Source organism: Streptopelia decaocto, assembly GCF_964273445.1.
Source record: "Streptopelia decaocto genome assembly, chromosome: 2".
NCBI lineage: Eukaryota > Metazoa > Chordata > Aves > Columbiformes > Columbidae > Streptopelia > Streptopelia decaocto.
This window is the reverse complement of record NC_138655.1, coordinates 87555453-87616400: the sequence shown is the minus strand read 5'-3', so window position 1 is coordinate 87616400 and position 60948 is coordinate 87555453. Positions and strand designations below refer to the sequence as shown.

At 41.6% G+C, this 60948-nt stretch overlaps 4 protein-coding genes across 4 annotated transcripts in view; all 4 read right to left on the bottom strand.

Moving 5' to 3' along the window:
* Positions 1-246: 246 nt before the first annotated feature.
* On the bottom strand, positions 247-6150 carry LOC309435660 (ovalbumin-like; the record flags this gene model as incomplete). The annotated part of the gene is made up of 7 exons (XM_082044169.1): positions 5948-6150; positions 5281-5331; positions 4555-4683; positions 3748-3865; positions 2608-2750; positions 2275-2430; positions 247-642 (listed from the first exon to the last, which is right to left on the bottom strand). Exons 1-7 carry the CDS (start codon positions 6113-6115, stop codon positions 247-249), a joined length of 1161 nt encoding a protein of 386 aa, XP_081900295.1. The 5' UTR covers positions 6116-6150.
* Positions 6151-21727: 15577 nt separating this feature from the next.
* LOC309435834 (ovalbumin-related protein Y-like) lies at positions 21728-26330 on the bottom strand (the record flags this gene model as incomplete). Its single annotated transcript, XM_082044576.1, has 7 exons — positions 21728-22129; positions 22926-23081; positions 23411-23553; positions 23790-23907; positions 24694-24822; positions 25466-25516; positions 26163-26330. 7 exons carry the CDS (start codon positions 26328-26330, stop codon positions 21728-21730), a joined length of 1167 nt encoding a protein of 388 aa, XP_081900702.1.
* Positions 26331-36043: 9713 nt separating this feature from the next.
* On the bottom strand, positions 36044-42229 carry LOC309435659 (ovalbumin-related protein X-like; the record flags this gene model as incomplete). The annotated part of the gene is made up of 7 exons (XM_082044168.1): positions 36044-36445; positions 36640-36795; positions 37137-37279; positions 38386-38503; positions 39268-39396; positions 41361-41411; positions 42062-42229. 7 exons carry the CDS (start codon positions 42227-42229, stop codon positions 36044-36046), a joined length of 1167 nt encoding a protein of 388 aa, XP_081900294.1.
* A 17384-nt stretch (positions 42230-59613) lies between these two features.
* The window catches only part of LOC309435833 (serpin B4-like), a gene marked incomplete at both ends in the record, with an annotated part of 4573 nt that continues 3238 nt past the window's right edge, over positions 59614-60948 (bottom strand). The window contains 2 exons of the mRNA XM_082044575.1: positions 59614-60018; positions 60179-60346. Coding sequence (XP_081900701.1) covers positions 59614-60018; positions 60179-60346 — 573 coding nt within the window. The remainder of the gene's footprint in view (positions 60019-60178; positions 60347-60948) is intronic.

The following is a 60948-nucleotide window of genomic DNA, read 5'->3' as shown; positions in this document are numbered from 1 at the left end:
GGCCTGGTTTTCATTCCCTTAATCCTTCATTCATGAGTAAATAATATTACTCTACACAGAAAGGAAAGGCAAAGGACTGCTGTTTTCATGGTATAATTTCTCTGATTTAATTTTTTTTTTTAAAGAAAGCCCTCTGGATTTAGAAAATATGGATGAAAAAGAGAGTATGCCTTTCTTTTTACCCTTGATACTGCAGTGCTTTGGGTCTTGCTGTGAGGGACAGAAACTCTTTCAGCTTTCTTGTCTTTAAGGGGAAATGCATCTGGCTAAGAAGAGGATGCCATCGGTTGGGTTGTGCCTGATCAAGAAGAGGAAAGGGTGGTCAACCTTAAACTCTAGATAATCACTTTCATCCTTGACCCCAGCTTCTGCTATGCCTGCTGCCTCACTGCCTGCTTCATCGATTTCAACAAATGCCTGATGAACAGCTTCAGACACCTTCAGGCTCTCTGCTGAAGAGATGCCAGAGAGATCGGCTGATGAGCTGAACAGGTCAGTTATACCCAAGCCCATTAAGACAGATGTGAGGTTGTATTTCTCCTCCATCTTCATGCGGGGGAGGTACACTCTCACTGCCTTCTCTTCCATTAAATTAGAACTGGTCCACTCCTGGAGTTTTTCGAAGGTGATTGCATTCTCAATCTGCAAGGAAACAAGAGAATAAGATCTCTGGGTTGAGAGCACAACTTCCTTTGTGGCAGTGCAGTACCAGCGGTGGTTTTTTTCCTTTTTCACTGACTGCTCTTGTTATGGCATTTTTTCTAGATATATACAGATTAATGTATCTAGGACAGGAAAGCAAACTATGACTCTTCCTTATCTGTTCTGTCTTGCTTTCTATTTCTTTAACAGACTCACTGCCAATCAATTTTTTTAATGTGGTGGCTACTTAGCAAATTTCACCTAAAGCTCTTGCTATTTATCTTCATTACTTGGGGAATACATTCCAAAAATAATTCTGTGCTTTTGAGTTGTAAGCTCTACCTACATTTAAGACCTCCACATGACAAGGTGTTAATGGTAACCAATTACTACTAATACCTGAACAATGAATTGTTACTATACTAGGAACTAATATTTTTATGAGAAATTGGCTTTTTGAAAAGTAAAGGCTAAGTTGTAAAGTATCCTTTTATTTTAGTTACACTGTACTAGTCCAAGCTCACTCAGTTCAAAGTTATCTCTGCCAATCAAGAAAGAAAGTCTAAAACAGCACAGTCACTATTTGCATTGGTGACCATTAGAAGAGTGAGTACCCTTGTTAGTGATTGCTATCCAGACTAATTGTTTGTTTCCATTATTGTGTATGTTGCTTCATGCCTAGTAATATTTCTTTCTCTGCTAATTTACTGAATATCTCTCTGCTAACTTGCTAAGTATGCAGATCTTGCCATGGCAGTACGTAGTAACACCATGTCGATACAGTCTCTCTTACCAACTTTATCCAAATACATTTTTTTTTCTTATGCATAGAGATTCTATTTTATCCAAGTTTTTCCTTTTCAGACTTTCTAATTATAATATACAGTGTTTGTTCTCCTATGTATACCTACTTTTTCTTTTTTTTTTCCAGAATTGTATGTAATCTTCATTATGCATGTCTGCAATCATAACTGATGGAAATTTAGCTGTGTTCAAATTCCTCTTCATTTTTATAATTTAGATTCTTTGAGTTAGTGTACGAATATCTCAGTGAACTCTCATCTATTACATAGCCTTTCCTATTCAGACTAACTACAGTCCTGCTAATGACAATATCCCATGCCTGTATTCTGTTCATATCAACAATAGTATGTCATATACGTTTTATTTCTTGAAATTGCTTTAACCACTTCAGTACCCTTCATGTCTAGTTTTTAGACAGTTTAATTTTTGAAGATATGAAGGAAGCATGTTGAACACTGCCAAACCAAGCAATAATTACAACTACTAAAGATAACGTGAACTTCCCAGGAATCTCCTCAATGGGCAGAAATGGAGGCATAAATGTTTGGCGTTCAAGCTGCTGGAGTAACAGCTGATTAGCCAAGAGGAATCCGTTCTGTGGTGTCCAATATTTAACCCACTGAAGTAGTCCTGTAAGTAATCTGTGCTCAGCACAAACTATTGCAGGACCACTGAGTCAGCTACATGCTTCTATGCAACAATCCCATGTTGCTAGTGTTCACATCTTCACTGGTGAAGTGTTTTAGGATAATTTGATTGTGAAGGGCTTTGCAGCATCTACATTCACCATGTTCATGGTTTTCTGAAACCCAGTTCCCAGAGTCATACCTGCTCCAGGCCAGAGATATCATAAGGCAAGATCACCCACATGCTCAGCATGCCGCTGGCATATGGAAGCTCCAGGATGCTCATTTTCTCAGGAGGCAGGTCTGTCACTCTAAATGAACCAAGCTGGTACATCATCTGCACAGGTTTGCTTTCTTGCTGCAAAACCAAATAAGATAATATAGTTTTCACAAAGATTATTCGTACAGCGTAGAAATGTCTCCTTATCGTTAAAAGTACTGATTGCTCTTGTCCAGGAAGACTATATAACAATGTGTCTACTGTCTTCACAAATTCTAAAAGATGACACCTTTAAGGTGATGTATGCCCGTGTACCTCAGTCACTCTGAACTGCATTGTCTGGGTTTCTTCAACCTTAAATGCTTTCTCCCACACTCCTTTGAAGTAAATGCCATTGACAAGGACCATTTCAGTCTGGGGATCCACAGAGCCCAGTTGAAGGATATTTCTGATCATTCCTTTAATAATGAATAGGAAAAGAGAACACGTATATAACATATTTGTGTGTAACACATCTTACTTGGCAATCATAACGTTAAATGGAGGGTATAAAATATGTGGGGAGGAGGATGTAGGGCAGAGACAATTTTTTTTTCAGCTCTAAACATAAATACTTCTTGCTTCAAACCAAAGTTGAAAGGCGGTGTCTATGTAGAAAAGGTAACAGGAAAGAAAACCAGAGTTTTACTCTGATTTCTTGTTATACTTCGGTCCTGTTTATTCTGCAGTCCTCATACACATAGCATGCTCCTCCCTTAGTCCTTTCCCACCAGTAGCTGAATTATGGCCTGGTTTTCTCCATCAAATTACGACATTACACCAAAGGTTGTGTGATTATTAATATTTTCATTTAAGTTAAAATTCAGCATCTTTTATCTGTGTTTGCTGTTCAGGCCATGTGCTTCAAGAATGAGGGAAAGGAATGTTTTGAGGGGGCCAGGAAGAGACTGGAAGAATAAAAGAACCACATGGAGGTGCAATAGGGTAAAAATCCCAGTCGTGGTATGCTTGTGGTTTTCCATTGCCCTTTACGTGTTAAGATTTCTCAAGTATCTTGTGACTGCATGCCCTACTTAACAGGCAAACAACTCTGGGAATCTTGAGGGCAAAGCATGCTGATCAAAGGATATCCAGATTCTCAACACTAGTGTCAAACCACTTGTCACTGTGTACCAAGCATGTTCTAGGGCTGCCGCTTTCATCAGAACTGGAAGTGTTACATACCCACAAAGCACCTACAGATATAGAGAGTCCTCTAAAAGGGATGTGTCTGAGGAAAAAAAAATTGTTAAATGATAGTTCCATATTTGGGAACTGATCTATTATCCAGGAACAGGAACAGAGAGAGAGGTTTTGGGGTTTTTTGTTCTCTCCTGACTTCAAGCATTACCATATGCTGTTCACATGTGGTGGCAGAATGGAAAATACCCATGTTGATACTTGGCTTGCTCTTACCATTTGTCTGACTTTCAACCCAGGAGTTGATGCGCACTCTGGCTTGTTCTGCAGCTGTTTGAAAGCTGACAGATTCCACGCTTTCTTTATACAGTTCCTTCACACATTTCATGTATTCCTGCAAATGAAGAGTATGCAGCTTTCAGATTAGAATGTCAAAGCATTTTGAAAATGTGAAATGCAAGACTGAAATTAACAGATATGAATAATCTGCTCATTAAAGCTACTCAGTAAACCATGATTCTAATTCGTAAGCATCTTAGGATTTGATATTCATTGCTTCAAGCAAGAGTATATGCTTGCATTTTTTTTAAGTATTTCCCAGAATTTAGTTTGATCCGAAAAAAATACATTCATTTCAGTTGAAATATGGGTTTTTTTTTTTTAATTTTGCCGACTTTTTCACTTTTGACTTTGCAATGGTATTTTCCTTTAATTTCAAATTAAATGTTCCCTTCAATGGGAAAACTTGTAATATTTTTGAGAACCTGAAATTCTTTTTCAGCTTTGTTTTATAAGTTAAGAAAACAGTTAGAGTTCTTTCCAACAAAAGTTACCTTTATTAATTATATCTTGACATGATTGGATCATGACTGTACTTTGCAGAAACATCTTTTTGGCTAAACATATTTTTTCTCAAGACAGCAGAGGATTAAGGCTGCGATAGAGAGAAGTCATGAATCCTGTCTTCCATATGGTAGAAAATTTCTTCAGCAGAAACTAGACTTCTGACAATTATTTTGCATTACAGAATGTTACAGCTATGACATGAAAATACTCTCAGATCAAGATTTTAGTGCAACTCACCGGTAGGATTTGGAATGTTTCTTCAGTGTAAAGTCTACCGGCAAAGCTGAGTGAATAATTGTCACTTGGTTTGGTGATTTGGATGAACACATCTCTAAGTGAAGTGTGGACGTTTACTGATGTACTGCACTGAATTGTTGGCATGAAAGCAAATAAAAAGATGAATGATGTTATTCTAGTTTTAGTACTTAGTAGGTTTTTCATATTCTATGAGAAGAATAAAGTAGTTCAGACACTTCTGCTTACAAAACTGTTGTTTGTCCTGTATATTTATCTTGTTGCTATAACTACATTGATGTAGTAACTTTCTAATATATACAATTCTGTGCTGTCTTGCTGCTATAATTGCCTCATACCTCCCCCAGAAGTTCTTTTAATTACCCACTACAGTAATCCAGCTCCAGCAGATCAAATAGGCTTTCCTCCATTCCCAGCCAGTCCCATTAAATCAGTAACATCCAGCTACCTTGTCTAAGCATGAAAATATCTGTCATTTTCCCTATTTGCCCAATATTTTGATGGCAGTTTCATCTTTTTCTTGTTCTGATTCCTCTGTTACCTCCCTTCTCTCTCTGTATTCTTATGAACAAAGTGTTCCCCCAACTGCTGGATGCAGAGCAATAGCTACTCATCAGAGAGGGGCTGGAATGGCTAGAAGGCTGCTTTATCTGCTAGGTTTTGCTCCCAGGAGAAAGTGACATAGAGAAGATGAAATTATTTCTGTACCTGAGATTCAACAGTCTCTCCAGATCCTGTGATTTTATCAAACCGAGCAACCTGTAATTGAAATTAACACAAGTTGAAATAACAGGTATGACAAAAAAGGTTATGCAACTGAGATTAACACATGATGTTTAGAGTAAAACTGTTGGCTAACTCAGAAGTCGGATGACTCAAAAGGTGCAATCCATCAGTACCATCTGTGAATAGTTGTGCATCCTGTTGTCTGCTTAGATGATCTTTTTTTCTCTTGGACATCTAGAAATCAGCTCCAGAGTGTGCTGTTAATAATACTAACTTTCTTCCATCTAACAAGCCACCCACTCTGTGAAGTGAGAGCTACAGAAAAGTAATGTGAAATATTTTGCAGACTGGAGACATGTTTTGGCTATTTCCCTGGAGATTTTACCTACTTTCCTTACTCTAAACAAAAGACCACTGGAATGTGTTGTTCTCTTTGAGAATCCTACTGCTAACAATGAAATCCTGTTTCAAGTTTTGTGGCTGATGCATTTGTTTAACACTATGAGAGAGCTGGAGATTGCCGCAGCTTTTGATAACTCTAGATCCAGATTTTTTAGCCTCTGGTCTATGCACGGGACATTATAATATAATTAAGAGCTACGGCTCTATTAAGCAGCAGGAAAGTTTAAATCCTTAACTGTAGCCTCACCTTATCTATCTGAGCCTTGGTGTTTCCTCTTGCACCCAGGTAGAGCATGGACAGCATGGACAGGATGCTCAGGGGGGCGTAGAAGATGTTCTGATTGACATACTGGGCTTTCAGCTCATCGAATACCTCAAAGGCAAATTCTGCACTTGTTGCACCAATGGAGGCCATTGTGAAACCAGTATTGCCTAGAAAAAACAGTAGAAGTACAATGATAATGTAATAATGGAATAACGCACATACGCAGCACAATGCGCTTTAATAGTAGATGTAGGCAATGAATTATAAGCAAGTAGTTTTGAAGTCATGCTGTGGTAACATGCCTATTGCTATGCCCACCTCTAGTGCATGTTAGAAACTCTGTATTCATAAACTCTGTATTCTTTTACATTGTATTCAGTTGCCTTTTTGGCTGTAATATTCTTAATCTGTAAGTGATTTCTCTTTACTTTTTCAACACAGTCAAACAACAGTTGCTTGTACTTATTTCCTTTCAGTGAAGGCTAGAATTGCTTGGTAATTTGTAGTACCTTTGATGAAAACACAAAACTATGATCTGTCTATGACATACTTGCAAAGCTGAAAATTTAAAGTACAAATTTTAGTAGACTTGCCCTAGGTTTGAACAGATATAAGTAAAAGCAGAGGCCGGCTGACTATTTTTATTTTCTAAAAATAAATAAATGCAGTAAAATATATCTATATATACTACACTATAACATTTCTGAGAAATTAAATTTTGTTAGTGATATTCAGACAGAATAGAAATGCAGGCATGATAAAATAGCAATGTCTACCATAATACAGCACTGTTGAATGAATGTATGTTTGTGGCATAGACCGATAAAAGCTTTATATTTGTTTCTATCCAAGGCTGCTATAAAGTGCTGGACAGTATAAGTCCTGTGTACCCACTGTGCTTATATAAAGCATAACTTTTCAGGTCAGCATGAATTTAGTTTCCTTCCTGTGATTTACAGAAGTTGTGAAGTTTGTTGTCTTTCAAAATGCAATCCCTTTTATAGATGCTTAATACTGGGATCTCAAGTTTGTCTTTAGAGTATTAAACCCCACCAAGATTTTTAGTGAATATGCCCATGACTATATGCATACAGTCAAACATACATTTCTCACTTTCCTTTCTGTACACAAATTCACCTCTGTAGATTATTATAAAAATATGTCTGCACACCTACACACATTGTTATTTTGTGTAGTGTTCAGCGGCTGTATTTGACAGAGATGCAGCTGTTAGAGAAATTTCACACTAAAAAAAACCAACTAGCTAATTCACTGAATGCCATAGCTTTGCTCTCAGTGCACTCTGTTGAACTGGAGGTCAATCAAGCAAACTTGTTCTTTTGCTGCTGAAGTCAAACTTAGGAGATACTGAATGAAAGGATAAGCTGCTCTGAAAATAATGATATTTTAAGCACAAAGAATGAACTTTTAAGTCTCCTGTAAACAGTCAGGTTTTACACATAATAAAATAGTGTAGGTTGCATAGACAGAGGTGAGAAGTTTTTGTAGAGAATACCATGTAAATATTTTATCCTAAAAGATACTGAACATAACACAATATTTGCTCTTTTTTTTTTTTTTCTTTTTTTAAGTTTAGGCATAAGCAATAAATGATATAGTGAGAAGGTAAATTTTCCTAGAGAAATGCTTACCTTTTGAGCTTCAGCACCAAAGGCAATACAGCTCTTCAGCGGTTTATAGACAGACTGGCTGAGCCCCTGGGAATTTATACAGTCTGAACTGTGACTTACCCACAGCTGCCCTTCAGAAGTTTGACCTTTGACACCACAAAAATAAATTAATGGGATTAGGTCAGATTTTAGTTTCAATGGGTCCATTTTTGATTGAAGAGAGAGCAAATATTAGGTTTCATTCTGTATAACAAAGTGTTTTCCAACAGTAAAGCAGGACTGTTGAATTGTAGAAAAGACTGGGAAATAATCCTTGTCTCCCTTTAAGTCTCATTTGCAGCTAGATACTGCTTTGTTAATAAAAACAAAAAATGTGAAAACTTTAGTGATGGAAAACAGAATTACCAGTTATTAGTCAATCTGTCAACAATTAGTCAATTTGTTATTATGGTTATCGTAACAGACCAGAACTCTCTTTCCACTGATCCTTTTTGGATGCACAAAATGCAGCTGAGCCATGCTAGACAGAAGGTAAGCAAAAACAGGACTTGGGCTATTATTCCATGAACAAAACTGGGGAAATAAAGAAGGGTATGTGTGAGAAAAACAATTTAGATGAAAGTCAAAAGCAGGCACATTTTCTTTGAAAAGCTGGGTTATTTTAAAAAGATCTTTTGATGGGTGTGAAGGTTTTATAGCAAACTATTTTAAGGGAGCAATAGCGAAACATAGTCCCAGACAAAGTAAAAAGCAGTCAATTCTAAATGTGTTTGTGGTGTGCACTTGCAACGTATCTCTCAGATCTTCCGTGGGTAACTTAATGGCCTGTCAGATGACAGAGGAACTGTGAAATTCAGCTGAAGGAGTGTTCATGGTCTGTGGGACAATCATAATATACAATAGTAAATATATTCCAGTTATAAAAGCATTTCAGTTATAAAAGCTATTGTTCTATATTGAAATAATAGAATGGACAAACAGTAAAGAAACTATTCTGACCTCTGTAAAGCACTATGTGATTTTTAAAAGGATGGAGGAGGGGGAAATCCCAAACTCACTGTAACATAATTCTCTAGAACATATATGGAGCTGTGATCTCTGTTAAGGAGAAGAGGTAGGCTCCTGTGCTGCTGTCAAAAGTTTAGACAGTGCAGTTTGCCTCAGTCTGCTTGCTTTTGTGAAAATAAATGTGCCATAGAAATACACATTCTCCTCGTTGCATTGTTGTTAGCAAGGAAGTCTGAGGACTTCAGACAGGGCTGTAGTGGAAATACATACTTGTGGAATACTCCACAAGTATGAGCCAAGAGTTTTGTTTTCCCCACAGACAGTGTGACAGATACATATCTATACTTAAGCACAGAATAATTTTTCTCACTTTTTTTGAGTTAGGCCTACTGCTTCTATTTCAGCCCCAAAGAAAGACTAAAAAGTTTGTACGCTCTTTCTGATGACAGAAGTGCTTCTCAGAAAAATTTATCTCCACTTATAAAATATGTATTAGTATGCTGATGGACAAAGGGAATGGGGAATGTGTCTCCCAGGTGTGCTGTTAATCAAAAATCTTCACCATCTGGTCAATGAAACACCAGTAATGAGTTATGTACAGGTATCTACTTAGCTCTTTGTATCCATTTGTTAATAAATAGATCGATGTAGACACAGTGGTCCTGCCACCCTGAAACATCCTAGTGAAATAACAGGAAAAAGAAGGATAGTTTTCCTCTTACTGAAGCTGCAAGAAGCTGTTTACCAGCCAGCCAGGTGTTGGAGAAGACATCCAGCCTCAAAGGGATTCAGCCAGATACTTTAAAGCATTGAGTTAGTGCTACCACAGCTGAGAAGAATGGCTGGAGAGTTCCTTGAGAGGGAGACAGCAAGGAGGCAGTTTTAGTAGGAACATTTCCATCTTTGTGGAAGCCTGGTCTGTGGACATATTGCATGGACACAGCCAGGGAACTTGGGCAGCTCAGCTAGTACCTCAGCTCCTTACTCGCCCCCCACTGCATTCAAAGGGTGAGCAGCTGTCAGGGTTAGCAAGCCTCGTGAAACTAGGAGGATATGGTTCTTTCTTAATGAAAACTGTCCAGGAGAAGCTTTATCCAAGGCTGAGTTGTCATATGGAGGATGCTGAGGAATTTCTCTCTTATTAGAGTCTCTGCTACAGAAAAGGGGCAAATTATCCACTGTGGCCAAAACTGTCAGTCACTCAGTCACTGTGTCTGAGCAGATACCAGGTCAGGTCAGTAAGGGCAAGGTTTTTCCAAAGTAGCCCTGGTGTACAGATATAGAATTATGCTTTTCTGTTTTTTTTGTTTTTTTTTTTTTTTTTAATTACTTACATTTTTATGAATACTGTTTAGTGTGTTACCTCTCTTTTGGATGTTATATATAAATGCTTTTATTAACACTTCACCATAACCTGTCTTAAGAGTGGTGAATAACAACAGTGTGTTTCTCACCAAACAGTTTAGTATACCAGTGAACCAGGGCACTGAACCCTTAAACAAATACCCTCTTTTGTACCCACTAGCAGAGTGGGTCCCCATTTCATTTGTATAGCTGAAGAGGTGAGGTGGTACCATAGACATCAGGAGAGGCAGTAGTGTTTTCCAGTGCTAGGTGGTCAGAAGAATATTAGGCTTATAATAAAATACTGGGAGGTATCCCTGGACCTTGGGAGTCCCACTGAGTGTATAACACCTTGCTTTGCTTTTAAGCTTCATGTCCAGAAAACAATGGTTAGCAGGAGTTCTTCAAAGCTGAAGATGAAGAGGCTGAAGAGGAGATGTCAAAATGGGCAGATGTGTCTACACCTAATAAGGTGTTTTCTCACACTCTTCGTAGTGAACCCCAAATTTATGCCACTATTTTCAGTGTTTATCCCTTTTTTGTTCGTGTACACTTAGTATTCACAGGGGTTCATTTGTATTTCTACCACGCTGGTCTTCCATTCTTGCATATAAGACTTGGCCAGTACATTTAACTCAGTCAAATCTTCCTTCCAAACATCCCTCAAGCCTCTTTCCTAAACAACCATGAATCCCCTTCCCTTAATCTGATTTATCATAGATTAATTACTTAGGTGTTCAGACCTGTGTCACAGGCCCAGCTCATGACAAATGGCCTGTATTTTAGGACTTACAAACATATCCAGGGAGTACCAGCAGTCTTGCCAGTGATAATTTTTTTCATACAATTACACTGCAAGTATAGAATAAAAATTATCCCAGAGGCATTTTTATACCTGGTGTCCCGGTTCCAGACCTACATAACATTTTTGCATGTGTTTGGCCTGCCATGTTTTCTCTCCAGGAAGTGTTGGTGGTTCAAAGCTCACCCAAACTAAGCAAAGATGTGGAATGTAAGAAGCTGTGCTTTGACAGTGAATGAGAAATACACGGTGTACTCTTTCCTAGAGGCCTATTTTAGTTCTCTGTGTGCAAACTGGTAGTTACTGCAAGGCCTGTTGCAAATGACAGAATCTGCTCATGAGCAAATGAAGATCTTGATCAGAACAGGCTGTCAGCGTAGTGCCAGCATGCAAAATGTCTTGTATAGTCTGCTCAATACAGGACCTAGAGAGAGTAAGCAAACCTTTGGGTAATTGGAAGGCTACCTGGGACAACTGGCAATGGATTGCCATGTCCAGCACAGCTGAGCAAAGTAGTACAAACAGTTCTGTCACACATCTTGTTTGACAATTCGTGTCCCAAGAAAGAGGTCAGCTAAGGCTCTGTTGCCCTTTCCTCTGCCGGGCATTTCATTGTGGAGCTGCCCTTCAACCAACAGTCTTGAGTACCTAAGCCTTGGACACCTGAGAGTATAAAAGGCACTTTTTATCCAAAAGTATATGAAGTCCAGGTCAGCTCACAGGCCAATGCCTCTTATCCAGTCACAAAAACCTATGTCCTCCTTGTTGCAGTTCTTTTGCCAGTAGGAAGGAGCATGTTCATTGTTTTGTGTTTGTCTTCGTTCCACATTGTGCAACTGGAAGCTGCTTTTCCATGAGGGGCAGAAGTAATGATTCGCAGAGAGAGTGTTTCTTTTCATCCGGAGTGTTTGCAGCTGTCTATCTGGTTGTCATTGCAGACCCTGGTGCTGTAGCTCTCAGTGATGATTTCTCTGACACTTTTTCTATGGGACTGTGTTTTTTCCCCAGGCCAAAGAAAATGAGATATCTCCTGTCTCTTTCAGATAGGCATTTGTAGCCCACCTGGCATCTTTCTGCAGCAGCACTGTGCCATTCTGAAGCGAATGACATTGTTGCCTGCAGTGCTGCCTTGATCTCCCACAGACTGTAACAGAGACATTTGTCATTGCTCTTGGTTGTCATTGGGATATTGCATATCAGGTCTTACATTCATTTTAACCTGACAGCCTTCATTGTACAGATGATTATTTCTTAATGCTCCCCCATGCATATTTGATCTGACATAGGCATATGTGGCCTTCATGGCATCATTCTCAATGACCACATCCTACAGACCAGCAACAGGTTGGTTGGGAGTATCTGACCCAGAACCTGAAGGTTCTTCTTCACTGGATTGAGTGAATTTTAGCCTCACCTACATGCAAAGCCTTTCACTTGCTCCCATATGTGCCACATATCTTGCTGCCAAAGCAATATAGAGGCTATCTCGGATGATGAAGGTGTCCTCGTTCTGACTGAGCTCAAACACAAAAAGAAACTGCACAAGAGGTAGAAGCAAGAACAATCCACCTGGCAGGAGTACAGAAGCTTTTCCCATGCATGTAGTTATAGAATTTGAAAAGTGAAAATTCTGCTGGGAGGAAAACTGACAAGGTGTGTGAAGGGCAGTAAGAAAAACTTCTTTAGATAGAACAGCAAAATGATGACTAAGGAAAAGTCAGGACAGTTAGGGAAGATTCCTGATGATTTGAAAAAGTGACTCATTTTCAGAAAGGGAAAGGAGGAGAATTCAGGACACTACAGGTCTCTGCAGTCACTGAAAAGGTGTAGTGCACTGCTGCAAGGCACTGTGGGTATTGTTTATTATAGAATCACAGAATTATAGAATCATTTAGGTTAGAAGAAACCCTCAAGATCAAGTCCAACCATAACCTAACTCTGGCACTAAACCATGTCCCTAAGAACCTAATCTATACATCTTTTAAACACCTCCCGGGATGCTGACTCCACCACTGCCCTGGGCAGCCTGTTCCAATGCCTGACAACCAGGTGCCCAGGTGGCCAAGAAGGCCAATGGTATCCTGTCCTGTATCAAAAACAGCGTGGTCAGCAGGACAAGGGAAGTGATCCTTCCCCTGTACTCTGCATTGGTGAGGCCACACCTGGAGTATTGTGTTCAGTTCTGGGCCCCTCAGTTCAGGGAAGATATTGAAGTGCTGGAGTGGATCCAGAGAAGAGCAACAAGACTTGAACACAAGACCTATGGGGAGAGGCTGAGGGAGCTGGGGTTGTTTAGTCTGGAGAAGAGGAGGCTTAGAGGTGACCTCATCACTCTCTATAACTACCTGAAGGGAAGTTATAGCCAGGTGGAGATTGGTCTCTTCTCCCAGGCAGTTGGCAATAGGACAAGGGGGCATGGGCTTAAACTCTCCCAGGGGAAATTTAGGCTGGATATTAGAAATAAATTCTTTACGGAGAGAGTGATCAGGCATTGGAATGGCCTGCCCAGGGAGGTGGTGGACTCACCGTCCCTGGAGGTTTTTAAACTGAGATTGGACATGGCACTTAGTGCCATGATCTAGTAAATGGACTGAAGTTGGACCAAGGGTTGGACTTGATTATCTCTGAGGTCTTTTCCAACCCAGTCAATTCTGTGATTCTGTGTGATTCTGTGAACCCTTTCCATGAAGAATTTTTTCCTAATATCCATTCTAAACCTCCCCTGGAGCAACTTGAGGCTGTTTCCTCTTGTCCTGTTTCTTGTTACTTGGGAGAAGAGACAAACACCCACCTCATTACCACCTCCTTTCAGGTAGTTGTAGACAGCGATCAGGTCTCCCCTCAGCCTCCTTTTCTCCAGGCTGAACAGCCCCAGTTCCCTCAGCTGCTCCTCAGCAGACTTGTGCTCCAGGCCCCTCACCAGCTTATGATCTGCATTAAGAAGGGCACTCAGACTCTGTAAGATATTTCTTAAAATAACATTTATTGCAGATAACATCAAAAAGAAAAATAGGATAGGATAGATAATCCTACATTCCCCCAGATGCAGGGAACCCCAGGTTGTTTCAGCGGCCACAAGGGGCAGGGACAGTGGACTGGAAAGGGACATGGTGTGAGAGACCTGGGGCTGAGTGAGGGGGTCAGGCCACCCCAGTGGGCCACAGAGGCTGGTTGGGCACAAGCCAGATGAGAAGTAGAGTCTGGCTGGGTGGAAGGGGATTCAGTCAGGAGCCTGAGGCTGAGCAAGGGATGAGCACTGCAGGGAGATCAGGAAGTTTTGTAAAGACAAGGCCCTGTGTGACCAGAGACTAAGGCTCCTTGGTACCCATCAGAGGGTTCAAGGAGGCCTGAGCGGACTGTCAGGGAGTAGTAAGGGCCAGTTTCTCCCCAAGGAAAGACAAACCAGGAGGCAAGGGCTATCCCACAGCTGGCAGGGCAGGAACCTCACCATATGCGGATCAGTCCCACAGAACCTGAGCAGGACAGGCCCAGAGATCACCAACAGCTCCAAACAAGAGTCCAGATCATAAAGCAATGATGTCATGGCTGTGAGGCAGGTCCAAAGACAAACCATGAAGTCAATTCACACAAGCTCAGGTCCAGTGATCACAAGGCAGGGCCAAGGTCACACTCAGAGTCCGTGGCCAGCTGTGGCCACAGCTATGTTTAAACTGGAGACTGGTACACCTCTGAGGTAGCACAGAGAGGGACTGAAGGTCCAGGGCAAAGCTCAGAGGTCCTGGGCCCGTAGGTGTGGGTGGAGGTTCCAGTTGTGGCTGGTCAGGACCATTAAACTCTTATTAGTGCACTCATAGCCCTGTCCCTTACCTATGAGCAAAAGACATGGGCCTGGAGACAAGGTTATAAGGCTTGGGTCTGAGGTCTGTCAGAAGGCAGGCCTGAAAACACACACCTACAGTGTAGTTCAGGCAGAGACTGAAGTGCCAATGCTCAGTTGAAATGGGCTTCTCTTGTAGGCAACAGTCTTAGGGAGTTTTACATAATTTCTTGCTGATTAACACAAAATTTTTGTTGTTGATTCAGGTATTGACAAAAACCAATGTGACTAACTATGAAACAGACGCTTAGACCTTTCATACCCCTTCCCCGCATTCAACTTCAGTCCAAAACTCTCCTTCTCCACTTCCTAGTTTCAGCTTTTGTGTTGCACTCAGTACTTCCCAGTCCCTTTGGTGAAGCAGCAGACAATGCAAAAGGTTGGGGTTGATGTGTGGCTGTTTCTATCTGCCAGTTGTAGCTGTTCACTTTTTTTCCTGTGCACCAGTCTGCTCCAGGTGCTTCAGTTCCACAGGGATGTCCTTGCTCCATGTTGGTCACCTACAGGGTTCAGTCCCTGTGGGGTGTCACTACCCTGGCATGAGTTGCCTGTGGCTACAGTCCCTCAGAAGTGCCTCTTCTGGCATGGACCACCTCCATCCAAAAGTGTGCCTTCAGCTGTGCTCTCAATAACATCGCCTTCCATGTGTCTCCTCTGGTTTGTTTCTCCAAATATGTCTCGCATTTCTCCTGCCCTCCCTTTCTTAATTACACTTGAGCAGAGGTGCCAAACACTCCTCTGACTATCTGAAGATTTGGCATACAATGGATTATTTTCATCCATTACAGGGCCAGCTGCAACTGGCTGAGACTGGCTGAGGACAGTCCATGTCTTCCTTTCACAAAGACCACCCCCAGTATCAAAATGCCAGTGCCCAGTACAGGCTGCTGGGCCCATGTGCAGAGGGTGTGAGGTAAAGCTCCTGCTGAGGCTGGCTGTCCATCACGGTCCTAACATGGGCTGTTTTCTGTCCTGGGACTTCAATAGCTGGTAGTATTTTCTATATATTTATTAGTTCTCAATGGATTTCTCTTGCATGGTTTTGCCCAGTCTGCCTTTAAAATAATGTAAAATTTTATAGTCTCCAGCATCCTTTGATCATGAGGTCCATCATTCTGCTACTTGTTTGTTGTCAGCTACTTCTATGTGGTTTGTGGTTTTTTTAACTACTTTCTACTAACTTCTTTCAATACCATTAGGTTCTTCTGTCGTAACAGATACTGAATAGTCAGTCTGTCATTGTCTCCATCTCATCCGGGACTTCAGAAACCTCTGCTCATGAGAACATTAGCCCTCTCTTAGGAGTTTGGCTGCCTGGGCTCAGGCACATCTGAAGCAACTGCCCAACCTTGAATCAGAGCACTGTTTGTGAAAGAGCTGTGAGAATCCTCCATGGGGGTCTACATCCCCCCCTCAATTGAGAGAAGCATTTAAACTGAGTCTCTCGACTGTGATCCTTGCATGCCTGTGCCTGGCCAGGAACCTCATCAAGATGGACCCTGTAATGCACCACTGCAAGTGTTTGTTTTGGATACCAGTAAGAAACTGATTAAAATGCAGTTTATTGGAGATAACATGAAAAGGAAAAAGGAGATAGCATAGATAATTTCATGTCCCTTCAGATGGTGGGAACCTCAAGCTGTGTAGAATTGGATGGATCTTTTTTCAGGGCACAGCATGCTGCACATATCCCATGCATGCAGAGGTTCACTGGTAGTGTGATCTTTACAGCTTTTAAAGGTATGTTACTAGAAGTAACCAATTCTTATTTATCATTTCTACTGTTGAAGTGTATTTATATAGAGACATGCTGCCTCACTTCAAGATAAAGACAAGGATGTGCCAGCAGCATCATCGCTGGGTGCCAGTACAGGGCCATCTACAAGCTCCTCCATTATGATTAGCAGGTGAAGTTTGTCCCACAACCACATGATACTATCAGCTTAGTAGAGGCCTGGAGGCCAAGCAATACATGCAGCATAAGATAGCACAGCTGAGCACATGCCTGTGCCTGATCAGGTCAATTTTTATGTGGGTCACTAACTCCTTGCTGTACAACAGTCTTCAGGTTAGGACCACTACAGACCCTGATGCATGGCCTTAACCTCAAGGCTTGATATTTGACCTACTTCATTGTTACAGACCTGTTTGGGCACTGGGAACTGTAGCATTGGGAACTGTAGCATTGGACCCGATCAGGGAGGCCCCTGCTCTGCTGACCTTGCTGTCATCTGCTGCCCTGGGTCCCCTTCCCTTGCTGAGCAGCCTCACCTTTGCCACTCCTTGACAATTGCCTCTCTGCTGTCTCTTTTCTAGATTGAAAATCTTAGCTCACTAGCCACAAGAAACAGAAAACTGAACCACTGCTCCATGTCAAATCCTTCCCTGGTTATATGTAGCTTTCTGATTGGTTCAGCATGCTGTGCTTTCTTAAATGTTGTTTAGGAGCACAGGACAGCTTTTCCCCTGGAGTCCAGAAAGTTCTCTGTGTGTTCTTCCTCTGCTGACTATGATTAGAGCATACAGCCTGTATGGGAACATAGTGGAAGACTGGCAAGGAGGTTAAATGTAAATACGCTCAAGTGACTTGCAGCTGGGGTGTAGAAAAAGCATATACATCACACCAATTGTTTCACTGACCTTGTGTGTTTGACAAGTAGAACCTCTGTGCTAGATAACAGAGGCCTGTGAGAAACTCTAAGGCGCCTTATCATTATGCCTGAGGTTCCTGCTTTTGTTGTGAGAAAGCAGAAGGCTGCACCTGTTTGAAGCCTTGAAATACAGGCGGACACAGCAGGCCCAGCGATCTTCTACCAGGGCTGAATTCTGTCTGCCTGTGTCCCCCCTTGTGTCACCTCTGCCAGGAAGCTTAGGTGCTGTTTCAGAGATCCCACAGTAGCAAGGTAACTAAAATAAATTTGCTTTTTGCAATTGCATTTGTGGCCTCTGGGTGTTTCTTGTGACCTGCCTGCATTGTCTCACACACTGCCTGTGAAGTCTTGTGCCTTCAGCCACGGATTTTGTTTGCTTAGGAGAAGGCAGGCCTTTCTTGCAGGTCAAGTGTGCAGAGGAGTGGGGAATGGGCTCTCCCCAAAGGGCGGAGAAGATAGGTCAGCTCCAACCCTTCCCCAAATGACATGAGAAGGAAAGGCACACCTAGTCCACAGAGCACTTCTAACACTGTCCTATGCACATTAAAAGAATGTGATTGCATGTGGCTGGTTTTGTTCCGCAGATCTCTAGCAGTACTGTGTATCCAAAAAAACACAGCACATAGTGAAAATGGAGTGTAGTGGATGGACAAATGTCAGTTTCTTGACATACCAACCTCAGTCACGCTACCAGGGAACAAAAAGGACTATTTCACAATACCTGGACTTCCTGGGAACTGGGATTTGTGTTTTTAAACTGTTGCTGGGCTTCTGAGCTCAGAAGCAACAGTGTTTGCTCCCCTCAAGGCTGCTCTACCCTCATCCCTTGGTAACACACTCCCTGCTGCTCTTTGCAGAATCTCCTCCTATGGGTGCTGCAGCATCCGCATTCACCATGGCAGAGCCTTCACAGCAGGTCCTGCTGGCCCAGATCAACAGTGTATAGACACAGTTCTCAGCCCAGCTGTCAATATAGGGAGGTATAGATTTTATTCAGCTTTGTCGAATTGGCATTTTTACCTGTGATTTCAGCCTCTGCAGAGGACATTTTCTCCTTCATAAAAAAAGTAGCTCTATCCCATCTACAGTATTTGACTGTTATACTATTTTTTCATCCAGGGCACAGATATCTTAAAATACCTCTGGACTTTCACCAAATAATATTTCTGCCTTTTTCTTAAAAAATTGCTGGGTTCCAAGCACACTGCCACTGGTCTACATTTTCAGTATACACATCAGAATCATCTGCTTGCACAAAAATTAAAATAATAAAATTGGAACCTACATTAAGCTCCCAAACCTAGTTTCCAACAGAAGTCTGTCTGTCAGAAGACTGGCAAACGTGACTTTGTATCCCTAGTGACACCTAATGGCTCAATTTAAAAGCAGTCAAATAATTCTGTTTCATAGTGAGGACGTTAGGTGGACTCTGTGTCTTGAAAACCTCTCTCGTGTAGTTTTAGGAAGCCACTTACCATTTCAGCCTTGATTTTTTCAATTTCTTTGCTTTAAAATAATAATTAAGCAAAAGAATGATTAAAACAATTTTTAAACAAAATAAACAGCTATTATGTTACATAATAAAAGAATTCCATAATAAGTGTCTATAGTTTTATTGTACCTAGAAAGTGCAGAGTGACAGACATGCTTATTTCAGTTTCATAACAGTTTTATAATTGTTTAATAACATTATACCCTCTGCTCCTTAGGACAAATCCTGCCTTTTTCTTTTGTTGTTAGTCTGTTTGGGGGTTTTGTTGTTGTTGCAGCAAAACTCTGTTGACTGCTTTTGGCTATAAGGGAAGCAGAACATAATGTACACAGTAAACCTTGAAATATCATATCTCTTGAAATATATATTTTTTTTTTTGCTTGAGTACTTGTGTTAACTGTAGCTAATCCTTTATGACTATCTTGGGAAGATCAGTATTTGCTATTCTCCCATAGACTTCATAGCAACTATGTAAATATGTTTCCCTGCTGCCAGCTGTTGAGTATTGATAAGGATCATGGCTGAAAACATTGTGACTAGTTCAGTCAGGAGAAGACACATTCAGAGCAGGGGGAACTGTGATCTGCACATCAACGACGAGCTAACGAGCCACAGATCAGGCCGGCTGACCGACCAGAGATGGAGGATGTGCTGGAGGGCACATAGCCCCACCTCGTGATATGCCCAGCTCGGCAAACAAAAGGGAAAAGTTGAGACCCTTTTAACGTGGCCCAAGACTTGTCCCTCTTTCGCAATCACCACTTCCCCCCCCAGACTTTCCTCTACTCTGGGAGCTATAAAAAGCCCACCAAAAACAGCACGTGGGGGGGAATACCAGTCTCATCAAGAGAACACCAGTTTCACCAGGGCCTACCAGTCTCACCGAAAGAAATACCATCTCGGCCTCACCAAGGGAATACCAGCACCCTGAAGACCCTCACTCTGAACCAGACATCAGAGGACGCTGCGCTCCTGACCCCAGCATCCTTGCCATGGAACACTGAGGCTACACATCATCGTACAAGTCCTGTCATCTACACTGTGGGGCCGTAAGAGACTGGATCCCTCACTCTCTTCCTTTCTCTCTGCTCTTCTCTCCCTTTTCCTATACCCCCATTTCTTTATCTCTCCTTCCATATATATATATTACTGTCTTTCTCTCTCCCTTATACCTTGGTTTTCCTTCCTTCTCTACCACTCTCTTTCCCTTTTGAACATATAAGGATAACACCATCTTTAAGCTCTGCTGTTGATTTCTGGTTAAATTTCATATTATAGCTACCGATGGTTGCCAATACACTGCTTGTAGTAGGACTTTCGTTGTTAATGTGTTGATAAGTTCTGTTATACTTTTGCCAAGTCACCATTCGCTGTAACCAATATTCCAACAAGTACTTTTTGTAAAACTCACAATTGAATTGGACCCTGGAGGTGATCGTTTGTCATTCACTTCCCATAACCATGCAGAATTAACCCAGAGTTAACTCACGCCTGGTCTCATCTGTTGAGTCAGGGTGCGTGTCACATCTAGAGTTAACTCATCCCTCATCCCTTTGGTTGGGACGGGACACCAGCATAATCGTTTCAAGTTATATTTAATGCTAACTTTGCAAATGGTTGAGGCAGTTCCAAATACTGCCATGTGCCTCTTTTGTAACTGCTTTTTAAGTGCTGTGATTGTAATTTGCAGTTCTGCACATGTGTCCCATCAGAATGGAGACTGCTTAACTCAGCGATTAACAGTAACATTATTTTAAATTGGATAAACTGTAACCTAAAGAACCTTTTCTCCAAAGACTGTGAAACACGAAATAACATCTCTAGAGGATTATCACATCAAGAGGCAATAAGAAAGATTTCCTTGTGTGATTCTTGTAGGTATTAGAGAGCTGAAGTAGTCCACCTTTTAAGACAAACACTCTTCTCCTGTTTTTGAAGTTGTATCTCTTATGCATCACCTTGATATGTTTACTGAGGACACCTAGAGGACATCTTTTAAAACTATATGGAAATAAAAAAGCAAATTAAAAAAAAATATAGTTTTTGATATGTCATATGAAGATACGCTCAAGGTAAGAATAGGAGCTGTAGGGTTTACCTTGCTTAAGCTCAAAATTGAAAAAAAAAATTAAAAAAATCTTAAGCTGTTTAGTGGCTTCATATATGGGTACATTCATTCTGGTTTTGAAAATAGGATCTAAATCCCAGTCTAAACCACTTCTGTCAGTAATCAATACCCGCTATATCCTATGTTTCAGGTTATGTGGTGCAGTAACCCAGAACAGACAATGATGTATTTAGTTTGCAATGCTTTTATTAGAATAAGCAGAACAACCAACAATTAACGTTCACAAAATCAATGATATGTCACTGGAATGAAGATGGGAAATCACATCAGTCAGGAAGATGTTGTATTTGGAGACAATGTTTTATGAAGAAATGGTAGACTTTCTCTATGCTCCCTTGAAGAAGAGACACAGCCTTATAGTACCTGCAGCATAACCAAGCTCAAATGCATTCCCAGAAGAAGAATGCTTTGCTAAAGTTTACAATTTCATCCGCAAGTTGTCAAAGTGTAAATTCCAGGATGGTAGCCCAGCAAGTTCAATGGAAAGGACCAGATTTATTCTGAAAGCTGGTTTAATTTCATATAAGTCCTATAGAGAAACTAATTTCTCAATAGCAGTGGAAGGATTTTTCTCAAAACACTGGCCCTGTCTCTCAAGTTATTCAATGACAATGGGAAACGTTCCTAAGCTATCTCCTGAAATTCTCATTCATTCCGGGATACACGTCCTGAATATAAGTTGTGTGAGCAAAAATACCTACACCTAAACATCTGAAAAGTCACACATTTCTTCAATAACGTCTCCCTAGATATTGAAGGTTTTCCACTTGTAGAAAAAGTTGTAAAGATGAGATTATACTACAACACTACAGGAAGGGTGGGCTGTTTCTGAGGGGAAGGCGAGCATTATTTCCAGCTTTTCTTCTTCTCAGGGGGAACAATATTTACCAAAGAAGAGGATTATGTCAGTTGGATTGTGTTTAATCAAGAAAAGGAAAGAGTGGTCAGCCTTAAACTCGTCAAAGTCAGAGGAACGTTTGACGTCTGCTGTTACCTCCTCTGAACCTGTGGCTTCAGTGCCCTCTTCATTAACTTCCATGTACGCCTTGTGGATGGCCTCAGATATCTTCAGGCTCTTTTGTGAAGAGATGCCAGACAAATCAGCAGAAGGGCTGAACAGGTCGGTCATACCCAAGGCCTTTAAGACAGGTGGGAGCTTAATTTTTTCTTCCATCTTCATGCGTGGAAGGTACACCCTCACTCTCTTCCTTTCCATCACATTAGGACTGGTCCACTCCTTCAGTTTTTCAAAGCTGATTTTGTCCTCAAGCTGCAAAGAGAGGCAGGGAATTACATGCCTGAGACAAGAATGCAATGGCCTTAACAGATGAGTTTATACCACTTGTTACTATTTTTTTCCATTTACTTTGCGCACACAGTAGAACTGATACTTAACCTTAAATGTATTTGTTTATCCTGTATGCCTCCTCCTTACTACAGCCTATATATCATCTATCTTGGTGAAGTTCTCCAAAACTTTTTCATCTGAAAATTTCTTCATCAGATCAAGGCGCTTTTTTTTAATGAAAATACAGTTTCGAAAACATCACATAAAATTGGCCCCAAACCTGTTCCTCCTGGAACATATTTTATTGATCCCTTCTCTCATCTTATTTCCTTTAATACTACTTTTCTCATTTTCCTTAGTCAGCTCTTGGAATGCTCTCCTCATCACATCTTTTTTTATTTCTCTTTGGATAAACTTTTCTGTTTTCCAAACCATTTAGTGCTCTCCTGGAAGACTGAAAATACTCTAAATGAAAAAAAAAAAAGTCCTGCTAGTATGTCTGTTTCTGGTACATATGAAGAATACTGCACATAGCAATGTCCTCTTCTGCAGGGCTACAGCAGCACTAGACTCTTTCACCTTTGTTTTATCAGACTGAGTCCAGGGCTCTCCTAAGAGGCCGGTCTCTGCCTGAGCACATGGTAGCACCCGGGCAGCTGTTGTGCTCCTGTCTGCCCAGCACAGCCCTGGTGTGGGCAGCTGGGGTGTAAATGGACAGCAAAGCTCTGACAGTAGACAGGTCCCACTGAAGTGACAACTCTGCCTGCCAGAGCCATACCTTTTCCAGGTCAGAGACGTCATCAGGCAACAGCACCAACATGCTCAGCTCCCCGCTGGTGTACGGAAGCTCCAGGATCTTAATTTTCTCTTCAGTTACCTCTGCCACTTTGAAGGTACCGTTCTGACACATCATTTGCACAGGTTTGGTTTCTTGCTGCAAAAACAAAAATGTGAGGTGATGTGACCAAGGAGAATTTTTTTCTTTAAGCAGGCAACTGCACAAGTCCTTTGAAAGAGAAAGGGCTCAGTCTTCAAGCATGTTGCCTTTGAAGAAGAGCTGTGTTTCCATTTCCCTGTCTCATCTGCTTGTGTGCCCTGGAAGCCTGGTCAGACACAGCTCCTGCAAACACACCTTGGCCTTAGGCTCAGATGCTGACAGTGAGGGGTTGTGATAGCAACAGGTTGTATGTATCACCCAAACTCCTGGCTGTGTGAGCCAACAGCCTGGATTCCTGGCCAGAAGCTGTGTCTGTGTCCCCCTACCTTTGTCACGCTGAAGGGAAATTCCCGAGTGTCTTCTTCTTTAAATGCCGTCTTCCATATCCCTTTGAAGTAAACGGCATTCACAAGGACCAGAACAGTATTGAGATCAACAGAGTCTGGTTCAAGGAAATTTCGGATCTTTCCTTTAAGAAAGAAGCGGGACAGAGAATGTTAAGATACACCTGCTCTGGTGTGCACAAAGGCCTACAGTGAAGGGCATGGGGGTGGAGGGCTTGATTTGTGGAGTTTTGTTTTCATAGCAATAAGGAACCTGCTCTTGCTTGACTCACTTTTTCTAGACATTATAAGGAAAGGAAGACAAGGGTATAGATTATAGTAGGTAGGGGAAAATATCTGCTACCCATTTTTTAGTCCTTACCATCTGACTCTTTCTCCACCCAGGAATTAATGAGCTGTTTGGCTTCCTCTGCAGCTGTTTTGAAGTTAACTTCTTCCAGCTCTGCTCTGTAGAATTTCTTTGCACACTTTAAGTATTCCTGTAAGCGGAAGGATTGCAGCTGTCACACTGACGAGAACTTGAAAATGTATGAATGTGAAGTGCAAGATTGTAAAATGAAGCAGAATGGTCAAAAGAACAGTGAACTTTTACCCCTGTGTTTGAACATGTCAGTCACAGCTGTCTTCCTGTAACTGAATCTTCAAGCTGGACAAGAACTACCTTACATATTTAGGTCTGGTAGGGTTTTTTTGGATAGGATTCTGAGTTAAAATTTTGATTTATTTTATTTATTTTACTAAAACATTTTCAGTTTAACAAACATTTTTAAGGAAAAAGAATGTTTGTTTACTTCTCTTTGTGCCCATTTTTTATTTTCAATACTGTGTTCTTACATTCTCAGATTTCAAAACCAAAGCTTCTTTTCACTGGAAGACTTTATATTTGGCTTTGGAAAAAAAAAAAAAAAACAAAACCAAATTTGACAATTTCAGTCTTTATGCACTCAATTAATAAAATGTATTTAATTTCCCTTAAAAGTTACATTTTTCATTAAAAGCCGTTTCCTAATGAATGAGAAGAAATCTTTGTTATCTCCTTATGGGGGTTGCAACATGGGTGTACTTTATGCTGTTATAATTTCTCCTGGCCTCCACCTAAAAGCCACAGGAAGGTCCAAACTGGTCCTGAACCTGTTCCCTTCATGGCTCACAACCACCTCTTCATCAACAGACAGGGGGCTTATTGTAGGTGGTGCTTCTGTAGGGCAGAGTGGCAGGGGCCTTTATGGAGAATGCCATTGAGGTCAGATCACAGCACAACTCACCTGTACAACGGGGTATGTTTTTTCAATATAGAGTTTATCAGCAATCTCAAGTGAGTATGAAGCATTTCTCCTGGCAATGTCTGAGAGGAGATCCTTGAGTGAATTGTGGATGTATTCAGAACTGCCACACTGAGGTGAAGACAATAAAATAAGAATATATATTGCGTTAGCTTCTTCTTAGCTAGGAAATAAGACCCTAAAGGTTTGTCTCTATTAGTAAGAGTCAAGTTTCAGTGGAATCCTCCCCCACAGACATGAGGCTGTCACCTTTGGGACAGCAGGTTCCCTGGTGATGGTACATTGAACCGGCAAGTTCATCCTTTTCAGGATAAGTCCCCTAAAATGTGCTTTTTTAAAAGTGCAGTTGTGTTCCTGTTACTGATACTTCTGGGCTCTTCTCTCTCTGCCCAGCATACTTCTGCCCTGCGGTGGAGTCTCTCAGCTGCAAGTCTGACCGCTGAACCCTGGCTCCAGGTGCTGGGTCCCTTTCACATGCTGCCCCCAGCAGCACTTGCCCGGGAAGGCATCCTGGTGCCCAAAGCATCCTGCCCCACACTGTCCCTTGTTCTGGTGCAAGATGTGCAACCTGCCTTCTGTCCCTGGTTTTTAACAAATAGGTAGGTTGCACCCTCCTTCCTTCCCTCCCTCCACAGATCCATTTGGTTTGAGGGCATTGCCATAGTTTTTGACATGGCCTGAAACTACCAGGAGGAGAGGCAGAACAGTTCTAGTTTCGTTCCAAGGAGAAAATAAGACAGAAAGGTAAATCTACCTGGGAGTCAATAGCGTCTCCGACTTCTGTAACGTTATCAAAGTGAAGAACCTGCAAGAGAAAATGACAGTGGTAGAAATTACAAGCATGACCAAAAATGATGTGAATTTGAGATTTACACAATGTTTGAGGTAAAGATATTTGCTCAGAAAAAAAAAAAAAAAAAGTGCTGAGAACATAGATGAACTAAAAATTTACAAGTGAGCTTGCAACCGGTTTATGCCCTCTGTTGCCTTTTGAGAAACCACTCTTTACTTAGATTTTTTTTTTTCTACTGAATGCCTAGAAGTTGACTGAGTTACCTATTATGTGCTGCTAATAATAATTCCCTCTTCTCCCTGGGATTTTTCTTCTTTATATATATTTTAAAAATCTCCTCACATTATCTGGAAGATGTCATCATTTAAAAGAAAATCATATAATAAAATTTACTGACTGGTAATCCATTTTGTTATTGTCCTTGACATATTTTTCTTTTCTAAGTCAAAATTAACTGCCCCTTATAATGAAAATATGTTGGTGTTTTGTTTTGTTTTTTTTTTCTGTTTCCCTAAATAACTCTCAATCCAGTTCTCCATTTTGTGGCTTTCACTTATTTCTGGTTCATTAAAACATGTGAGAACCTCGTCAGTGGATGTTTTACTTGGAAAGAACAAGCACAAGCAGAGGTCACTTTGCACCCGTGTGTGTAACTTACCTTCTCCATCTGAGACTGAGTGTTACCTCTTGCTCCCATAAAGACCATGGCCAGGGCTGAAATGATGCTCAGGGGGGAATAGAAGACATTGTCGTTGGGATGCTGGACTCTCACCTCTTTATATAGATCAAAACAGAATTCTCCATTTGCTACACTGATGGAGCCCATTGTGAAATCAGTGTTGTCTAAGGCAAACAGAAAGAGTGTGACTTATTATGATGAAATATATGAATTGTAATACAAGAAATTCAGTGCAGTTGAACCCCTGAACTTGTTGCACAGGCTTTTTTTCAGCAAACAGAATTCATAAACCCTCCTACTGAGCTTTAATGCTCCTGCATTTAAACAATTTAGTTTTTTAATTCTAAATGAGAAATTAAAGGGATAGAAGAAGAAGGAAAAATGGCTGTCATAACACATCACCAGCTTTTCAATGTGGAAGAGTTAGTAAACAAAGCTTTAGTTCATGCAAATAAATACTTAGACTTTATGTATGGCAGAATGTGAAACAGTAAAATAACACAAAACACACATGGGAAGGTGAGATGAGGTTCCTGTAGAGTCATCTTTTAATCATTCATTTCTTCATCATAAACATAAGGTTTTATCAATCTTATTGTAAGAGGCATATACTTTTTTAAATTGCAGATTTAAACTTAAATCATAATAGAAAGAAGTGCTTACCTGATCAGGTTGCCCTATGAAGATAATAGTACAGCTGCTCAGCTGTACTTGGGGTAGACTTGCTGAACCCCTTAAAATATACCTTGCTGATTTTGGGACACGCCCCATGTTGCCTGTTCTCTGTTTACCAAAGAAAATGATGGATGGAGCTCAATGTCACACATGCACTTTTACTTGGAATAACTCCATTCTTTCCGGGGAAAAAAAAAAAAAAAAAAAAAAAAGCCTGATGAAAGGATTTTAACCTAAAATTTTAACCTAAAATCTCCAGAATGGAAGATTTGTTCATCACAGCATGTGAAACCTTGCAGAAAAGGAAAGAGCATGTCGAAATGGCTGAAGCAAAAATAATGATAAAAGCTAATCATTGGAACTTGACTAGTACGTATGATTTGGCTGTGGCAGCGAAAGTGCATCATGTTCAGTGAAAATAAATGAAAAATTGTGAAATTCAGTTTGCACAATGTCTCTGAAGAATTTTGAGTTAATTTCTTTAGTATTCCTCTGTAATGAGTAGTGACAGGCCAGATACCTCTTAAAGTCACCATTCTGTGAACATTTGGTAAGATCAGCATATTCAGGACTGTTTGCTGTGATATGCCCACAGCGTATTTATTGCAACTTTTTTCTCTCCTTTTGTTGGCTGGATTACCAATATCAGTAGTCTTTCTTCCCACCAGAATCCATAGCTCTGGCTGAGGAATGGAGAAACTTCTGCTATGAACGAACTTGAAAAAAAGCACATCCTTCAAATATTAGTTGCCAACTTAATAATATTGAAATAGATTATTCTGCAAAAACGTGTGTAATTGTCTGGTGCCACTCACAGTCTGCATTGTAAAACACTACAGACACAGTGTTTCACAGAGCACAGTTTTTCAACTCAGAACAGTCTATCTCAGGGAACTCAGACACAGTCACAGTCTATGCAGCACAACAGTGGAACAAAGCCATTAATGAGCATATTGTGGGAATACAATTTAATTTCAAACACAAATTCGGATCATCTATAGAGAGAAGAATTATGGTGCTGAAGAAAGGTGTGTTCGGAAAGAGAGGTTGAGCAGAGAAGAAAGACAAGGCTTCTGTTGCTTTTTAAATCCAGATATCAGGATATTTAGAACCCAGACAGATGCTACCAGAAAAGGATTAGACCTTGTTGCTGAAATTGTGAATGGTGGTTTAAGATGAGTTGCTCTTTTCCTTCTCCACAGGTCACAGCACCAGATGCTAGGTTCAAAATGTGCCTTTTGTACACACAGAGACCATTCTGACAGACCTTCCACAAGTAACTTCATGGCACATCAGGTGAACAAACCAGCTGAAGAAAGATTCATGGTCTGCAGGACAGTCATAATATACAATAGCAAGCATAAAGCAGTCGCATAATTTCTTTGAAATAAAAGAATGAACAGACAATAAAAGAAACTACTTTGACCTCTTTACATGCCATGTGATTATAAAACAGAAATCCAAAGTCAATACACAAAATGCCTCTGAAATGGTCTAGAACACATTATGCTTTTGGAGAACAGAGGTGGACTCCTTAACCCTTTCAATTTTCTATGCCAGCGGAAAGACTCCAAACCATCCATCCCTTCCTCCCTTATACAGTCCTTATTAATCCCATTTAGCTGAAGATGTCAGTGCAGTAATTACTGTGACAGGCTCAGTCTGGACTGGTGCACTTATATACAACCAGTGCTTTACATAGAACAGTTTGTAGCGCAGACCAGTCTGCTACATCCTTTGCTATGCAGCAGCAATGCTTTTGAGGAAAGGTCATCATATTTGCAGCCCATGACTGCAAATCTATTGTAAAGAGAATGATCTGTTCTCTCACAGGAGGGGTACATAAATTAGGCACCACTGTTGTGAGTTCTGTTTAGCTGAAAATGGTATCACCACACCAGTGGAAAGACAGGTCAAATGGGTGAATGTATCTGTACGTGGTGAATACCTTTAATTACACAACTAGGAATGCTCCCAAAACTGCAAACTGTTCCTGTGGCTGCTGCCCCTTCTGCCTTTCATGCTGAAGACTGCTTTGTTTCTGTTCAAACAAGCTTTAACACTCACGGCCACGGTCCATTGTTGTATACTTTATAGCTCAGAAGTCAAAGGATTAGCCAATATATTTTACCCTGTCACTTCTAACTTTGGAGTATGCCTTGAATGTTTTTCAAAGTGTCTAGCAGTTTGCTCCAGCTCATCATTGCGAGCCACCTTGACACTTGTGCACCTTCTACCAGAATCACATTTGGATCATCATAGAGAGCCTGTAACTAAGTAGAGACAAAGATGTCCAGTGAGTCAGTACAGTTGTTTCATAACAGCAAATTCACAGTATTAATGTTGCTAGCAATGATATGGCTTTCAAAATACTTCTGAGTTAAATATATCCATTAATGAAAGGAATATTTTTGTTTTGCAGTACAGAAGGGGCAGCACACCCCTCCAGAAGCAAGTTAATACACAAACCAGGTTACTAGTGTTGTCAGCATTTCTATTTTTTTATTGGTTGAATGAATGATTAATGTAAAGAGGGCTGCAGAAGCAGTAAAATCATTCTACAAGTAAGTAAAAATCTTGATCATGATCAGCCAACAGTGCAGAATTGTAAGAATATGAGAGATACTGCACAGTTTACTCGCTGACTTTACATCTGTCATGGAGTCTAGTCAGATTAAGCAAACCTTCCTGTAGTCGAAACTCTTCCTAGGATAAAAGATAATGGATTGACCTATCCAGCACAGCTGTGTAATGTAACACAAACACAAAAGGATGTGTTTTGCCACGTGTCCTTGTTTCAACAATGCTTGTCCCAAGAAAGAGGTCAGCTGAGGCTCTACTGTCCTTTGCTCTGCCAGGCATTTCATTGTGGAGCTGTCCCTAAACCAACAGACGCTTGGACATTTGAGCCTTTCCAAAAGGCTATGAAGTCCAGGTCAAAGCCTCTGCTCCAATCACAACAATCCACACAGAACTCAAGATTTTGTTCTCACCCACGTTGCTGCTCTTTTGTCAGTAGGAAGGAGCACATTTATTGTTTCATGTTTGTCTTGCTCTGAGTGACTGCCAGTGATTGTTTAGTTGCCATTGCAGGCCTTGGTGCTGTAACTATCAATGATGATTTGTCTCTCAGTTGTCCTGTAGGGCTGTGTTCTTTCCCCAAGTCAAAGAAAAGGATGTGTCAGGCCAAACTCCTTCAGACAGGAGCTCATAGCCCACCTAGCACCTTTCTGCAGCAGTGTTGTGCCATTCTGAAGAGACTGATGTGGTTGTCTACAGTGCTGCCTTGATCATTCACTGGCTGTGACAGATGTGCATACCTCAGTGTTGGTACAGTGGATTTCTCCAGTGACATGATTTTCAGAAGGCTCCTGTCTTGTTCACAAGTCTCTCACACTTACTCACTGCATTTGCTTAGCAGCGCACACAGTGTCCAGGGTCTGCTTGCTATACAGGTTCTGGACCAGAACACACAGCAGTCTCTTTATTAGTCACCACAGCATATGTGAAGTCCTTTATTCATCCCTCAAGTCCCTGGGATCAGTCAACAGCCAGGAGGAGGCTGTGGATGGTCTTACCTCACCGGGTCCTAAAGAGGCAGCATGGTAACCAGCCCCTTACATCCAGCATGCAGTCAACATGGGGCAGTCAACATGGCTTCACCAAAGGGAAGTCGTGCTTAACCAACCTCATTGACTTTTATGAGGACATAACAAGATGGATGGATGATGGCAGAGCGGTGGACGTGGTCTACCTTGATTTCAGTAAAGCGTTTGACACAGTCTCCCACAGCATCCTCACAGCTAAACTGAGAGAGTGCGGTCTGGATGGCCAGGCAGTGAGGTGGACAGTGAACTGGCTGAAGGGAAGAAGCCAGAGAGTCATGGTCAATGGTGCGGAGTCTAGTTGGAGGCCTGTATCTAGTGGAGTGCCTCAAGGGTCAGTACTGGGACCAGTATTATTCAATATATTCATCAACGATTTGGATGAGGGAATGAGCAAGTTTGCTGATGACACCAAGCTGGGAGGAGTGGCTGACACGCCAGAAGGCTGTGCTGCCATCCAGCGAGACCTGGACAGGCTGGAGAGTTGGGCGGGGGAAAATTTAATGAAATATAACAAGGGAAAGTGTAGAGTCTTGCATCTGGGTAGGAACAAGCCCAGGTTCCAGTATAAGTTGAGGAATGACCTATTAGAGAGCAGTGTAGGGGAAAGGGACCTGGGGGTCCTGGTGGACGACAGGATGACCATGAGCCAGCACTGTGTCCTTGTGGCCAGGAAGGCCAATGGTACCTGGGGTGTATTAGAAGTGGGGTGGTTAGTAGGTCAAGAGAGGTTCTCCTTCCCCTCTACTCTGCCCTGGTGAGACCACACCTGGAATATTGTGTCCAGTTCTGGGCCCCTCAGTTCCAGAAGGACAGGGAACTGCTGGAGAGAGTCCAGTGCAGGGCAACAAAGATGATTAAGGGAGTGGAGCATCTTCCTTATGAGGAAAGGCTGAGGGAGCTGGGTCTCTTTAGCTTGGAGGAGACTGAGGGGTGACCTCATTAATGTTTATAAATATATAAAGGGTGAGTGTCACGAGGATGAAGCCAGGCTCTTCTCGGTGACAACCAATGATAGGACAAGGGATAATGAAGCTAGGCTCTTCTCGGTGACAACCAATGATAGGACAAGGGATAATGGGTTCAAACTGGAACATAAGAGGTTCCACTTAAATTTGAGAAGAAACTTCTTCACAGTAAGGGTAACAGAGCACTGGAACAGGCTGCCCAGGGAGGTTGTGGAGTCTCCTACTCTGGAGACATTCAAAACCTGCCTGGACACATTCCTGTGTAACCTCATCTAGGTGTTCCTGCTCCAGCAGGGGGATTGGACTAGATGATCTTTTGAGGTCCCTTCCAATCCCTAACGTTCTGTGATTCTGTGAAGGTGCAGGACAGGTGGACACTGGCATGGGAACAACTAGTTTACTGGTTGTGCCATATGGGAGCTCAGTTAGCAGAGTCTCTCTCTGCAGAGAAGACTGCTCGTGACAGCCCAGGACTAGCACTGCTCGTGTCACCATGCCTTTCACTTTACCTCCCACCTTTCACTGGAAGCCTGCCTAGCATATCAGTTACCTTGGCACATGCTCTGGGGAAAAATAACATTTTTGTTTTGCACAAAATAGGATAAACTAATCTCTCGATTTGTTTCAACACAGACATCTTTCCATGTAGCCTTCCTCTTCTCTGACTAGTAGCCTACTGAGATTCTTAATAATATTGCTAGCATGTTTTCTGCCTCCCCTACAGGAAAAGACTGCTGCAGAAAAGAAGGATAAAGGCTGCTGCTGCACGAAGCTCCATGCCATCATGTCAGCATTGCAGAAAAGAACAGAGGGTCCTGGCAGGCACCAAGTTGACCATTCGCCCTTGTGGCAAAGAAAGTCAACAGCACCATGGGCTGCATTAGAAAAAACATTACCAGCAGGCAAAGGGAGGTTATCCTTCCCCTCTGCTCAGTGCTGGTGGGACTGCAGATGGAGCACTGTGTCTGGCTCTGGGCTTTCTGTTACAAAAGAGATGTCGATGTACTAGACTAGGACCAGAGGAGATCCGCAAAGGTGATGAAGAGATTAAAGCACCTGTCATGAGAGGAGAGGCTCAGAGAGATAAGACTTGTTATCCTGGAGAGGAGAAAGTGCAGTGGAGATCTTATCCATGTGCATAACTTACTTGATGGGAGGGTGAAAAGAAGATGGAGGCAGACTTCCTCCAGTGAACAAGCAAGAGGGAATGGTCACAACTTCAAGTAGCATAAATTCCATTTAAACATAAGAACATACATTTGTTTTGGGGAGAGAGGTAAAACCAGGCTGCCCAGAGAGGTTGAGGAGTCTCCAAACTTGGAAATATTCAAAATCCAGCAGGACAGGGTCCTGAGCAACCTGCTGTAGCTGACCCTGTCTGAAGGGGGGACCTTGGAATAGGCAGTTGGCAGAGGTCACTTCCAATCTCAGCTGTTCTGTGATTTTGTGTTACATGTAGAGGAAGATCTCAAAGGACATGGAGACAGCGGGGTCTTTGCACACTAATGTGCCAACAAAGTACAGTGGTATAGATGAGGCACTTGGAATGGGAGCACATGGCAAATCCCACAAAGGAGTACTGTTCCCATGTTGTATGGGGAGCAACATCTCATACTGAGAGGCCCTTGAACCTCTCTTTGTACTTTCTGGAGGTGTGTTAGCTGCACCAAGACATGTAGAAGGTTTCAGATCTTGCCTTGCCCCCCATGTGTTACCTGCCAAGCTTTCCATGTGATGCTGCACAGCAGTCTGTCAGAAACACGGGGTCTCAATTCTTCAGAAAACAAAAATGCCAGAAGCCATTGGAAAGCTATCACAAAAATTCCAGTAGAAACAAGGAGGTTTTCAAGGCTTATTTTTGTATTTATCAAATAGAAATCTCTTGAGCATTTTAATATTGTTATAATTTTGGCCCTTTGGTTGTTTGTTTTGTTTTAAAGCAAATAGACTCAGCTGCCTATTAGCATGAGAATGAGAACCATTCCTGGGAAATGAAACCTGCCAGGTGCAAGTGCAGAGGTGCTGAGGCAGAGCACAGGGTCCAGCCGTGCTGCGGGAGCACCTGCACCTTGCCACTGCCTGCTTGCTCAGTGGGTGAGGGGACAGAAGGGCTTGACCACAGACCCCATCTCTCTAGCTGCTTCTCCCAAATCTCCCCAGGGTTCTGGAGATCTCAGAGGCCATGGCAGGCATTCATTATCCCACTGGCCACGTCCACCACCCCTTCACGGGCAATACTTTTCAACTGCTCTGTGCCTCCTACCAGGACCAGGTCTTTGTCATTGGAACTTTGTTGCAGATTTAGTTCAGCATCACTGAATTTGCACTTTTTGCTGCCTCCTGTTTTCACTTTTGGGAAAGTGGAAACTTTGTAGTTGCTTTAAAGCCTCATAACTTCTTTGCTTTTTTCCCACTCCTTCATTTTAACCTTTGTTGTCGCCCAGGAAACAACATTGGTTACTGAGGCATATCTTTGTACTTTAAGCACTTTCCAGTTTAATAATCATAGGAAGGCTAGTTTGCAAATGTAACCCTTTTCAAGTCTTCTTATTGTTTAAGTGTACTGGCTTTTAAATTTAACAGACTGAAACAAGTGCTTCTGGCTACAAGAGGTGCAAAAGGTGAATAAACTGCTTATTATAAACCTTAAGACACTGAAATTTCACATCTCTTGGCACTGTTCACACCACTGCTTTCATGTCTAAAGAAGCAAAATGAAATTATACTTGGTAAAATAGCTGGTTTTACTACTGAAGGACAACTGCGTCTGTATCACAAAGAACCTCATGATAGTCAAATAATGTGAATGTCAGACCTGTAGCACCAGCTGCTTTCCTCTACAGATCTGCTTTTTATCATACCACACTATGTGCTAATGTGGAAATAACCAACATTAATGACAGAGTTCCTCCTCTCAAGACTCTCAACGGGGAATGTTTTGCCTAGTGGTTGTCAATCTAGTTATTCTTTCTTATTTCTTTTGAGTTACATGATTTTCAGATTATTTCATCTTCTAAAATGGTAGAGCTGCTGCAATAGTAGTTCCTTTAAATATTTGCTAGACTTATTGTCAGTGCATCTTTAATACCCTTTGAAATTTTATTGAAAAATACATAAGAGTAAATTAGTATTCCATTGGGCTATTTCTTGGTAACCTTTAATAAAGAAAGAAATCAAACTCTAGATGTGTGCATTTATGCATTTCATAAATGCCTAGAAAACTTCATATCTACATGCTTTATTCATTCTAAAACAGGATTTTGTACTAAATCCCATTTTACTCACGACAGTTACCAATGTAATGATATTTTTAAGGGTCTGTGGTCCATAAAATTGATATCATCTTCATGACAAGCATTTGTGATAATTTTTTTATTGTTAACAAAAAAAAAATCAGAAGTATGCATCAAAATCAATAATGTAGGACTAAAATGAAAACAGGACATAGTATTGAGCCAATATATCCATATTTGCAGATGACATTGGACACATAGGAAGAAAAAAGATAATATTAGGATTCTCATGTATTTCTTAAAAAACAAGAGATGTAGCCTTAAACTATCATAGGAACACAGAAGCACAGCTGCATTCATGGAAGAGTAATGCACTCGAGCTTTGAACTTCACCTGAGGGCTTTCCAGGGACTAATTGAACTTTACTTGCTAAGCAAGCTCAACAGAGACAGGGATTTTTTGAAAGCTGTGTTTTTTCACAAAATTCCCATGGAGAAATCTTTAGTACCACTTGCAGGACTTTTCACAAAAAAATCTAAATGTTCTCAAATTTGAACCATCTTCCAATATTTTAAATAAGAATTCAGGCAGCTTTTATGTCTGGCAGTTCTGAGTTCTGGATCATTTGAATCACCTGGATGTCCATGTTTCAGGCTTTGAATTTACACTCTGTGAGAAGGCATAACTGCACCTACAGAAAGTTAGATCTCTTTGTGCTCTCTGAAGTGGGAGACTCCCCACAACTTTGGAGAACCTCTGCAAGAAATTGAGAACTAGACGAGGAACTCGTGGTGAGAGGACAACTCTGGTGATAGTGGACACATACACCCTTTACCAACAGCTAAGTAAAACACATTAACATTTACATAGGCACCAGCCAATAGCCTGCATAGCAGAATCCTATCCACAAGCACCTCCTCCAGACGGGATATCTCAAACCCTGTGGTTCAGGAACAGCAGCATGGGTTTGTCAGCAGGATGCTATCTGGGAATGAGATGAGCACCACCCACGCAGAGCTTTCTGTGTAATAGATTCCCAAAGACTTGGAATCGTGCCTGCAACTTATTCCTCAAGTGAAAATCACTTGTCCCCTTCCTGGCTGGTGGGTGCCTCTAGTCTCTATTGGCTCAGTCTTGGCTCAGCTCAAGCAATCCTGAAAGAAGTATGAGAAGGGAAAGGAGTAAACACAAACACACTTGCTGCTGTTTCCTCACCTGCAATTATGTCTTTGCTATAGAAGCTTCCCAAATGGGCATTTCTTAGATTAGGTTTTCCACGTGGAGCAAATATTGAAAAGATGAGATTACATCACAATGTTACACTAAAAGGGGTGTGTTTCTGAGGGGAAGGCAAACATTACTTCCAGCTCTTTCTTTCTTTAGGGGGAACAATATCTACCTAAGAAGAGGATGCTGTTAGTTGGATTGTGTTTGATCAAGAAAAGGAAAGGGTGGTCAGCCTTAAACTCTTCAAGTTCAAAGGAATGTTTGATGTCTCCCATCACCCCTGCTGAGTCAGGCATCTCGGTGCCCTCTTCATTAACTTCCATGTACGCCTTGTGGATGGCCTTAGATATCTTCAGGGCCTTTTGTGAAGAGATGCCAGACAGACTGGCTGAAGGGCTGAACAGGTCAGTCATACCCAAGGCCTTTAAGACAAATGTGAGGTTATATTTTTCCTCCATCTTCATGCGTGGGAGGTACACTTTCACTTTCTTCTTTTCCATCACATTAGGACTGGTCCACTCTGTCAGTTTTTCAAAGCTGATTTTGTTCTCAAGCTGCAAAAAGAGGCAGGGAATGAAATGCTTGGGATGTGAACACAATTTCTTCCTACCATTAAATCAAAAATAAAATTTAAAAGAAAAAAGTCCTAGTGTAGGCAGCTATGGTGTAAATGAACAGCAAAAGCTCTGGATGGTAGCCAGGTCCTACTGAAGTGACAACTCTAATGGTCTGCCAGCCAGGATCATACCTTCTCCAGGTCAGAGATGTCGTCGGGCAACAGCACCAACATGCTCAGCTCCCCGCTGGCGTACGGAAGCTCCAGGATCTTAATTTTTTCTGCAGTCACTGCTGCCACTTTGAAGGTACTGTTCTGATACATCATTTGCACAGGTTTGGTTTCTTGCTGCAAAATAGAAATCATAGAATATGAAATCACAGAATGTGAAACGTGAGGTGATGTGACCAGGGAGAATTTTTTCTTTAAGCAGGCAAATGTACAAGTCCTTTGAAAAAGACAGGGCTCAGTCTTCAAGCATGTTGCCTTTGAAGAAGAGCTGTATCTCCATTTTCATCTTTCATCTGCTGGCTTGCCCTGGTCAGACACAGCACTTGCAAATCTGACAGTGAGGGACTCAGCTAAACCACACGGCCAATGACCACATCTTGTGTGTATCACCCAAACTCCTGTCTGTGTGAGCCAACAGCCTGGATTCCTGGCCAGAAGCTGTGTCTGTGTCCCCCTACCTTTGTCACTCTGAAGGGAAATTCCCGAGTGTCTTCTTCTTTAAATGCCGTCTTCCATATCCCTTTGAAGTAAACGGCATTCACAAGGACCAGAACAGTATCAAGATCAACCGAGCCTGGTTCAAGGAAACCTTGGATCTTTCCTTTAACAAAGAAGCAGGGCAGAGAGTGTAAAATTTCATAGCAATAGTGTTGCATTTTAGAGGTCTATTGGCATGCTGCTGCTTGACTTGACTTCCTCTCCTTCAAAGGTCTGCTTATGGAATTCAGGTTCAGACTGAGGGGTGACCTCGTTAGTGTTTATAAATATGTAAAGGGTGAGTGTCACAAGGATGGAGCCAGGCTCATCTCGGTGACAACCAGTGATAGGACAAGGGGCAATGGATACAAACTAGAACACAAGAGGTTCCACTTAAATTTGAGAAGAAACTTCTTCACAGTGAGGCTGACAGAGCACTGGAACAGGCTGCCCAGGGGGGTTGTGGAGTCTCCTACTCTGGAGACATTCAAAACCCACCTGGATGCCTTCCTGTGTAGCCTCATTTAAGTGTTCCTGCTCCAGCAGGGGGATTGGACTAGATGATCTTTTGAGGTCCCTTCCAATTCCTTACATTCTGTGATTCTGTGATTTGTGAGGATTAGTTAATTCAGAATGACTGGCACCTGTCCAGACATTTCTGCAAGAAGACAGGTAGGTTCAAGAGTGGTATGCATCCCCAGGAATATTTCTAACCAGCACTTGGAAAAAAAGTTATATAGAAAAGAAAGAACAGGAGAGGAAAGCAGCAATGTAGATTTTCTGTTTCTCACTGTGCTTTTCAGTTTCTCACTGTGCTTCTTTCTCACAATTCACTCTTGTTTTTCTTCCCACCTCAGCTCCTGAAACATTCTTTCCCATCCTCAGCCCAGTGTGTGCATTACCTTCTCCCCTGGAAGCCCACTGTTTACTCATCCAACACATGCTTGTAAAATTATGTCAATATTCTAGAGAAGCTGAGACTAACTTTGCATGAGTTAAGCTCTTCAAACACAAAAAGTGTGCATATCCTGGCACCTCTGCCTTTGCCAGATATGTTTAAAACACACTGTCAGTGCCACACAGGTGCAATAGAGTCATCCCTTTCCACAGGAAATATCCTCTAAAAGGGATGAGAGGAGGAAATTTCTCCTCTAATATTTAGTCTTTTTAGAAGTAGTTCAAATACAGTTGCAAAAGGGAAGTATATTTCAAAATCTTGTCTGACCTTACCATTTGTCTGATTTTCCACCCAGGTATTAATGAGCTGTCTGGCTTGATTTGGTGCTGTTTTGAAATTGACCATTTCCAGACCTGCTCTGTACAGTTTCTTCACACATTTTAAGTAGATCTATAAAGACAGTAATTGTAGTCACCAAACTAGTAATTTTTTAAAAACAGTATGAAGGTGAAATAAAATATGGCTAAAAGGATTTTTGTAGTGATGCCATTGTCAGGCTGTTCTCATTGCTTCTTTCCTTGAAGAACTTGTCAAAACTGGGCCAGAAAAGTTATTCTGATCCATGATATTTTTAGATCTGATCAGTTAAGAGTAAACATTAGAAATATTTAAAAATTTTCTTGAAGAAAGTCTGACCCCGAAACAGTTCCATGTTGATTTGAGAGTGTTTTATTATCATTATTTCCAATCCTTTTTTAAAAGCATTTTTTCCTTCTTTTTAAAGATAAGTTTCTTTGATTTAAAGTATTTGAATGTTTTGTATTGAAAGTGCTAAATGAAAGCTTTTTACGCTTTGAAAAGACGATTTGAGGTGAAGTTTTCAAGTGAAGAAATGTGATGAAGTCAAATTAGTTCCTGAAAAAATAACTCAAACAACCTATTAAAATGAAAACACTTTGGGGGAGCAAGTGGGGAGGTGGGATTACATTAACAAATAGTTTTGTTTATTACTCCATTCATTTTTTAATAGGACCATTGTTTTGCCTGGAATTACTTTTCATTCAGGTTGTTGTCAGGGCTGTGGCAAAGGGAAAAGCTGTGGAAGTCCACACCAGTGGGGACGACTGGATTAACAGATCATTACTCTGGCCGGTCCTCCTGGATTACAGGTTTACACAGGGTTTAGCAAGAAATCACTCTAATGTACAACTTACCGGTAGGATTGGATGTGTCTTTTCAGCGTAGAGTCTGTTGGCAATGTGGAGTGAATAATTGGCTTTTGGTGCAGTGATATCAGAGAGGAGTTCTTTAAACAGTAGATGGATATTCACAGACTTGCCACACTGAGTTGATGATAAGATACAGCTGTTAGCTTATTTTACTACCCTGTTTCCCCCAAAATAAGACAGGGTCTTATATTAATTTTTGCTCCAAAAGATGCTTACTTTTTTATATGTATAGCTGCCTGGGCACTATTTAAATTGATTTTTTCAAGAACTGGAACTGGGGCTTATTTTTGGAGTAGGTATTATATTTCAAGTATCCTCAAAAATCCTGAAAAATCATGCTAGGGCTTATTTTTGGGGTAGATCTTATTTTCAGGGAAACAGGGTAGAAAGAGAAATATTTATAAAATACAAATAACCAGGGAAAATATGCAGAGTTTAGAGGGAGTCCAGTGGAGAGTTACAAAGATGATGAGGGGTCTGGAGCATCTTTTTTATGAGGAAAGACTGAGAGAGCAGGGTCTGTTCAGCCTGGAGAAGAGAAGGCTGAGAGGGGATCTCATCAATATTTATAAATATCTCAAAGGTGGGTGTCAAGAGGATGGGACCAGACTCCTTTCAGTGGTGGCCAATGATAGGATGAGGGGCAACAGACACAAACTGAAGCACAGGAGTTTCCATCTGAATATGAGGAGAAACTTCTTTACTTTGAGGATGCCAGAGCACAGGAACAGGCTGCCCAGAGAGGTTGTGGAGTCTCCTTCTCTGGAGACATTCAGACCAGCCTGGACACATTCCTGTGCAATCAGCTCTGGGTGAACTTGCCTTAGCAGGTGGGTTGGACTAGGTGATCTCCAGGGGTCCCTTCCAACACCAACCATTCTGTGATTCTGTGATTTGTAAATGAACATGTAGTATAGTCTATAAGCTCCATGGGAGAGATATTCAATATAAGCAACTAATGAGGTACCATTAATTCATAGCATGTGATGACACTCACTCTATGTGATAACCAGCAGACAATTTCAGTGATGAATCTGAAACCATATGGCTCAGGAGTGAGATGAAAAAAAGAAAAGTTCAGGTGTCAATGACTGCAGTGGGCAAATTGTCATAGATATAGAGCCTCTAGTTCATAGCTTCTGCTTGCATTTTCATGGCAGCTTTCTGCTGAAGCCGCAGATGGGAGAAGAGTGCTAGATGACAAGGGAGTCAGGAAGTGTCTCATAATACAGTGAAAAAAATTTGATCAGCTATCTAATGTCCCGAGAATAGTGTGCCATGTGATAGAGTCTAAGAGCATGTAAGAAAATTGCACAATGCTCAGCAGTGCCTGGGACTTCAGTATATAAGAAGGAGAATTGTGTTGAACTGCTCCTTTCTAAATGCTTAATCAGCCACTAAGTGCTCTAGCTGATATTACCTTCATTTTTTCTTTATTAAAAAAAAAAAAAAGCAAGGGGGAAGGAAATCTTCTAGTTCTTTGCAAGTTCCACCTTGTACTTGTGGATCTCAAGTGGGTGAAGACAGGCCAGGGAGCATGGGTTGTGTTATCTTTACAGAGGCAGCAGATTAACATGGAGGAAAGCACACTGGTGGTATCAAGGTATTGGGACCCCTCATGGTGCTCTTGGGGTAGCAGTGAGAATTGGAGGCTGGAAAAGGCCTTGTAGCTTCTGAAAGAGTGTTGGTTACTTTCCAGCCCTCGAGGCTTCTCGGCTCTTTTCTGCCAAAGTGTCTGCCTGCCCCGCTTCACAGTCTCAGTTGCAAGTCTGACTGTCGTACCCTGGCTCCAAGTGCTGAGCCCCTTTCAAGTGCTGTCCCCTAGCAGCACTTGCATGTGTGCAGATGCTCATCCACACAAGAAGGCAGTCTGGTGTTCCTATCCTGTTCTGTCACTTGTTCTGGTGCAACATGTGCAACCTGCCTTCTTTACCTGGTCTTTTTAACTTACATATCTTAGATTAAGAGCATTAGCAAAGGTTTGGGAAGGTGTTGAACCTACTTGAAGCACAGTCAGAATAGCCTGTTCTCAGGAGAAAAATATGAAAGGGAAATAAATGTACCTTAGATTTCTTTACCTTGGTCTGAATAGTTCCTCCAAGTCCTGCAATTTTGTCGAAGTGAAGAACCTGCAATTGAAAGTAGCAATAGAAGAAATTAAGTATGTGAAGTCTACTGAGAGTTACTGATATTTGTGTTGAAACTATAGGTTTGGACTAATCAGATCATAAATGAACTGAGAACTTCATGTGAGCTTTAAATCGGGGGTTTTTTACTGCTCGTGCCACCTGGAAAATTTGTGACTATGACCCTCAGTTTAGATACCTTATTTTCCAGTTAATGGTATTCAGTCTATAAACTAGATACAACCTTTCTGCATTGTATTTATAACTGTAACTCTTGTTTTCCAGATGTTTCATCTTTTGTGTGTTACAAGGTATACTTTCCACCTGAAAGGAATCAGGTCTGTGAGAAAATATAAACTGAAGCAAGAGACCTGCCTTAAACATTCTCCAAGACTGCTCTGTCTTAATGGAAACCAAAGGCCATTCTTGCCCCTCATGGGGAAAAGCAACAGTATATGAAAATAAAACAGCTCCAGATCCAAACCTCGTGGTTTGGAATGCCATTCTTTTTCTAGGCAAGTTTGAATCCAGTGCCAAATATGACTATGTGACTTTCTTCCCTCCACTGGAGAAATTCCCAGAGGTGTACATGGACCATCTGTTGCTGGGTTGAACAGGATCAAAAGGAGTTTGTAAGCATGTATGTAACTTACCTTCTCCATCTGATACTCAGTGTTACCCCTTGCTCCCAGATAAACCATGGCCAAGGCTGCAATGATGCTCAGGGGAGAATAGAAGATGTTCTCGTTGGCATGTTGGACTTTCAGCTCTTTGAATACATCAAAAGAAAATCCTGCATTTGCTGCACTGATGGAGCCCATTGTGAAATCAGTGTTGTCTGAAGCAAACAGAAATATGACTGCATAGTTGTGACATGTAGCACTTGTTTTAAAAAGTACCGTCAATAGCCCAGAAAGCAGTAGTTTGTTGCTATTTTTGGGATGCTGGACCAATGAAGCCTACAAATTCTGTGATCCTTATAAATATTGTAAATCCTGAGCCATTTATCTCTGAATGCATGTTTGCTTTCTTTCAGCAAGATACTAGCTCATCATCAAGATAATATCTTGTACTTGCCTTTTAGGAAATAGTTTCATCCGTGCTTCAATATGATAAAAATAACACTGGATGAATGAGTTTCACTGTGGCCATCCAGAGAACTCTGAATGGTATTTGAGACAATGCAAATGTCATATTTTATTTCTTCCGTGACTGCTCTGGACCATGCCCTGCATCCTGGTATCCTCACTCGTCTCTTAGTGTGCTTCCTACTGTTGCTTAGTACAACCAGACACAAATTTGGAGGTTGCTTTCCTGTAGTTTGTAGGAACAATGGGAACAAGTTGCTCTGTAAACTCAGCCAGTTGCTTAGATACTGGAACTCTAGATTATGGGGAGCTCTTTGTTGTAGTCCCATTTTAGACATTTAATCTTGGCTGATGCTTTTTTAATTGGTTAAAATGCAAGCATATGTTAACATATAAATATGGGTTTTGGCAGTACAGCTTGAAACAGTGCAGAGCTGCATTCATTCTGACAGGTGCAAGACCTGTACATGCAAATGAATGTGACATGTTAAGGATACTTCTTGAAACCTGTAGTCATTCTCTCTTTTGAATCTGAGATCAAGAAAGTTGCATACTGTTCTTGTATCTCTAAAACAGTTAAAGCTAGAGGAATAGCAGCATATCCGTAGTTTGGAGCAGATGTGGTGGATCGTGTCACCTGAGAGACACCTGGCATTAATGGCTATGGAACCACAGACTCTGAATCATTATACTGCACCTCTCCTGTCTTCTTCAGACAGTAAGATTGAGAAAAGATAAATGCCTTTATTCCCAAAATAATTATTAAGATTATAAAAAACAAACAAACAAAACAAAAACAAAACACAAAACCAAAACCAAACCCACCAGTTTTAATGTGACACCAGATTTACAAAAAAAAAAAAAAAAAAGTGTTTCTACTCAAAGCTGTGGTGTACAAACAGTCATATTTTGCACACCTAAAAGTATTTGACAGTCAAACAGTATAAGATATATTGATAAGGCAAGATAAAATTACTGTATATGCTGTCTTTTTACGTATCTGGCTTATACTTACCATAAAGTTCTTAAACATCCCTTTTTTTTTTCCATATTAAAGAATACAAGTTAGAAATTATATTTTACTTGAAGAAATACTTACCCCACAAACTTCAAAGAGGCATATAATAATCCAACTTGCCAGTTGAACCTAAACAGATTCTCTGAGCTCTTGGTGATATATATTGTACCATTTGAGACACTCCCACTGTTAGCCCTCAGAGAGTCATCTTTTGACTCACTACTTTTTGTCACGACCTTTTGATTCATTGCACTTTTAAACATTGAGTAGACCAATGTTAGATTGGTACTCTACCTGCAGCATGTCAATCTTTATTTAATGAAGTAAAACCTAATGAAAAAATTGGATTATTTAAGCTTTTGCCATTAGTTAAAGGCTGTACCAAAGTAATTGGAGTTCAAGTCTAAAATGATGCTTCATGTAGTTCTCTTGAACTTGCACATTAATGTGATTGAGCCATACAGGTAACTAAAAGCGAATGCAAAAACATGAACAAAAACAGTGTTACAAATATATCCAGTGAAACAAAATGTATTTTTAATAAACCTAGCTGTAACATCAGATCAGGTGGTTCTTACACTCAAGTAAAGCTAAAGATCTCAAAATATTACAGGAAAATAAGACCTAGTCAGAGTGCACTGATCTGGGAGTGAGCAACCGGTTCCCACCACAGTCCATCACTAGTGAGCATCCACGGATACAGCTGAAGAAAGGGTCTTGTATTACCAGGGAGTTCAAAAAAGTGCATCAGTCCCTGAAAATGTAGCTGCTTTTCTTCTTCTCACCTGTAAAGCGCTGCAAGTGTGGAAAGCACTGTAACTCACTCTCACCAAGGGTGAAAGGTAAAGTGGGCTAACCACTGAAGGTTTAATGTGTGTGCAACAACTCACTACAGCATCTGTGCAGTGGAACAGAGGGACAACTGTTCCTCATGGACAGTGACCATCTGATGATGGCAAAATAATGCAATTCCAAGCAGAGACAGCTGTGGGAATGATCATTCTATTCAGATGAGTTTTAAATACATTTTCTTCGTATAAGAAAAACTCAGTGTTTTCTGTTTTTTTCCAAGACCAAAATAGTACTGAGAGGTGTTTTGGTCTGCCAAAATGCAGAAGTATGTTCCTGTAGTCCAAAGACTGGTGTGGTTTATAGCTTATACTCTTTAAAACCACAGCCACATCTATTTCTGTATGTAGGTGAGATTAGAGTTTTTTACCTGAGGTCAAACTATAGGGTCTGCAGCATACATGTGGAGGAGGGGAGAAGGACTCGGAATAAGCACATTTTACTAAAATTTCATTTTGATTAAAACATTCAAAGCAGCAGTGCTGAGGTGAATTAGAAGTCTGAGTGTGGGCATGGCAGAGGAAGAGATTTGAGGAACAGTCAGGAATTACATATTTGCTGTGTTGTAAGTCAAACCCCAGAGTATTCAGATATTCACAAGTGGATTTTAACCAGACAGTAGGATTTAAATGGTGACTGAGGGTCAGTTTTAATTTTCATTCTCCATAGGTCATGGCAGCAAGGCTCATGGAACATGCACAGACCATTCTCATAGATCTCCCATACTTACCTCTTTACTATGGCAGGTGAATAAACCACAGAATTTACCTGGAGGAACATTCATGGTCTGTTAGACAATCATAATGCACAATATCAGATATAATTCAATTGTAAAAAGCTATTACTCTTTATTGAATAATAGACTTGATGAGCAGTAAAGAAACAAATCTGGCGTCTGTAAAGGCCACAGGAGTGGATAATAGAAATCCCAAATTTGTACATATCAAGTTACAGAGCATACAGTCATAGGTGCAACCTCTCTGAAAGTGAAAGGGAGTGACTTCCCCCTTAACAGTGTGTTTCATTTTGCTGAAATGCAGGCTTTCAGTTTCCCAACTCAGAAGGAGCTTTTTGTCTGGGGGTGTAATAACAATGATGAGGATGGAGAAATCTAAAGGCAGTAAGCAGCTTTCCATTCACCTTTTCCAGTGTTCCTTATTCTGTGAGCTGGGCTGCTGTAGCTTGTACTTTGTTCTATGAAACCTTTTCTGCCCAAAGGCACAGGTTTTGTGAGGAAAGAGCTGAAGCGTTTCCTCTCTTATTCTCCCATTTTCACATATTCGCATTAGAGTTACAGCTACTGACTCAAATGTGCCTCTGGGGCTTCCATGAAGAGCTTTCCTGGGCAGCTACACTTCTTTTATGCTCTGGTTCAAATTGTTTGACCTGTGTGGACATCTGTGGAGCATGTACCTCAACAGACACAACTGGCCTTGCCCAGATGGTCAGCTCATTGATCAAAGTTTTCTCAACAAACCTCTTGTTTCACCAGCTCCTCCAGAAGAGGGCACATAGGTGTTTTTGGTATGTTCTCCCAGCCAATATATTTGCCTTCTTTGTACACTCTACATTTCATACCTCAGCAGCAGCACAATCACCACAACAGTTGTCCACACAGGTAAGCTGGGTGAATGCTGGATAACTGCTCAGTTTCTGAGTTATGTTAGCTTCCCTAATGTGAAAATCTACTTTTTCAGAGAGGCAAGGTAGTTTAAAACACCCTTGAGCTCATGGAAGAGAGGAACTTTGTTTCTGCCAGTGGTCAAGGAGGGGGCAGTACAACTTCTCCAGAAAGCAGTCTGTCACTACACACCCTTGGGTTTATTTTGTATTTTTTTTCCTACACTGAATGTTAGAGAAAAAGTGGTTGCAGAAGCATACTGTGAGTAGCTGCAAATTTTGATCAGAGCAGGCTATCCATGTGCAATCATCAGCAGATAAGTGCTCTTTTATAACTTTAACTAGGGCATTGAACCTGTCGAAATTTCTCCTGAAATTCAAAAGCTAACAGTGTAGCAATGTAAGGCAAGACAAACAGCTTAAATTCTGCTCCATATCCATATTTGTCCCAGGACAAGAGTTCAGCAAGGACTTTGCTGCCCTTCATCTGCCAGGTAGTCCATTGTGGAACTATTCCTAAACCCATTCATGGATTTTGCTGTTTTCCCCCAGTGTTGGAATAATCAAGGAGATATTAAGCAGGAAAAAAAAAAAAACAACAACAAATACCACACAAAACAGTTATTTCCAACATTTCTCTGTTTAGATTTTCATATTTCATTTCTTATGGTAGCTCAGCAACACTTTTCAGTGTTTGGGAGTAATATTTGCATATCTGTCTATCTGCATCATGCTTAGCAGAGGTTATACTGGCATCTCTCATGCAACTGAGATGTGGCCAAAGAAGTCCCTTTTACAGAAATTCAGATGCTTTTTATTCAGTCGTGGCATTTGCTTTACTGGAGATGATCAGCTCAGCATAGTGCACATGCAGTCGGAGACAGACTGTCATTGGTATTGGTGCTGGCACTTTTAAGAAAACAAGCCCCTTGTATTAAACCTCTCAGAGAGTCAATGTGTCAGGCCAGGGGTGAAGTTAATGTCTAACATGTCCTTTCCCCTTCAGAGCTCATAGCAGCTGGTATGTCAATGTGTATTGTGTTTGCACAGCAACCCAAGGTACAAGGAGGCCAAGCACATCCACCAGTCCTCTATGCCCCTTGATTGCTGGTTGGCTTTAGCAATAACTCAATTTGTTATAACAAAGCAGCAGTAAAATGGTGACTGTTTTTCTGCTACACATGCTTGCCAAAAGAAAGGAAGAAGCTTGCCCAATTGCCACTCCTCAGGTAGCTGGATCTCATTCACTGCAACTGTATCACGCTCATAGGGCTCTCTGGCAAGCAGTGCTACTCCTTGCCTGGTGCACGCAGCTGCTGAGTAGCTCATCTGTGCAGCCCCTGAAGGAACTTAAGTTTATTAATACTTTCATTTTTTCCCTGTATAGTATTATCTCGAATAAATGGCATTTGAAGTGCTACCTTACAGAGTCTGAGTGTTCTTCTTACGGGGATCATGAGCAACCATAACTTCCTGGTATAAAACATTCTACCAGGTATAGTTTGAAGGAAATAAGCACTAGTCTTCATGTGGGGAAAAAAAAAAAAAAGTATTACTCAAAAATGCTCTCTTTGGCTTTTTCAATGACAACTTAAAAATCTCTACCCTTTTTGTCTACCCATTGCAAATCTTTTGAACATATAATAGCAATTATGTTGTACATAGGTACTAAGAAACAGTTTAAAGGAAAGCAAATATCAGAGAAAACTGAGGAGAACTGCGGTCATCAGAGAGATTAGAGTCCAGTGGAAAGTTGCATGTGTAAATTGGAAGTTACTCAGTAATCAAACCGCGGAAAGACACACATCTGTCTAGTGTGGGACAAATGGGTGTTATCTTTCCATGGATGCATATGCAAATATTATTTGACTTATTTTGCTTTGCTTTTTGGCAGCATAGGTGTTTGCAGGCTGTGAGGAATGCCGGCATGGCTCAGCGGGCTGTGCAGCAACACTCGCTGTCAATGCTGTCCCTGGGGAAGAGGCAGTGGCATCCCCTTCAGGGTCACATCTGCTACAGGCACTGCGTGGAGTCTCCAGCTTTTCTCTGCTCTGCTTTTTTGTTTGGCATTGCAAGTGGACAAGCGACAGTTCCCCACACAAAACACACTTGCTGCCAGAGTAGAGGATTTGTCTTCTATTTTAAATAAACCTCTCTGATTCTGAGGTAGCACTGCCCTCTATACTAGGAGCTGCTACCACTACACTAGCAGCAGGAGGTTACTTTCATCTACTGGTTGTTTTCACCACATTTTTTAGATGCTTTATAAATTAAGATGGCAATTAGAAATAAGATTTTGTGAAGAGAAAATAGATATATTTTGTATTTGTACTGTATGTGTTCCTGGCTTTGAAGTTATCTAGATATCCCTGGAGCAAGTTTAAAAGAAAAAATTACAAAGATCGTAAGTAACTGCTTCTGCTGCAGTAAGCTAAGTTACAACCCTTGTTCCAGCCACACCTTCTACCTCACACACAGAATGCCTTTGCATCTTGTGAGGTTTCTGCTCTTCAGCATAATATTTTACAGCACTTGAATTTATCACATATGCCCTTTTTTTTTTTTACATTTTGTGTGAAAATATATAGGTCTGCTTATGCAAGCTAACACATTAAAACACTCCTCATTTCACTCTCAGTTTTGGTTTTTTGTTTGGTTGGTTTTGTTTGTTTGAGGTTTTTTGTTTTCTTTTGTTTTGTTTATTTACGTAATTTATATATGAAAAAACAAAGAGGTATACACAAAATACCAATGGCAGTCACTGAAAAACATACATGGCTATTTTTTGCATGGCATATTCCTCAGAAGAGCTAACAGCCTGTGTTTGTTGTTCTCTTACCAGATAATTGATAGGAAAACTGTGCCTTGCTGGTAATTTTACTATTCCAGTTTGGTGCAAAAGGAATTGCAGTTTTTGCATTGTTGAAATTTGCTGTTTGATGTTGGAATACATTCTTAAATAAATGCGGTTATGTTATACAACATTTTAGTGCACTTTTCCCACTTTTTGGGGATTTTTGATACTGACTTATTACTTGCTATTTTATATTTACTTTAGACTATGGAAATGATGTTAGACAAAAAAGCAAATTTCAGTGATTTTCTTATTCGAGTTCAAAATGTGTGGTAAAACAGCAGAGACAACTCGCAACATCAACATCAATTTGGCCCAGGAACTGCTAACGAATGTACAGTGCAGTGACAGTTCAAAAAATTTCACAAAGGAGACGAGAGCCTTGAAGATGAGGAGCATAGTGGCCGGCCATTGGAAGTTGACACCAATATACTGAGAGCAATTATCAAAACTGATCCTCTTAGAACTAAACTTATATCTTTACAGACCATTCACACCATGATTCAGTCAAATAGCAATAGTTGAGTCTGGGGTCTTTCTGCTTTTCATTGGGTCTTTTTCACTCATCTCAGATGGGCCTTTGCTTTGTTTAACTGTAGATATGGTTTGTAGTCTATAGCCTGGAAGGTGCTGTTTAGTCTGAATGAAGTCTTCTTTTCTCAGCAAAGTGCAAAACAGGCCTCATTTCACAGATGTCTGTAATGTCTTCATGTTAGCCTTTGAGTTGTTTTTTTCTCCCTGGTAAATTCCATTCTTCCTAGGAAAGTGCAAATCTGACCTTATCTTGCAGATGGTTGGTGTAGCCTGTAGCAGTTTTGGTAAATATCAGTAGAACTTTACAGTTTAATATTTCAGCAAATTCAGCTTAGTAAGTAACATGGAGCAGAGAGCATATTAAAAAATCACACAACCTTATAATTCTAGGTCATTCATTCTCTTTAGTATGTGTTTATTTAAGTTAAATGGTTGATGTGAAACTTAAATTGGACTCATCCACTGTTTTGTGAGTACTGACAACCATTACCACACAGCCATGCTTGTTTAGCAGAGAGAGCATGAATATCTGCATTAGACGTCTCAACACTTCCTTGCTTTTTGTTCATTGGGAAAAAAAACAAACCAAACCAAACCAAAACAAACAGACTTGTCAGACCAGGTTCCAGAAATGTTAAGCAATTGATATTCTGATAACAAAGTATAACATGGCCTTCACGAGGGATGGTGCTTTACATAATAATTATCTGGCCACTCACAAGGATGCAGCCCAGAGCCCCGGGCAACCCCAGAACCTGCCTCGCCGCAATTGTATGGGGCAGGTTTGGCCATGAACCGCTCCTGTGTGCAACTTGCTGCTTCACTTTAGAATTCAGTTTTTCACTTCAGCCAAGCATTGTGGTGCCAGCTTTTGACCTAAACCAGCAGGTCAGAGTGCAGTGGTCAGAGCTCAGATTGGCCCATGGGAGCACTAGTGGTTTCATGAGAGATCCCATGGGTACAGCACCATTATACTGGCAGTGTCACTAAAACTGACAAAATTGTCTTTAAAAACAGTCTCCAGGAACTTCTTAGTGTGTGTTTTCTTTTCTTATTGCAGATGATGGAGAGGAACCCAGCGACTGCAGGAAGATCCCCATTACCTGATGTGGTGTTTTCCTTTGTTGAGGATGGATTCAAACCCCCAGCCCTCTGAACACTGAGTAGAGGCACTGGGGCTGGGAATTGCATGGAGAGGTTTTTAAGTTGGTGTAGGGGAGAGGTCAATCCAGGAATAGTCCCCTTTGGGCAGATAAAGGGTGCAAGTAACTCTTCAGCGCAATGCCAGCTAGTGCTGGGCAGGGCAGCTCCAGCCTGTGTCTGTTTAGTTTGGGAAGTCTGCTTTGTGTGTGGTAGAAAATCCTTGAGTTTTGTTGTGCTGAAGGGGCACGGCAGGCATCTTGGGTGCCATCCCAGGATCCGGAAGGCCTGTACTGATGGGTGTAGTGCCAATTGTGTGGTGGTTTTCTTGCGTCACCAGCCAAAAGCGTGGGTCATTCTTGTGCCAACCTGGTTGGTCGTGGTTTATGGCATCATTCCTGGCTGCATTGGCTACTCTGCTCTCTAGCCATCCAGTTTAACAGATTAGAACTTCTTCCCAGAATCATGAAGTTCTCAGGCCTTGAAACCAGCTTCTCGCGCCTCTGTTTCGACAGTACCGTCTTGTAAGGGGCCATTACATTCGACTACTTTTTCTTCTGGGGTTGCAATAGAGGCTCCTTGTCTCAGCACTGTGTCCCTGTAGGCTCATTTGCTCAACAGCATCTCTGGTCCAGGAGCCATTCTTCCTGTTGTGTGTTCCTGGTGCTGTTGGAGTTGCATTTTCTGTAGCATTCTGTGGAGTGTCAGTCTGAGCATGTGCGTGTTTGGCTTGGAGCTGCTCTGCCTGGAGGTGTAAAGTCAGGGGTGGGTGGATTAGCCCTAGGAGTCCACGGTCAATCTGTTGATATGCTTAAATTGTATAGGCAAAGGCTGTACAGTCATCTGGGGTGGAGTAGCCATGGGCAGGGGTAGTAGACAGTCCTATCACTAGTGTTTTTAGGGCTCTTTCTTTTGTGAGGACCTGCTCAGCAGGAGTGAAGCAGGTTTAATCTCAGAGGAGTTAAGGCTTGTATGTGTGTGGCTTAATGTTTGGTCTACCTTTTTGAGTGGCAAGCTGTGGTTGGACTCCAGGTGGTATTTCTGCATGGAAATCAGATTTGCAGATTGGTACATTTGTTCATCACTACCCAGGACATGGGGGCAGCCTGGGGACACACAGTGTGCCTGCTGTATGAGTCTGAACAGCTCATCAGTCTCATCAGGGACAACTTCAAGACCAGCACGCTGATGGACCACAACTTACAGGTACCACTGTGGGGAGACGCAGGCGTCCAGGAGGGATCCAGGCATCAGGGAGGGGGAGGGGGGAACCAGTGTCTTGGAACTGAAATTCAGTGTCACATGGGTGGAGGGAAGGTAAAAGATGGGACACTAGGGGGAAAGGGATTAGATGTGACACAGAATGGCACCAAAGTTGGGTGGAACCTAAGTTTAGGGTCACAGGGGTAGGGACAAAGGTAAAAGAGGGACACTGCAGAGAAAGCATTTGATATGACACTGGGCAGAACGAAAGTTCAGGGGCACAGGGGTGGGGGAAGGTAAAAGAGGGGACTAGGGGCGGGGCGGGGGGGGAGTGAGAAAGGGTTTCGTTGTGACACGGGCCGGAACCAAAGTTGGGCAGAACTAAAATTCATGGTCACGGGGGCATGGCGGGAAGGGAGCGGAGGGGTGCCGAGGCAAGTGGGGGACGAGATAGCGTGGACACCGAGGGCCCTTAGGTGGGGGTTCCGGGTAGATGTGGTGTCCGAGGGGAAGGTAGAGGAGAGGACACTGGGGGAACGTGAAGTGGGTTCGTGAAACCGGTTTGTGTGAGTGTGGGATTGTAAATTCTTCTGAGGGGATTCCTAGTTTTTCAGAGGCTAGGGTTTTTCCTTCTTCCCTTTTTTTTCTTCCTTTTTCCCCCTTTTTTCTCCCTTTTTCTCTTTTTTTTCCTCTTTTTTATCTTTTTTCTTTTTTCCTTTTTTTCATTTTTCTTTTTTCCCCTTTTTTTCCTTTCCCCTCCTTTTTTCCTTTTTTTCCTTTCCCCTCTTTTTCTCCTTTTCCACTTTTCTCCTAGTTCTTTTCCTTTCTTTTCTTTTCTTTTCTTTTCTTTTCTTTTCTTTTCTTTTCTTTTCTTTTCTTTTCTTTTCTTTTCTTTTCTTTTCTTTTCTTTTCTTTTCTTTTCTTTTCTTTTCTTTTCTTTTCTTTTCTTTTCTTTTCTTTCTTTTTGTTTTCCCTAATATTTCAGAGCCTTCCTAGTTTCTGGTGTCACCTGATGGGTGAAGTGTTATTCCTGTGTGCAGGTTGGAAGGTGAGGGTCCACTGCAACGTGCAGAGCTCACCCAGTTTCCCCCAGAACTCCAACTCACAGGGACGATGCTGCAGTGCAGCTGCTCAGGACAGCCCGGCGTCTCATGTAAAATAGAGTTCTCTGTGCCACGTGTGTGTGTTCTGCCTTGGAAATAAAGACACACTGCCCGGTGTTTCAGCGTTACATGTCGCACCTGCTGGGATGGGTCTGTCCTCCCCACAGTCGTTGTCATTTCCATCACCTCACCACAGGTTTTGTTGGACACGGTGGTGGTGGAGCCGGCGGTCAACAATCTCCAGTCATGTCCAGGTGCTCTGGTGTTTTTTCCTGGAAATTCCAAGGTCCTTGGTTTCTATTATTTTGATTTGAACTCCTTATTTACTGTAAAACATTTAGAATAAAAACTTAAATAAGAGTAACTAGAAGAGTCTTTGAGAGTAAATAATGCCTATCATCTACTCTAGCTATTACTTAAAACTCTGCAGACAGTAATTGCTCCCAATTTAGATAATAAAATTAAAATTAGCTGAATATAACTACTGGAGCAGTAATTGGAAGTAATACCTGCAGAGAAAAAAAAATAAATTAAAAAGTGTGCTAGTTAATCCACTTAGAAGTAAAGTAACAATTAAAATGTTAGTGTGTTATTTAGGGGGGTTCTAGAGCAGGTTCCATGTCAGCACATAGTTCTAGAGCAGGGTTGGGTTCTGAGTTGGGGGGAGGTCCTAGAATTGAGTTCAGGGGGTGCTCCTGTTTTGGCATCTCTTAGAGGATTTGTGGTACCTGTTGATGATAGTGGGGTGATCCCTGGGCAGGACTAGAGAGCCCTGAGGAGATGAGATGCACCCTGGGAAGGACTGGGAAGCTGTGGAGAACTGAGGAGAGCCCTGGGGAGGAACAGGGAGCCTTTGGGAATCGAGGAGAGACCTGCAGAGGACTGGGAAGATGCAAAACGCTTGTGAACAGAGGCAAGGCCTGGGGCCAAATAGGGAGCCCTGAGGATCTGAGATGAGTCTGGGGGAACTGTGGTGAGCCCTGGGGAAGGCTGGGAAGCCTGGGGGAGCTGAGGCAAGCCCTGGGGAGAACTGGGGAGTCTTGGGGAAATGAGGCAAATCCTGGGGAGGAGTGGGGATTCCTGGTGAGCTGAGGTGAGCCCTGAGAAGATGAGATGAGCTTTGGGGAGCCATGGAGAGCCTTATGGAGGCTAAGGGAGACAAAGAGAGGCCTCAGGAGCCCTGGAGAACCAAGGCAAGCCCTGGGGAACTGAGACGAGCCCTAGGGAGAACTTGGGAGCCTTTGGGAATTGAGGCAAGCCCTGCAGAGGACTGTGGGTCTCTGGGGAGCACTGGGAAGATGACAGAAGTCCTAGGGAGATCTTTGGAGTCCTGGTCTGGCAAAGCAAGCCTTGGTTTATTTCTTAGAAGAGATTCTCACCAAATCTAATTCTGGTTTGTAATTTAGTCCTACCCAGAATGTAGTTCCAGTAGAAGTTAGGTGGTATGTGTGGTCTTGCTAGAAATTCAGTGTAAAGCAATATCATTTTAATTTTTTACAGGAAATTTCGGCACAAAATTCTAATAATAATATAGTTACTGCATTTAATGAGCTACATTTTTACACAGCTTAGTATGATATCTATCTTGTTCTACCTATGCCCTAGAAAAATTAAATTTAACTCCCTACTCAGTCACATTGCAGATGCAGTAGATTTAGTAAAAGAGCAGGTATTGTCATTGCCAGTGAGGGTCCAGGTGACTGTGGTAAGGGTGGTGGGCAGGGCCCAGGTTATGTGAGCCACAGCTTCTCATAAGGGAGCTCATTCTGCTCCTGGGCTGCTTTTGGGTTGGTGTTCTGCTGCTCCTTTGTTCCTTCAGTAGTCTGCAGCTTTTGAGCTGTCTGAACTAGAGGAGCGGAGGCATGTATCTGAGGTTCATTGAGCTTCATGAGCAGTCAAGGTTCAGCAGCAGATATAATACAAAGTATGCTTGTAAGTGGGTTTGGTTTGGCTTTTTGCTTTGCCTAGTCGGTGTGTTGGGTTTTTTGTTTGATTGGTTTGGCTTTTTGTGTTTGGGGTTTGATTTGGTTTGGTTTTCCTTATTGCAGTTGTTGAAGAGGAACCTGGTGACTACAGAAGATCCCCATTAGCTGGTGTGGTGTTTTCTTTTGCTGAGGATGGATTGAGAGTCCTGGCCCTCTGAAAGCTAAATGGAGGGACCAGGGTTGGGGAGGCGAGATGCAGGCAAGACCCATCCAGGAATGGTCCCCGTTGGGCAGGTAAAGGGTGCAGGTTTCAGCACGATGCAGGCTTGTGCCAGGCAGGCAGCTCCAGCCTGTGTCTATGTCATTGTACAGTTTGGAAAATCTGCCTTATGCCTGTTAGACAACCCTCGGGTCTTTACAGAATCATAGAACAGAATAATAAAAAGTCCTGAGTTGGAGCAGACCCACAAGGATCATCGAGTCCACCTCCTGTCTCTGCACAGGACAACCCCACAGTTCACACCGTGTGTCTGAGGGTGTTGTCCAGTCTCTTCTTGAACACTGTCAGGCTTCGGGCCATGACACTTCCCTGGGGAGCCTGTTCCAGTGCTCCACCACCCTCTGGGTGAAGAACATTTTCCTCATGTCCAACCTGAACCTCCCCTGGCACAACTTCCTGCCATTCCCTCGCGTTCTGTCATTGGTCACCAGAGAGAAGAGACCAGCGCCTGCCCCTCCTCCTCCCCTTGTGAGGAAGCTGTAGCCCCATGAGGTCTCCCCTCAGTCTCCTCCAGGCTGAACAAAAAGAGTGACTTTAGCTGCTCCTTATACAATTTCCTTTCCAAACCCTTTACTAACTTTGTAGCTCTCTTCCGGACACTCTCCAGTAGCTTTATATTTTTTTTACAGTGCGGTGTCCTCGTCCCAATTGTTGATAAAGGCATTCAACAGAACTGGCCAAAATACTGAGCTCTGGGGAACACTGCTCGTGACCGGCTGCCAACTGGATGTGGCTCCATTCACCACAACTCTTTGGACCCGGCTATCCAGCCAGTTCTTTATCCATCACAGAGTTCACCCATCCAGGCCATGAGCTGCAGCTTCTCCAGGAGAATGCTGTGGGATACAGTGTCCAAGGCCTTGCTGAAATCTAACTACACAACTTCACATTGACAGGAAAATTAGCATGAGATGGAACAGAAACTATCTATTTGCCTTATCTTGGGTATGTTCATTTCTGATCTGTTAAAGTAAGATTAGTACAGCAAAGCAGTTTTATTTAAGCAGATGCCAAGAAATAGGGTTATCTTCCTTAGAATATTATTCCTTCCGAAGATGATTAGGGTCCTAGAGCAACTTTCTCATTAAGAGAGACTGAGAGAGCTGGGACTGTTCAGCCTGGAGAAGGCTGAGAGGTGATCTCATAAATATTTATAAATATCTCAAGGTTGGGTGTCAAGAGGATGGGACCAGACTCCTTTCAGTGGTGCCTAATGATAGGATGAGGGGCAATGGGCACAGACTGAAGCACGGGAGTTTCCATCTGAATATGAGGAGAAACTTCTTTACTTTGAGGGTGCCAGAGCACGGGAACAGGCTGCCCAGAGAGGTTGTGGAGTCTCCTTCTCTGGAGACATTCAGACCTGCCTGGACACATTCCTGTGCAATCTGCTCTGGGTGAACCTGCTTTAGCAGGCGGGCTGGACTACATGGTCTCCAGGGGTCCCTTCCAACTCCAACCATTCTGTGATTTTTAAAATGAAAGCTATTACGTTATTTCATTGCAGCCTTCAGCAGGGCAACATGGGATCCAGGAATATCACTTGTGGAAAAGTTCTGAAGAGCCAAACCCTTCAATAAAATGGAATGTGGCTACCAACTTCTATGAAAGTAATGTGGCTATGAAATGCTAAAAAAAAAAAAGGTTAGTACATTTAGTAGAATTCTTTTTAGCTACACATTATTACTCTGTTAAACTTGTTTCAGTAATTTTGCTCTAATAGTACATTGCAACATTCTAACCAGGCACTCCATTAACTGAGAGCAATTCTAGCAAGCATCTCATGTTTTTGCACTGCCGTGGTCTTGGTAATTGCCTTTTTTGGATAACACAGGACCCTCTGTACATCTATACTAAACACACGTATTGCAAAATCCACTTAGGTCAAGTACACGTCAGTCTGCTTTCCCCTTTTGTGTTTGTCCAAAGATAAAACGATGCAATACAGTCAATGGTTCAATCACATGACACTTGTTTTCACACTTTTTACTATAGATTGATAGAAGCTTAAAGCCGTCATGACCACAACATCAGACTTTGTTCATAAAATAAATCACAGTAGAAATCACGGTGTGAGATTTATCTAGCCATTCTCTTCTAAGACATACAATTATTTTTCTGTTGGGGGGACTCAATTTAAATGAGGCTAGGTTTGTTGAAACCCCAGGTAATTTGTTCTAGCTTTTGATTAGATATACTCCTAAAACTGCATACCTGATTTCTAGTTTGGACTGGTCTAATTCCAGCTTCCAGCTCACAAAGCTACTGTTTCGGAAACAAACTGCTTACTGTTACTAGACTCTTTCCCATGGAAGTACGTCTTGATTCTTAGAGAAAACAGCAGGTTGAGTAGTTTGGTGCCTTGCAAGGTATGTTTTCCACACTTCATTTATTGCTTTAGCTCTGCAGTGGAGCATGATGTTTCAGCATCCTTTTAAAGGAGAGATTGCCAGAACTGCACATGATTTCTCAAAAAATACCTCAACTGCTGCTGTGTATTCTGCACCAACTTAAATAGATTTTTTTTTTTTTAATTAATATTGTGGATTTATCTTGTTCTTTAATGAATTACTATTCAGGCAACATGCATTACATGGACATGGCGGCCTTTTCTTTTATAGATAAAGGGGTGTAGAGAAAAGCTGTTCTAACACTCTGGAGTGTCCCTCTATACAGAGGGAGACCAGCTGGCTGCATTGAATGAACACCTCCCCTCGCTCCTTCTCTGTGTGCATGCACATACTGAAATTGCAGCCATGTGAGCCATCTCCACAGACTATTATGAGTCTGCTTTATTTAGCAATTGAATTTTTGTTGAGTAGTGTAATTTACTGTATTTTTTCCTGCACATCTCAGCATCTGGAAAAAACATTTGTATATGAACTTTTGAAAGGGCACTAGTATATTCCCAGCGTTTAACTTCCTCCCATCAGTGACTAACAGGAAAAGCAGAATGAGTCATCAAAGAGGTGGAATATTTTTCCTTTAAAAGCAAGAATTTTTCATGTGTCTGTGGATTTTGGACATTGCCTGCTGCCAAACTGGGTGAGCTGCTCTCCTCTCCCCAATCCCTCTGCTATGCCTTTGCACCATCTATTCCACAGCATCCAGGAGGTGGTTTAAGGAACTAGGTCATTGGCAAACTAACCTTACCAAAAATTCTCCTCTTGATTTACGTCCTGGAGAACTGCTCATCAACAAGTTAGGCAACTAGTAACGGTAGCGTAAGGGAGGGAGCAGAAAGCACACGGGAGGAAGCAGACACGGGGAGCAGCATCCTCCACCCCAGCCATGTCCGAAAGCTGTGCTCTTAATTCCCTGATAAAATCAAATGCAAAAGAGAAGGAGCAGATGAGGTTCAGTGTTTACGTATTGTAATGTTGAGTTGTGCAGTGCCTAAACTTAGCACAATTAATATTTTAAACTGAGAGGTAGATGTCAGTGTAACATAGACACTTGTGAAAGGATTACCATTATTTTTACCTGCTATGTTAGGCTATTCCTCTGCCTACTTAATTCTGCAGACTACTACATTTAATATTTATTTTGCAGTGGGGTTATTATAATAAATGGAACAAATACAGGCTACCATCTAAACACCATCACTACACATGTTTTTATTATTTTTTTATGCTGATCACTAATAAAGCAGATGGAACAAGAAACTCATGGTATTGGAGGCACAAAGAAATAAAGTTGGGTTTTTTAGAGCAAGAATGGCTGATCACAACTTAAATTTTTGTTTGGGAATTAAGTGTCTAATCCACAGCCATTGCAAAGCACGCCTTATCAGAAAAGGCCTTCTGTTATTCTGAGACCCTGTTTCTGTTAGGTGGAAGCTTATGAAGAAGTTGGAGGACTTTCTAGCACACACAGGGTTTCTCACAGAAAAAAAGAAAAAGAAAAAAAAAAAAAAAAAGAAGCAATGGGTCTGTACTTGAGAACAAGCAAGATTAAACCAGAAAAGTCTTCTGCTTTCTCTACTCTCTGAGAACGAATCCCGAGTGCCTCCTTATGACTTGAAACATTACTCCAAGTCAACACTTAATGGAGACGTCCCACAGGAATATTTTGCTACTCCCATTCAAAGTGTCATTTTCCTTGAGATCTATACAGAGGTAGGATAGGTAAAGCTGAAAGAGATTGAGTACCTAAGTTTGTCCTTTTAATGCAGATCCCTATCCCCCTGTCTCCTTTATGTGGGAGAATCCATCTCTCATCTTTAGGGCACTAAATTCATCGGTTTATTGAGGACATACTACATTAGGAAAGGCTCAAAATAAGATTTTTGATGCATACATCTCTAGAGGCCTATAGCTTTTTGGCAAATATCACATAGTGTATTTTAAGATAGATGTCATTTTAGTGAGGCCTCCTAAAGGTAAAATAGGGCTGAAGTTGATGTTAGAAAGGAAATAGTTAATTTTTTTTAGGTTTTTATCTCTAATTTGGCTCCTCTCAGATAGTGTTTTTTACAGCAAATTAACACATTAGGATAAACTCTAGTGAAAATATGCTCATCTTTTGTCCTCAGTGCTTGCCAATGGAGATGTTAGTGAGGAAGAAAATCGAATTTTCAAAATAACTTCCACTAAGGGCAAGAATATCTTCCAAAGAAGAGAATGGTGTTTGTTGGATTGTGTCTGATGAAGAAAAGGAATGGATGGTCAACTTTGAACTCATAAGAAACTGGGCAACACAGAGGCACAAAAACAAGCCCCATAGCACCAGATGCTTCAGTGCCCTCTTCGTTGACTTCCACGAATGACTTCTGGATGGCCTGGGACACAACCAAACCATCTTTCCTAGAGATTCCTGACAAATCAGCTTTTCCCCAGTCAAAAACATTCATCACTCCCATCTCCTGGAGAGTTTTGTTGAGAACATAACTTTCCTCCATCTTGAACTGGGGCAGGTACACCTTCACTCTCAGCTGTTGCATCCTAGGGGAGCTGGTCCATTCTGCTAGTTTTTCATGTGTGAGGGTGCATTCAAGCTGTAAGGCAGTATTGATAATAACGATTGACATCATAATGAATGGAAGAAAAAAAATAATAAGTTTCAGTTTTTCCCGCTTCTCTGACCACACTGAAGCAATGTTAAAGTGCTGCTCTGCAGCCCCTTAGGTATGCTACTAGAGGAGAAAGTAGTATTACCTGTTCTAGGCCAGTAAAGTCCTCACAGACAACTTCAGGAAGAAGAATGAACATGCTCAGTTCATTATTAAAGTATGGGAGCTCTAGCACTTTCATTTTCGGTTCCTCTATGATGGCCATGTTAAAATAACCTTCTTGAAACATCATCTGCACTGTCCTTTTCTCATTCTGGAACACATGAAAGATACTAAGCAGAAAATACAGAAATACAGAAATGATTGCTCTGGTTTCAGTATTGAGATCAGAGTTCAGTCCAGAAAACTATTGACAATGGTCATGGGTTTGATGCACTTGTAGCATTGATGGGTTCCTCCCTCTTAACTGTAGCTATCCATTTTAGAAGCATAAAACTTATTTTTCCATTTTTACTGGTTCCAAATTACTCACAAATCCCTTGTTATGCCACCTGGCATGTCAGGTGGGGAAACTGATGCACGTGATGCAAACATTAATCTAAATTCTTCATTAATAATATATGCATTCTCCTGAGATAATTTGTCTCTAGCTCATTTTTTCCTGAAAACACTGCTCTGTTGGTAAACAGTAGCAAAGGAATAGAATCCTCAAATTCAGTCCCAAAAGCAGATTGTTTTGGAACAGCATCCTTAGTTGTGAAATTCCCAACAAAGGGACCCTGACCCAACCAGGATCTCAGCTGCACAAGAGCCACTTCTGATGGGAAGTGATAGAAGCAGTTACATGTTTGGTTATCAAACTGGAGAGAAGATGTAGCTTTCCATTGTTCTAGCTGAAGACCAATGTTTTGTCTT